The sequence below is a fragment of the Hylaeus volcanicus genome, unplaced genomic scaffold (genome assembly GCF_026283585.1).
Source record: "Hylaeus volcanicus isolate JK05 unplaced genomic scaffold, UHH_iyHylVolc1.0_haploid 12164, whole genome shotgun sequence".
NCBI lineage: Eukaryota > Metazoa > Arthropoda > Insecta > Hymenoptera > Colletidae > Hylaeus > Hylaeus volcanicus.
Window position 1 is genome coordinate 273,650 of NW_026533123.1, and position 61,354 is coordinate 335,003.

The 61,354-nt window shown below is 40.0% G+C and overlaps 3 protein-coding genes across 5 annotated transcripts; 2 read left to right on the forward strand and 1 right to left on the reverse strand.

Moving 5' to 3' along the window:
- The first annotated feature begins 4,754 nt into the window (after positions 1–4,754).
- On the forward strand, positions 4,755–54,381 carry LOC128882730 (cytosolic endo-beta-N-acetylglucosaminidase). Of its 3 annotated transcripts, XM_054134458.1 has the most exons (10): positions 4,755–4,888; positions 5,496–5,618; positions 5,909–5,995; positions 6,110–6,573; positions 6,650–7,093; positions 7,179–7,353; positions 7,429–7,647; positions 7,725–8,074; positions 8,149–8,331; positions 9,851–10,201. In XM_054134458.1, exons 4-10 carry the CDS (start codon positions 6,341–6,343, stop codon positions 9,972–9,974), a joined length of 1,728 nt encoding a protein of 575 aa, XP_053990433.1. In that variant the 5' UTR covers positions 4,755–4,888; positions 5,496–5,618; positions 5,909–5,995; positions 6,110–6,340; the 3' UTR covers positions 9,975–10,201. The 3 variants fall into 3 exon arrangements, with proteins under 3 accessions (XP_053990433.1, XP_053990434.1, XP_053990435.1); XM_054134459.1 differs by lacking the exons at positions 4,755–4,888; positions 5,496–5,618; positions 9,851–10,201 and adding an exon at positions 9,273–9,844 and having other exon boundaries at positions 5,797–5,995; XM_054134460.1 differs by lacking the exons at positions 4,755–4,888; positions 5,496–5,618; positions 9,851–10,201 and adding an exon at positions 54,242–54,381 and having other exon boundaries at positions 5,800–5,995.
- Positions 54,291–55,375, forward strand: LOC128882733 (uncharacterized). The gene has a single exon (XM_054134462.1). The coding sequence runs from the start codon at positions 54,291–54,293 to the stop codon at positions 55,143–55,145; it is 855 nt and encodes a 284-aa protein (XP_053990437.1). The 3' UTR covers positions 55,146–55,375.
- An 83-nt stretch (positions 55,376–55,458) lies between these two features.
- Positions 55,459–57,977, reverse strand: LOC128882731 (uncharacterized). The gene is given in 2 exon segments (XM_054134461.1): positions 55,459–55,686; positions 56,033–57,977. A coding segment is annotated over 1 exon segment (1,524 nt). The 5' UTR covers positions 57,559–57,977; the 3' UTR covers positions 55,459–55,686; positions 56,033–56,034.
- Between the last annotated feature and the right edge of the window lie 3,377 nt (positions 57,978–61,354).

Below are 61,354 nucleotides of genomic sequence, written 5' to 3' on the forward strand. Positions count from 1 at the left end.
ATAGTCGTCTACGTTAAATGTTATCGGTCTTGAATGTCTGTCGTAATAATCCTTGGAGCGAATTTTTGCTTTATTCAAATTATCGGAAGCTATGTTGCGGATTCGAGACATGTGAGTTATTAATTCTGTTAGATAATCGCCGTATGACTTTAAATTATCGCCCGATGGAAATGTTACGTATAGAGACTTCACTCTGTTTCGTTATTTCCATCAAACCTCTCCTCCGGGACATTTGCCCTTTCGAGCGGATGTGGCCGCGGCCCTTCGATAAAGTTTTTACTAAAAACTAGGGCGCGTCGCGGGACTGATTTCCACGGAAAAATAGGAGCTACGTACCTCTACGCATCTCCCCATACGGCAGCATAGGATTCATAGAATCAACTCCCACTACCGATTTTTAACCGAATTCAGAGTAAATAAACCGATGCGTTTTGCATCTCGTGGGCTCATTTTCTTGAGGACACGTTGAAGTTACGTCGCGCTATATCTTAAACCCGCGAGGCAAGATCGGGAAGAATCCCCTTCGACCAAAGTAAAACAAAGTAAAGTTCGGGTGATAGTAATCAAGAAAAAATAAGACGCAGACCGTGTTACCTCGTCGTTAGATCGGGAAGGATCCCCTTCGAACATAGTCTTGAAACGTTTTGGTAAATTCTCCTTCTATTGTAAACGTGACCCCCGCATTTCAACTCGGTGCGTAACCTTGAGAGTAGGAATTATTAGTTTCCGCGATATATATACAGAAAACATTTGTATAGTCCTAATTAAACCTTTGAATACATACATAGTTTAGTAGAGTAATCCTAATTATATTCTTCAGTACCTATCCTATTGAATTATTAAACTAAGGAGACCCACAGCAATACACCTTTACCGCTCGAGGTGTATTGCATAGTAGAAGTTACGAGACCCCAACTAACAAATCCTAGTGGCAACCCCTACGTTAGCCATACGTAGCCACGTCCACGACATCCAACCTCCTAGTGGCAATCCTTCGTTAACCATACGCTGGCACGTCCACGACATCCAACCTACTAGTGGCAACACTACGTTAGCCATACGCTGGCACGTCCACGACATCCAACCTCCTAGTGGGAACCCTTCGTTAACCATACGCTGGCGCGTCCACGACAACTTTCCAACCTCCTAGTGGCAACACTACGTTAGCCATACGTAGGTGCGTCCATGAAAGCACATCCCTATTAACAAAATTGTCCAAACGACAACTATCCTCGGCAACGCGGCCGAAACAAGCCTCACAGCCCACGGCTCGTAACAGAAACGAGCTAGGTTCACGAGCTAATCTTCCAAAAATTAATTCGTATGGTGTGAAGTTAGTGACTTCATGGACAGATGTGTTGTAGGAAAACATTGCAAATGGAATCAGCAGGTTCCAATCTTCATAATTATGCATGTAATGCTTGAGATATTCTGTGAGTACTATATGACTTCTTTCCAAGGATCCATTGGTTTGAGGTCTGTATCCAGAAGTTGTAATTTGTTTAATTTTGAATATTTCAGCCAAGTTTATCATCAGGTTGCCGATGAAACGGGTTCCTTTATCCATTAATATTGCACGTGGTGTTCCATATATTGCGATAAAATGTCTCGCGAATGCGTCTGCTATGGTAGTAGCTCGAATATTGGGTATTGCTACTGCTAGACAATATTTTGTTAGATTGTCCTGCATAGTGGGAATGTATCTATTGCCACTGGGTGTAATCGGTAGAGATCCAACTGTATCTAGAGAAATCTTATCAAATGGTTGCAATGGTGTATCCGTAATTCACATTGGCTGGTGGGTCTTTACACATACTAATTTTTGTTCTTGGCAACTTTGGCAGGTTCTGATGTAATCCTGAATTTCGTTGCGCATGTTAGGCCAATGGAATCTTGAACGGATGCGTTTATAAGTCTTTATTACTCCTTTGTGTCCTCCGATTAAACTGTCGTGAGCTTCACGAATTATATTAATGTTATCTTCTGTAGATGGTGTGGTGATAAGGCATTGGCATAAGGTTATTTGGTGATCTGTTTCCGAGAAGGCCTCCTTCAATATATTGTAGAATTCGTCGGGTTGTAAATCGTGAAAATCTCCTGTTGCTGATATTCAGAATGATTTAACATGATTTTGTTCGAGAATGGGTACAAGATTTTTTAGTCCGTCTACCACATTTCCTTTATTAATTTGTTACGATCCAGGGCAATAGCGACGCGCGTGTGAGCCCTGCGAGTGGGGTGGATTCGAGAATTGCACCGATACGATTAATTAGTATGTATCAATGGAGCCGAAGATTTGAGGATAGAGTAGATAATGCAGACGACTCTGATGCGAAGTCAGATAGTTGCAGGAATCGGTATCTCCCAGTGAAGGGTAACCGTAGGTTCAGGTGTTTGGTTGTCTTGGTTATTGGAGACAAACGCAGACGCCTCTGACGCGAAGTCAGGTAGCTGGAGGAATCGGTATCTCCCAGTAAAGGGTAACCGTAGGGTAAGGTTCGAACTGTGAGGTTGTTGGAAAAAGTGCAGCGACTCTGGCGCGAAGTCAGATAGCTAGCAGGATAGGTTAAGTTTAGGAGTTCGGATTAAGTACACAATGACTAAATCGTATTGTTAAAATGTAACACTCGTCGTTAATAAAGCCTCGCAACTTGTTAATTTAATAGAATAATAACTCGAGCGGTAAAGTTATTATGTTGTGGGATCGTTACACTGGCTAGGATTAGTGATTTCAAAGTAAAAGTTTGATGATTGATCTTACAGACTTTTAAGTTTACACAAAGAGTATATATTCAAAAATAACTATACTAATTACAAGTGTGAAGTGTCGTGTTGTCGCGGTTAGTGTATGAAGTTAAGATTACCTAAGTGTTGCGCGGTGTTGACGCACTGGCGATGCGGGGGTCGAGAGTACTTTTATGGCCGTAATAGATTTTAAAACCATCTTCGCGGATCTATGTGGTAACAATGATCGAAAGGAACTGAAGCCCGATCTCATTAGAGTGCTACTCTACAGACGATCAATGTGTCTCTAACGAGTAACTCTTTCGTACTAGCCCCCGAGCAACGAAAATCGTGGGTTTATATATCCCTGTTGGTGGGGAACTGCCAGTGATTTCCATATTAGGAAATTTGACGGTTAGGATTTTCGTTGCTCTGAGGTCGGCAGCTGTGTGTACTGGGAAAAGGGTAGATTAGAAAGTATCCCACGCAACGCGAGACAAAGATGATATTAAGAGGATGCAGCTGCAGGATGCACTCCAGTGAGACCGAGCTCCAAATTCCAGAAGGGTAGATAAAATAAAATTAATGAACGCGAGCTTCTAAAAAACGGAGAGTTTCTGTATACGTAACATTTCATATGGATTATTTTAGATTATATTCTCGCTAACTGAAATATTTATGATTTTGTTTAACAGTTTTTGTTCAACACAAAAACGTGTTCATTCTTTCCTATTTACTCCCCCGTCAGTCGAGATAGGGACTTGAAACTTAGCACAGATTAGTCTTTTTTGAGAACCTACCGAAAGTATCATCGCAAATCAAAATCGGTATAAGGGCACTTTTGACCCCAATAACCAGCTATAATCTTCGGAATGTTTGCTGCTGAAGTTTTTCGAAGGATGAGAAGGAGGCAGTGTTATTTTAAACTAAAAATAGTATAGATTATGTTAGCATATAACACTAAATAGAACCCTCTAGCATTTTCAATTTTCAAGTAGAACGTCTTTTTTGCTAAAAATCGACTGTTTCTAAAAAGAATCTCATATCTTTTGAAAACTGAGAAATGGAGCGATATGGGTTTTAGATTTATATTTGAGACGAAAATTACTACAAGAATCACCCATGAATAGTGTAATTTTTCGCTTCTGATTTTTCTACTTGTCAAGGAATTGTTTTCTATATCTTGTAATCAATTATTTAATTTTTAATAATGTTACATGTTACACAATATAATAATTTGACAGTTATGTTAATTTCATAAGCCTAGATCTATCTGAACATCAATACAAGATGTTCCAAAAATGTTGTAACACCTTGAAAAGGGTGGTTCGGAAGGTGATTTGAAACAACTTTTTCCTTAGCGAAAATGTTGTCCGAGGTTTCGTTAAGCAGATATTAACAAAAAAGCATATACCGTCGGAGCGCCCGCGGTAGCGTATGAGCGCGGCCCCGCCTATCGTGTAGCCTACGCTCAACCGCCATATTCGCGTTCTGATTGGTCGGGGTTTTCGCTTATGAAATCACCTCCTGAAACACCCCTTTCAAGGTGTTACAACATTTTTGGGATACCCTGTATAGAAGATATCACAGTTATTGTAGTTTCATTCAGAGTATCACATAGTAAATGAGTATTTCTTTGATATACTATAATTTAGAAATGGGTATAGTTTTATTCGAGCAATTGATGATAAGTAAATATGAAGTATCATTTTATTGTGATCTAAACCGTAATTTTTATTATACGAATACCGAATCAAAAGTTATTTATCTTTCGTTATTCGAAATTTGTCACCATATAGTAGGAATTTTCCTTCTTGTTGGAGCGTTTATTAAGATTTATTTGTAGAACGGACTCCACGTAGTTCGTCGGCACGTTCGACTCGAAGAAACAGATAACGTTCCAATGTTTAGAATACAGAGATACGTCACCCGGACTACAATTAGGGAGTCGGCTTCAAACTTCGGTCGCGACCGGTCAAGAAAATATACCGCGTAGTAAAAGGCAGTAATTTTTGTCACGCCTACGGGAATTCGTAATTCACGGTAAAATCACCCGGGGCTTGTCGGCAATAATCGACCAATTAGGCGTTACGGATGACGTCAGGATATCTTCTTATGCGGGAGTTTCCATCGGAACTCAGCTTCCGCAACACAGTGATTCCTGGTAATCGGGATATCTTCCCGCACAGAAGACTCCATTGGAACCGAGTTTCCATATCCTAGTGATTCCTAGTAATCACGCATATCATCTGGACGTCTTCTCGCGGAGAAGATTCCAACGGAACACTATTCCGTATCGTCGTGATTCTTGCTAATCCCATATATCATCTGGACGTCTCCCCGCGCAGGAGACTCCAACGGAACACTATTCCGTATCATCGTGATCGATCCACAACTTGAGAATTATTTCCCAAAAAATCCGGTGTCACGCGATTAATCGCTGACAGGCACCCGACCTTCGTGTATATGAAAATATCAATCAAGTCACACGCGGCATACTCACACCAACAATTCAAATGTTATAAATTCAATAATTTAAATCAAGGGTTTTTATACCTTCGGGCTTTTTCCCTTCGTTAATCATTCATCAAGGGTTTTTTATCCCTTCGGGCTTTTTCCCTTGCATCGACGTTAAAATAAACTATTACTTTTCATTCACCATAGCCACAATTCATTATTTATAATACCTTTATTTTTACCTAAATATCCTGTCGGACAGTTACGAATTTCGATCCTTCCTCGAACCGTCTTTATCTCCGGCGTGTGTTTAGATTATTCTAGACCTGAAACCAAAGGGGGAACGAGTTCGAAAGAGTATATCAAAGAGTATTAGAATATTCTAATACTCTTGGGAGTATATTTCGAAAGGACAGATCATTCTTGTCCGAACCGAGGTAAGACCGAGTCAAAACAGTCAAGATATTTTAATCGAATCGATTGAGATTTTTTATGTTAAAGAGTTTCGATCGAACACTCCTCTTTGCTGTAAGATTAGCTAAACAAGTGTTTTATATTACACAAATATAAGAAAAACAAGAGCATTATGTATTTTTTGAAATACTTGGTAAACAAATCCCTCTAGTACCACAAATCGAAACTAACTTGAACATGTATTGGGGGAATAGGTTAAGTTATTTGTTAATAAATGGTGAATTTATTTACTCAATTATTAAATTAATTACAGTGTTCCACGTAATTTGCTTGACTATATTTACTTCAAACTGGATTTTTTCATACAATTCTTACAAGATTTGGAAAAATATACGTTTTTGTAAGTATTTTAATGAATACATGCACATGCTGGAAGTTCCAATCGTATTTATTACTATTACTTGTTAACATAGATAAATTATAATTTAATTCATTGCATTGCATTTTATTTCAGATAAGAATGTACTTACTATGTTATCTATATCAACAGCTGGCAGATAACATTATAAAAAAGTTACGTTTTAGTGATATGCATGTTCCATTTATTGCAGTAATTATCAACATAATAGATATTCTCTGTTGTTATAATTCTTCCGGTGATGTAAATAGAAGGGAAGAGCTCCATACAAATGTTCTTGTTAGAAACTAGTTCAAAGTCATCTGCGAAACAATACAAGTCAGAACGATGGAAGCCCAAGTCATAGAAGTACAACCTTTCAAGACTTTGAAGGAGCTATATGATAAAGTAAACAATTTACAATTATGGCCACATATTAAGGAACTGCGGGAATCGACGGATTATGTATATTGTGGTTCTGATATAAATATATCAAACATATATCTGAAAAAAGTTGATAGAGAAAACCAACCTAAAACGTTACTTTGTCATGACATGAAAGGTGGCTACCTAGAAGACAGGTAATATTTATAGATAAAAATTTAAGTATTTGACATACATAATAAGTATTACATGTAGTATACATGTTTTCTTCAGATTCATAGATGGGTCAAAATCTCATGATGCTTACCTTTTTTATCACTGGAGTGTCATTGATACATTTGTGTACTTTAGTCATTACTTTATAACGATACCACCTTTCGGATGGATTAATGCAGCTCATGATCATGGAGTAAAAGTTCTTGGTACTGTAATTACTGAAAGAGAAGGTATTTGGGAGCCTATACTTGAATCCCAAGAGACAGCGAGAAGGTTTGCAGATGCCTTAATTCTGGTTGCAAAATTTTATAAGTTCGAAGGCTGGTTGTTGAATGTTGAGAATCAAATTCATAACAATCTAGTTAATAATTTAATATATTTCATGAAATACCTAACAGAATGTATTCATACACAAATTAGAGATTCTGAAGTTATTTGGTACGATAGCATAACTAATAATGGAGAGTTGAATTGGCAAAATGAGATAAATGATAAAAATGTGTAAGTGTATCGCTTGTATTTTTATAATTGTATTTTTTGACTTTTTATGGTACTTCAATCCAATAGTTTGTATTTAATATTCCAGAGAATTCTTCTTAAATTGCGATGGCATTTATTTGAATTATAATTGGACCCAGTCAAAGCTTTTAAATAGTTATACACTTGCAAGAAGCCACAATCGTAATGTGCAAGATATTTATGTAGGGTTGGATGTTTGGGGAAGAGGTTGTCCTGGTGGTGGTGGCTTCAACTCTTCATATGTAATTATAATAACATTACAAATTCTATTTAAATAAAAATGATTTAAAATTTATCTATTGTATCATAATGTATAGGCTTTGGAAAAAATACGACAACAAGGGTTGTCAGTTGCTATTTTTGCATCAGGTTGGACCCACGAATTTTTCGGACCCAAAACGTTTCATGAATTAGAAACTTTATTCTGGGCGCAACTGTTTCCTTATTTGTACGTTCATGTACCTATTTATGAAAATGAAGTATTCAAAACATCCTTCTGCCATGGAAATGGTAGTTCTCATTACCGCTATGGAGAGGTAAATTGAACTACTTCCAAATATTACATTACACAAAATCATAATTATCGTACAACTTAAACGAACACGTTCTACAGGTACAATTCGAGATGCGTGTTGTAGAAGGAAAAAATATATTTGAAAGAAAATCGTTTTATAATTTAGCCATGCAAAAGCCTCAGATTTCTGTGCCTATTCCACATCTGAAATTTATGCACGTTCTTAGAAATTCGGAAAACGAAGGTGATAAGAGTCAGTGTTCGAAAATGCCGATAGAATGTATTTACGAAACAAAAAAACATGCTATTCGAATATTAAAAAACATCGTAAACATCGAAGATAAATCGTCCATATCAGACATAAACTACTTTGAATTTTGCGATCAATTCTCTTACGAGGGTGGTGGTTGTCTAAAATTAATAACGAATGATCCTAAATTGTATCACAGGTGAGAATTATATACATATTTTATAATAAAAATTGTTATGCTCAACTAACTATTTTTTATTGTTTTTTATATAGATTATTTCTAATTCACATTGAATTTCAACAAGACATCCATGCAACTGTTGTATACGAAGAAACGGGATCACTCGAGGGAAACGCAATACGAAACGAGCCGATATTGATACTGGCTAACGATACTGGCTTGAAATCTATCATGTCATACAGATCGGAAAACGTCAACCCCAGATGGAAAAAGTGGTAAGTCGACAAAATACAGTGACTCACAAAATTGATCAAACACTTTTTTTTTATTGTATTATTTAATCGCGCGATGTGTAATCGTTATTTATACATTTTTGAAAAGATATTCAATGTATAATTTGATTTTTTACATTAATGACAAAAATGCAAAATGTATCAAAGAAAACATTGATTAGAAAAATGATAAATCAATAAGTGGAAAGCTGGATTTAATAGGAAAACGTGACTTTAACATGAAATTCTTCTAATGGTTTGTTTATCTACGAGCCAATAACTTTCTATATATATTTTCTTTAGTATACTTTCTACAAGTTTTCTACATTGTTCAGAACTAATCTTGTTTCACACTTCCATTGAATTACACCATAATAACAAAACATTAGAATCAGTTTCATTAAATTTGACAATTACTTTCTTTAACCCTTTGACAAGTAAGCATTTTTGGGAAATACACACAGTTTATGAGTAGGCTTTGTTCCGTACATAAACAAAATTTTATTTCTTACATATATTTGACTGCATACTTTAATACATAAACTAGTAAGTTATTTAGTAGTAGTTATTTAATAATTATATTACATGTATTGTATATCATATTCATTTTTAAATGAATGCGGAATCTGAAAATTTTTTGTTATTATTTGATAAAATTTTTAAAACAGCAAAATACAATGTAGTGTATCAGATAAGTACTTACTTCCAAAGTGTTAAAATTCATTTTTTGTGCATCGAAGGGTTAATTGGGCCGAAATATTTTCAATAAGGCTTAGGTCTGTTGATTGTAACGGTCAAATCACGACATTAAATCATTTATTTTGATGCCGTGTATTCGTAGTACTTGACGAGTATTTAGAGTCGTTATTGTACTACAAATTTTTAATTTCTCCGTACTTACTGACGATAGTTGATATGTAGTTCTTTTTTCTTAAATTTTTTAGGTTGCATCAACTCATAATGGTCATTAACAACCACAATAGTAAAAATACTTGGGCTTAACTTAGTGTCAAACTGCACACGGATGTAGAAAGACACATTTCGATAGATTATATATAACGTCAATAATTTTAACGTGTTTCAACAACTGTAGTATGTTAGAACATGATTCGACACTGTTGGTTATCTCTCTGAGGTTGCTATTTATCCGGTAAAGGCTTTATCATCTATTGTACTTTTGGCAGACCGTTGAAATGTGTTCCATCATCATATCGATGTTGTAGTCACATGTTGGTTGAAGAACTCTATTCTTGATTTTGGTTCTTTTAAACAGGACTCGGTTTATACGAACTTGAGAATTCCATCTTTCCTTCCAAACTATGGCATATATGCCTTTTTAATCGACTTCGAAATGAAGGAGGTTACTCAATTCGACATACAGGGTGTCCATGCTAAAGTGTGACAGACGCATATTTCAATAACTATTGATGATACGAAAAAATTGTTTATATGTAAATTGCAGGATACAATGGGCTCTATATTGTTCCGTAAACGAAAATTTTTTTATATTATTAATTTTAAGGCTTCTTACTCCGAGACGGATGGACCAATCGGATCGAAATTTCTTGCTTATGGTAAAGCATCACTGCCACTTTATCCCATATAAAAACATTTGGCCTTATGTATGTCTAAACAGTCAGCAATGAGGTGGTTATTGTTTGCCTAAGCTTCGCAGATATTGGTGTCAAAGTTGATTAAACTGTCTATTGTGATGTGATACTCTCTGAAGCCCCATTGATGAATTGATAGTCAATTGTTCCTTCTTAGATACCATTTTAAATGTTTGAAGATCATCTTTTCCATAAACTTGCATAAACAGTATGTTACAGCAATAAATTTATAGTTGCTGATATAATTCTTTTCCTTTTTTGGTTTTTGAATAGGTACTATAGTTGCCTTTCGCCATTGTTGAGGTAATACATTGTTGTATATATTTTATAAATAGTTAAATGTAGGGGTGTGCGACTTATTCTCTACGGTTAACACTCCTTAATCCTATGTATCTATTTACACTTATTTACAATCGTGCACGGTGGCGACTTTCGCGAGGCACGCCGTTCGACGCGGAATCGGTGGCCGCGCGAGAAGTGCGGGAGCTTCTCCGCACGGGAACGTCGACGGGGAACCAGTGCACGCGACAGGAACGCTCGGTCGTGCAATCGGCCGGTGGGACGAGCTGTGCGAGCGGGTGACTCTTCACACAGGCGAGTCGGTCGAAAGACAGATGCACGAGAAGGGAGAACTCTTTGTGCGACCGGATCGGTGGGACGATCTGTGGAAGAAGGAAACTCTTTGCACAGTCGGTTCGATCGGGAGACAATCGTTCGAGAAGGGAGTACTCTTCGATCGATTGCTTCGGATAGGAGAGAGATGGTTACGAGGAACTCGGTTTGCCGTCTCGAGGATTTCTGGTTTTCGGTATTCGGAGGGCCACCTTATATACTAATTTCGGCCGTGTTTCCGAAATAGTATGTGTTTATCGGTGTGCCGGCAGCCCGTGTTTGCGTCCGCGGCTGTTGACAGTTCTTGTCTCTGGAGGTTAAGCTGCGTGGGAACGCGATTCCCACGGTCGGCGATTCGGTAATATTTCGATGCGATTATTTGCATGCTATTCGTGACGCTTCTAGGCGAGGCGTCACAAGTTCCCAGGAGGCTTAGCGAGCACTACCATATCTTAATTCCGTAATTCCGTATTTATTTAAAGTGTTAAGGATACATTAGATGCCTGATTACACTACTAAGTGTTCTTAAATTAATATGAACTTATAACCTTTGGTAATTGTTTACATTAGGGGAGGCATCTCCGATCACCTTGACCTTGATATATGTTGTCAAGGACATGTTCCCGAGTAACTTTTTCTAATAATTTAACCGGCGCTCACTGCTTATTAAAAAGTTATTAATAAAAATGTATTATAAGTATAATACTAGAATCTGCGTATATGTTTGTACGCTCGCGTAAGAGGCCGCTGTAAACACACTCGTGTGCTTCAAATGTCAACATTCATAGAATTCAGGAAAAATGGGGGTCCGGGGGCCTGCCCCCCCGTCAGGGGTTTGGAGGCGAAACCCCCAACAACGAATACTGCAGTGCACCACGCAGGTGTGTACACGGTTACCCTGAGGGGTGTTTATATTTCTGCGGGGGGTCTGGGGGGCGCAGCACCCAAGCATGCGTATATCTTCGAGGCGTATGGTTTCAGCTGGAAAACCTTTTACAAAATTTAAAAATCTGTGCGTGTGCTGGGGGCTGCGCCCCCAGACCCCCGCAGAAATATAAACACCCCTCAGGGTAACCGTGTACATACCTGCGTGGTACGCTGCAGTATTTGTTGTTGGGGGTTTTGCCCCGAGACCACTGACCGGGGGCAGGCCCGCGGATCCCCATTTTTTTCATTGTACGCCATTGCTTTTGGAAAATGTGTGGTGTATGGTTATCGTACAAGTAACAAGTTGAGGTATTAATTTATTCGTTATGTTCATCCAATGGATAGAAATAGGACATAATTTCGAAAAATATATAATACATTTTTATTAATAACTTTTTAATAAGCAGTGAGCGCCGGTTAAGTTATTAGAAAAAGTTTCTCGGGAACATGTCCTTGACAACATATGTCAAGGTCAAGGTGATCGGAGATGCCCCCCCTAATGTAAAAATTTACCTAACCTTTCCGTACATTTTTAACTTAACCTAACTTCCGCCAGGAGTGCGAATTACAATTTATTATGCATTCATTCTCGTTCTCTTTTCTTTTCTAAAATCTAATTACAAGTCTCTTTTTCTTTTTCCGTAAGTCTTCATATCGTTTTTCATACCATATTAAAAAAAAAAAAACACTGTTCTCCCTTTCTTTCTCGTGCTCGGTTCGCTCCATTCCATTCCTGGACTCTGTATAGCGCTGGTAGGTGGCGCTTGCGTTCCATTTTGCGCAGACTATACTGAATTCGGGTCTCTATCCCCATACCAGTACCATCGGGTGGAAAATCAAACCCTAGAAAGTTCCGGGTTGGTTGAAATCCCTCGGGCAATAAATCCGGGGGAAGGGGAGACCAATCTCTGTCTCCAATAAGCGACGCTTCTAAACGTCGTCTTGTAACACGGAGGGATACATAACATTCATATACGTTATGGGTTTCCATTGTTAATGGTCTAAATCAGTGCTCGGAATTACTTGCACATTTCGACCCGATTCCTGAAGCACCACCTCCTGTGACCTCACTACCGCTTTAGGCTCGACGGCCGAGCCGGCGATCGTACGCGCGACGTTGTTTCTCAGGGACGTACTACAATAGATATGTCAGGTTTGACCCGCGTGAGTAAAAATTTCCTTGCGCTGTCAGTATTTTATTTTTACAGATAAATAAAGTTATTAATGTTATGTTTAGGTTTATAAACACCTTTTATATATACATATAATAACAATAATATATGATATACATGGTTTCACGCGGGTGAAACCCGACATATCTATTGTAGGACGTCCCTGAGAAACAACGTCGCGCGTACGATCGCCGACTCGGCCGTCGAGCCTAGAGCGGTAGTGGGGTCGCAGGAGGTGGTGCTTCAGGAATCGGGCCCAAATGTGCAAGTAATTCCGAGCACTAGTCTAAATGTACCTACGTGTTCATCATCCGATGCGATAAATACTGCGATGGATGGTATGTTTGTTGTAACGGTCTCACCTGATGCGGTGACCATCTTCCCTATATTAGTGAGAAACTCACATACTGGTTGGGTAACAACATATATCTCCTTCTGCGCGCAACGAACCTTCTTTGTTTTCGTTCTGTTTTAAATCTATTTGAGACGCGGCCAAGGCTGTGGTGCATGCGTGCATACTTGCGTCAAATCACGTCCCGGATTTCAGATTTAAAAACCTGTCGCTCGGTTCGATCAAATGATGCTTGCTTTTTGTCTCACGCCTCTCTTAAACGACTCGCGTCTGGACGGGATCCTGATCCGTATTGAGTCTATCCTCGCGATTACTATTTATTAGAATTTTTAAGTTTTCGGACTTACTACTTGGTGAGGTCGAGCACCTTTTGGATGTAATGCTCCCACCGCGGGTCGTTGGATGGGATGGTCCACACTGCTTCACGGGCTCGGGGGATGGTTAACGGGGCGAGCCTCCAAGGTATCGGTGTTGGAGCCGATGCTGGGATTGATGCTAGTAGTGATACTGATGTTGGTGCTGATACTGATACTGATGCTGGTGCCTGTGCTGATGTTCGTAAAAGTTCGTTTCGAATCACTCGCGGCTTCGTTACGCACCCGAACGGAAACTTTCTCGATTGCGCTGGTCGTTAATAATCTCGTAGCAACCGCCGAATTTGCTCGCGTCTACCCGAACGGTATTTTCGCACTGTTTCGGTGTTTTTGATCTACTGAGAGGGAAAAAGTTGGAATTTATAATAGTTTTAATCGGGAATGAATCTCATGTCTCGCCAATCGTTATCAAGTCCATGCAACCTTTACGACCGCTGGTTTTGCGTCTATTCCTTTCAAAGCCGGCTCCGATGCCTCGACCCTGATCGGAATGTCCGCTTTGCCTTGGCTACTGTTCGGGAAAACCGGCTTCGACGCCTCGATCGACCCTTACAGCAAGCACGAAAGTGACTTGGAACCTGAGTACGATGACGGAAAAGAAACCCACAGCCGAGCAATGTTATTATCTTTAAGATTTCTAAGTGACCGGCTTCAACGCCTCGATCATAAATCGAAAAGATAGTTGGTTTAACTATAATTTATTCCTTTTTCCCTCTCCGAACGCGTCGAATGATTTAAGGGAAAAAATATTGGAATATAGGTTTAATGAATGAGTCTTTTAAATAAGTTTGAATTCTACGTTTATTCAAACGGCTTGGAAGGTGTTACGTGCGACGTGCAACGGCACACATCTGGAGATTTACCCCTAGCCAATTTTATGAAAAAGGGTTTAGAATACTTGTGGCTAAGGAGCTACTCTAGTCCCATACGGGTCCCATTTATCAAAGTCCCTTTATTTTAAATACTATGAGGAGGCTAAGAACGGAATTGTATTGAAGAGAGGGAAAACAAGTGATAGAAAAATTCTGTTACTAAGATGTCAAAATGTGAGTATATTATTATTATAATAGATAGTAATTGAATATATATATTCTTAAGCACAAACTATTGACAATAAAAGGATATTCAATTTAGAACAGTTTTCAGTAACACTTCTGACCTTACACACACATCCATACAACTCATCAGAACAATTTATGAATGTCGCTTGAATTTTATGTTTAGAATTTCCAGTAAGAGAACTCTCAGAGTCAATTTTATTGACTACTGGAAATTATTTGCCAATGTATGCATTAAATAACTGGAAGGGTAAAGGAATTGGCTTACCTACAAATTTATCCAATGATTTAACTGATTAGATGGTCTCTGATTTTGCTGTCGAGTTACTGCTGAAAAGAGAAACACACACACAATAATACCCATCGCACCAATAATATAGAACTTTGAATTTAATGTGCTAAGGTAATTAATATATGAAAATAAAATGAAAGAACTATAGCTACCAAATAATAGAATTAATTAATAATAAAATAAAAAAAAGAAAAAAAAATATGTGTATTAATGTCTTTCGCGAAGATAGAGTCTCTTTGTTAAATTGTTACTAAAACAAATTTTAAACAAGGCTAAGCTCAACCATTTCGCGGACTTCCCGACACGCACCTCGCTATTGTACGTCGAAGAGTGTCGCAACTTTTTAATCTCGAAGGAGACCAGAGTGGGCCTAGTCCGAAATTGTTTACGTTGCATTGCTATACGCCTAACGAATTAGGCTGCAAGGTTGATGCGTAACGAACCGTGATTCGTTAACCCTTTGTGCAGTAGGCGTATGTGTGTTTCTCTCCTTGTCTTAATCTATCTTTTACTCTTTGAGCCAAGTATGTTCCTTCACTTTTCAGTTACATTTATAATAATGATATTTTACGGTGGATTAATAACTATTGCGAAATTATTAAGTCATTAAAAATGATAAAACATATTTGGATATTAACTCTAAAATATGGCAATAAAATAATCAATAGGTCGCGTATTAAATTTAGCATATCGCTACGGACTGACTGACATAAAGAAATATTAGAATTTTGAAATACATAAAATCAGAAAATAAAGTCAATAGTAGTTTCGATGCTCCTACGTGTGTCTGAAATTAGGAATATTCCAGAATGCTCGATAGTCGGCATTATCAAACCACACGCGAAATGACTTCAAGTTACAATCTGAATGTTCTCAGAAGTAAAACTGATCTATATACATCCGAAGTTTGATCGTGGGACCACGTTGATTTCAAGGAAGGAATTTGTTATACTAATAATCTGAGTCGTGTCGCCAAGAGATTAACTAACTTATAACATCAAAGACCTTCGGTATACTCGATTAAGGAGTTCCCAGAATGCAAATGCATTATCGGACAAAATTGGACTAAAATTGGACCAAAATGTCATTTGGACAAAATGACAAGAGATAAAATTTTGAAATTCGGTACGGAACGTAACAAAGGACACGTTTACTGTTCAAGGAACGGACGAGAACTAAACTGAAAAATCAGGTCTACGAGAAAGAGAAATTTAGCGTCCATTTAAAGAAAGAAAATTCTGCCTGCGCTCTGTTTATTACCCTGGCCTTCGACGACAAACAGTCAAGGGTCTTCAGACCTGGTGGTGCCAGTCCGATACTCTAAACTTACAGAGAAAAGGGCAGTGTTTCTCAACGCTAGATTCATTTTTGTTGAAGTCAAATTATATGTTTATAATTCAACACGCTTCCTCAAAAATGAATCGGGAATATCTAAAAAATTCTATTTCAAGTATTTAATTTAAAAAAAACACAACGTCCTTCCTTGCCTTCCCTGGGAACTACACATGACCCAACATTTGTTGCGAGGATTAGGGAAACCCAGGAAAACCTAATCAGGTCATCTCAAGCACTTAAATTATAAAAAAAATAATATATAATTTTGCTATATTATTTTAGTCCCACCTTGATTCTGAACTCCAGAAATTTAACCGCCGGCAATGGCTTCGTAAAGATGTCTGCTATCTGGCGTTCTGTGCAAACAAATTCAAGTTTAATAACCTTCTTCTCTATCTGTTCCCTAGAGAAATGATATTTAATGTCGATATGCTTCGATTTCTTATGATTGCCTGGATTATTTGCAATACTAATACAGCCGTTATTATCTTCATATATTATTATCGGCTTTGAAACGTTTATATTGATGCTGATCGTTAAAGATCTTAGCCAAATTCCTTCTCGTACAGCTTCAAAAAGTGCCATGTACTCTGCTTCAGTTGATCAAGCACCTACCGAAGATTGTCTTTTTTCCAATCAGCATCAACATAACCAGTTATTATATTATTGTAATTTCCTCTTATGTAACTCAATTTAATATGACTTGTGCCTTTGAGATATCTTAACACCCTTTTCAAGTTTTGCCAAAGTTCTTTATTGTTTTTATTAGTATACCTGCTTAAAATGTTTACCGCAACACTTAAGTCAGGTCTTGTACATATCATTATGTACATTAAACAACCAATTAAATTTCTACATGGTGCTTCATACTTTTCATCTGAATTCAAAGCTACATAATCCAGTTTACTTGGAAGAGATGTACTAACAGCTTTACTTTCATGCATATTAAATTTTTCTAAGACTGTTTTTACGTATGTACTTTGATCTAAGGTTATTTTTTGATTACTTCTTTCAACCTTTATTCCTAAGAAAAGACTAATTTCTTTCAAATCGGTCATACTAAACCTACTCATTAAATAACTTTTAAAATTATTCATTGTATCCTTATTACCAGTAGCAATCACAAGATCGTCCACATAAAGCACAACATATATATTTTCAGCTATATTTCCTTTATCTAAAATATATATGCAACGATCAACTGATGAACTTCGAAAACCTTTCGTTACAAGACTCTTTTCAAATTCTTCAAACCAGCACCTTGCTGATTGTTTCAAACCGTATATAGCTTTATTTAATTTACAAACTTGATTGCTTTTACATTTAACTCCTTCAGGAACTTTCATATAAATCTGTTCCTTCAAAGTATCGTTCAGAAAAGCGATCTTTAGATCCATATGATGAAGCAATAAATTGAATTGATTTGCTAGAGCTACTATAAATCTAAAGCTTGTAATTCTTGCAACTGGTGCGAAAGTTTCATTATAGTCAATCAAATACTTTTGACTAAGACTACGTGCAACAAGACGTGCCTTGTATCTCCATGGGTTTCCGAATTCATTATTTTTAATGGTAAATACCCATTTACAATCAATTATATTAACATTTTTCGGTGTTTCAACCAAGGTCTAAGTTTTATTAATTAAAAGTGAATTTAATTCATCATTGATCGCTTGTTCCCACTGAATTTTATCATGCATCTGAATTTGGAAACTTATCCATAAACAATTGTGCACACACAAGAAGATCAAATTGTGTATCATTGTCATTATATGAAATAAGAGGACGTTTCTTAATCCGATCACTCCTTCTAAGCTCATGTTTTTCTTGTTCTTGTACTTTATCATTTTGAGAATCAGACTTATTTTGCATATCTGTTTCAATTACAGATTTATTAAGTTCATTACCTAATTCTACTTCTTCAATTACTTTTGTACTCGACTCTGGTATATCTGATTTATCGTTATCAGATTTATGAGATTCCTTGTTTATTTCTACTGATTTTGACTCTACGTCAGATGCATCAATTTTATTTCCAGGGCTTTCACTGTCCCCTTCAAATCTCATTACTGGACGAGTTTTCAAGTAATTTGTTTCGTCAACAATCACGTCTCTAACTATGACGAATTTACTATTTTTCACATCCCACGCTTTGTAACCATTCGGTTCATAACCTACTAAAATACCTTTCCAGGATTTCGCATCAAATTTAGTTTTTCTAATTTTATTATGAACGTAAATTGTACAACCGAATATTTTCAAATATTTCAATTTGGGCTTTTTACCATGCCACAATTCGAATGGTGTTTTATTTTCCGTTAAAGCTTTAGTTGGGGTTAAGTTAATTAAATATGTGGCAGTAAGCACTGCCTCTCCCCAAAATACTTTATTTAAATCTGCACCGCTTATCATTGTGCGTGCTATCTCTATAATTGTTCTAACCATTCTTTCGGAAACACCATTCAATTGAGGGGTTCGTGGAACAGTTAAATGGTAACTACTACCTTTTTGCACACAATAGTTTTTCATCTCGTTTGATAAATATTCTCTTCCGTTGTCACAATACAAGTTAACTACTTTTAAATTGAAATGAGCCTCACTCTTAGCAATAAAATCTCGAAAGATTTATATGTTATTAAATATGTTGCGCAATAGTGAGTAAACTCATCGACAAACAACACAAAATAATTTTTATTATTTATCGTTGAAGGAGTAATAGGACCACACACATCAGAATGAACAATAAATAATGATCTCTTTATGCAGCTCTTATCTTTAGTATTATTAAATGGTAACCGAGCTTGTTTACCGTTTATACTCTTCGCATAAGTCATCATTCGGAATAACTTTATGTATTAATTCTATATCATCGACCATTTGTTTCTTCTTTAATTCTATGAATTTAGATCTTCCCATGTGGCCCAAACGTCTATGGCATAATTCATAATTATTGACTACGGTATTGTTTATTTGTGAATTGCTTATTCTTTTCATATTGAACTTAAAATCGACAGCAATTAAATTATTCAAGAGCTTACCAGTCATGATGATTATACCGTTTTTCGTTACTTTCACGCCATTTTCGTCAAACGTGATGCTCATCCCAGCCTGTTGCATCTTTCTTACAGGTAATAAATTGTATGGGACGTCCTCGCAATATAAAACATCTTCTAAAACTCCTGCAATGCCTTTGTCGCTGATGACGTTTATGTTGCCTCTTTTCGTAGCATATATATATTCTTCATTCTTTGCTACTGAAATCTGCAATGGTGGTTGCAACTCCTGATAATCCAAAAAGAATTTATCACTTTTAATGATATGATCGGAGACTCCGAAATCTAAAAGAAAAGTGACGCTATTTGTGGCCTCTAATTGGTAGTCTTCTGTCATAAATGCAAAACTCGATGTTTTTTATAATAGTAGCAATCTTTTATTTTGTGTCCTTTTCTTCCGCAGTGATGACACTTCAACATGTACACTTTCTTTCCGGATTTAAATGATTGTTTTTGCGTTTTGAAATTTTTATTTTTCCATGGAGTTGAGGTTTTAGGATATGTTTTAAAGTTTTCTTTATTATTATGCACTTGAACCACTTTCGCACTAGTACCCGCACTTTTAATTTTTAATTTAACCTCGTGATTCAATAATAGAGTCTTCACGAAAGCAATTGTTAAATTATCTTCCGATAATGTCTCTATAGCCGTTATTATGCCATCGTAAGCATTTGGGAGGGTTAGGAGCAAGTGAGACACTTTATCTGTCTCGCCCAATGTTGCTCCAGCCGCTGACAATTCGGTAATGAGGTCGTCAAACACTGCAAAATGTTTCACTAACGGTGTATCACCTTGTAATTTTAAAGATAATAATTTTTTTCTTAGAGCCAGCTGGATGGCTACACTCTTTCTTTCGTATATGCAGTCCAATTCGTTAAAAATGTCTTCTGCCGTGCTACCAGATTTGACAAAACCTAGAAATGAATCTGACAAATGTTCTATGATTACATTTTTCGCGATCTTTTCGGCTTTGATCCACTCAATAGTTAACATATCTGGAGCTTCATTGTCTATAACTTGTATCACGTCTAATTTATTCATTAAACCGCGCACTCTAAGCTTCCAGACGCTGTACCGTTCACCGTCGAAAGGTACAATGTTCCGTTTTGTTTTTAAATTTTCCATAATTTTTTTTTCATTATACTAACTTATTAAAAAAAAAATGTAACTAAATTTAGTAATAATGTTATTGTTTTCAGTTCACTAAAGTAGCACTTAAACACTATTTAACTTTTAACTTATAGCCACTAAGTATTATCACTAACTATTACTAAACTATTATTACTAAAGCACTTAAAAGTGTCACTTTTTATTTAAATAATAAACCGTGAAATAAACGATACATTGGGCCCATAACCTATTGGAATATGGGTTTAATAAATGAGTCTTTTAATAAGTTTGAATTCTAAGTTTATTCAAACGGTTCGGAAGGACACGTTTACTGTTCAAGGAACGGACGAGAACTAAACTGAAAAATCAGGTCTACGAGAAAGAGAAATTTAGCGTCCATTTAAAGAAAGAAAATTCTGCCTGCGCTCTGTTTATTACCCTGGCCTTCGACGACAAACAGTCAAGGGTCTTCAGACCTGGTGGTGCCAGTCCGATACTCTAAACTTACAGAGAAAAGGGCAGTGTCTTTCAACGCTAGATTCATTTTTGTTGAAGTCAAATTATATGTTTATAATTCAACAAAAAATAATTGCAGCATGTGAATTTGTTAAATTACGTTACTGTTTATTAAGACCCGCGCACGGTCTTTTATTATAGCAATTACAAACAATTACAGTTTTTGAATAAAAAGATTCACTACCTTGGCTTCGCAATCAAACTCGATATTTGACTTAGAACGATTTCTGAATTAGAACGAGGACTCTGAACTCTGTGCAAAACTAACGACTCGACGAGGACTATAATTCTTAGACGATTTCAAACGACAACTCCGACTTTAATTCTCTTACAATTTCGAACGACAACTATGCCGAGCCCCTGAATTGCGGGCGTACTTATACCCCTAATTCGGGACCTTTGGTCTGAAAGAAGGAGAAAAAATCATACCACGTGATTATTAAAAATTCATGGGTGATGGTTGATTTCTACCCATGGCGTTAGCAATAACATCTTGCTCGAAATAATTCCTAGGTGTTTAGTCTACCCCTTATCGGTTTTTGGTGACTGACACCAACGATAGCCACTGCCGACGGTTCCTTAACTGATGCTACGCTTGAATTCGTCGAAAAGATGCAGGGTCTCATTAGATCTGACCACCCACCGGTGGGTGGTAACGAGTACTGAAAATTGTACGGGACCTGTAGCTGCGACTTAACATCTAGGAGAACCGTTATATTCTCGTGCGACGAGATAAAGCAACCGAATCCGCGGTTCACGATAGTGAATAAGTCGCGGCCGTACCGTGGTCGTATCAGGGGCACATGATGTAGCAAGAAGTAGATCACTCGCTCCGCGCCCGTAGCTATTATCGTTTAGATTCTTTTTTACTTTCTAAACGCTTCTCAGTCTAAGATATAGGGTGACGTTCGAATATACAAATACTACATCTATCTTGAACTCATTACAAGGGAAAAATATGTCCGTGGTTCGGACGGTCGATATGCGAACGTCACACAAGAACGCAGTTAATGGCAATTTTCTTGTCAGGCGATCGTCCACCGCCTGCATGTCGCGGTACGTCCGCTCACCCAAGGGCAGGTAACTTGAGAAGTCCAAGTTATGACCCGTTAATTGGTCTAAGGCAATACTGCCTGCTATTGGCCCGACTGAGTACATGGCGCTAGCCATTTCTGGCGTTTCTTTTTCTGCCCGTAATGCCGCTTCCTCGTCGTAATGGTTTTCCTTCGCTTCATCGGGGGGGTTTCCTCGTCGGAGTCCTCCCCGAAGAGTTGCATTTGCCGTTGGAGTGGCTTGTCGTCCAGGTTCAAGTACTCGTTCGACATGCTGGCTTTGGAGTGCCTGGTTCGTCGCCGGGGGGTGTTTATATACAGCCGACTGTATTCCCGCATTTGCGAGAAAGTCGGGACGCGGTTTCAACTCCTTCACGTGCGTGGTGCTGGTGTTTGTTTTGTTTATTTCGAGCTCCACTAGGTTGGGGCCACGGTGACCGCACACTCGGTATGGCCCTGCGCATTTTGGCGCGAGTTTCGCGTTAAAATCTTTCGCGGCGTCGAAGAGATGATGCGTTTTACGCAGTACCCAGGTTCGATTAAAATAATTAAAATACCCTACGATTAAAATACCCTCTCCTGTTGTGCCGAAACGCGCGCCTGATGATGCCGTGCAATCGCGAACGCGTCGGTGAGACGCGCCAAGCGTTCGACGTGTGGTTGTGGGTTCGATAATTCTTGGTCGGCGGTAACGGTTGCTGTCGGTCGGTAATGGCTGCCCGGTGGTGCCATCTCGCGGCTGAAATTCAGGAAGGCCGGCGTGAAATTCGTGACCTCGTGTTTTGCCGTATTGTACACGAACGATATTTCCGCGATCCATTGATCCCACTTCTTGTGGTCCTGGCCGGTGAGTTGCCTGATCATGGTTTTTATGACCCGATTGACACGTCCCACCGGGTTACATTGCGGTGAGTAAGGTGGTGTTCTCCTATGTTGGATCCGGTATTCTTGTAGTAATTGTCGGAATTCGCGACTGTCGAATTATCGCCCGTTATCGGATATTACCATCCGCGGGCAGCCGAATCTGAGCGCCACCCGTTCGCGGAAGGTTTTTTGGTACCTTGCGCAGGGTTCCTTGTCCTCTACCTCTTCGAGATCCTCGGGTTGTTGGGACAATGCATCGGCTACGAGGTTGGTGGAGCCTTTTCGGTACTGTATGGTATAATCGTACTGCTGTAATTCTAGGTTCCACCGCGCGAGTCTCCCGATCGGGTTGTCTATCGTTTGTAGCTATTTGAGGGAGCGGTGGTCGGTTAGGACGGTGAAGTGGTACCCTTCGAAGTATGGCCGCATTTTCCGTATGCCCCAAACGACCGCCAAGCATTCTTTCTCCGTTGTCGAGTAGTTTTTCTCGGCGGCGTTTAGCGTCCTGCTAGCATACGCGATGACGTGTTCTCCGTCCTCGTTTTCCTGCGTGAGCACTACTCCTAAGCCTTCCTGACTGGCGTCGGTTTGTAGTACAAATGGTCTCGTGAAGTCTGGACAAACAAGAACCGGCGTGGTGGCCAGTTTCCGGCGTAGAGTGTTAAACGCTTGTTCTTCGGTCGACCCCCAGGCCCATTTGCGCCGCTTCTGGAGGAGCTGAGTCAGGGGTCCGGTGATGTCGGAGAAGCGTTTAATGAACCGGCGGTACCACGAAACCATCCCCAGGAATCGTCGGAGTTCACGAAGATTAGTTGGTGCTGGAACGTCGAGTATTGCTTGAACTTTATCGGGCTCGGTGCGTACTCCATCCTTCGTAATCAAATGCCCCAAGTATTTCAGCTCCGCCCGTACGAAGCTGCATTTGTCGGGGTTGATCTTCAGTTTCGCCCTCTGGAGTCGGTGGAGTACTTCCCTCAGATTTTCCAAGTGTTCCCCGAACGTTTTTCCCATGACGATAATGTCGTCAAGGTATGCGAATGCCCGTGGCTCCAGTTCGGGGCCGATCACGCGATCTAGGAGGCGTTGGAACGTGACCGGCGCGGAGAGGAGGCCGAAGGGCATCACTTTTAATTGGTATAGCCCGCGGCCGGGCACGGTGATGGCAGTGATGGGTCGACTTTCTGGACCAAGGGGTACCTGCCAGTATTCGTTGGCGAGGTCTATCGTAGAAACGTACCGTGCTTCTCTCAGTTTGTTCAAGGTCGCCTCCACCTGTGGTAGCGGGTAGGCGTCCTTCTAGGTGATCTGGTTGATCTTTCTGAAGTCAATGCAGAAGCGTTTCTTCCCATCCTTCTTGTTAGCTAAGACTATGGGAGAACTCCATGGGCTTTGCGACGATTCGATCACTCCTTCGGCTAGCATTTTATTGACCTCCTCGTCGATGATGGCCTGCATAGCTGGGTTCCGTGGTGTATACCGTTGTTTGATTGGAGTGGTATCCGGTCGGAGACGGATGCGGTGTTCGCCCAAATGGGTAGGGGTATTGATGGTTTGGAATTTTGCCAATTCTTCGTCCAAGAGTCGTCGCAATTTCCTAGCCTGGTCCGGGTTGCAGGGCATCTTTCCCCCTGGAGGTTCGACTTCGGCGGTGCCTGCGCCGTAGAGAACGGACCGTCCTTGCACTTGGAGGTGGACGCCTATTTCTTCCAATAAATCCATACCGATTATTACGGCTTGAGTTACGCTCACGGTCCCCAATCTTCGCCGTTAGCGAGACCTGCTGGGTTATCTTCTGCTCTGCGCCATCGGTCATCCGGGCTTGGTGCTCGACGGGGACGGCCCGGATGCCGTGGAGTTGACTTCGGCGTGCCACATCGCTGCGGATGTATGATCGAGCGGCGCCGGTGTCCAGGAGCGCTTGATATTCTGTCCCCAGACACGTAAATGGGAGGTAAATGCGGTTATCGCATCTTATTGGTCCTCGGGCAGTGCCACCTCGGCCAGGGGCCGGGGTGCGCCCTCCACCTCGGTCCTGGTAGCGTTTCCCGTCGGCTTCACGCATTGGTAATCCTTGGTGAGCCGTCCCTTTCGTCCGCAGTAGGAACAGGATAGTTGCGCGGGTTGTCTGCAATCCAAGCGTCGGTGCCCTCGCTGCCTGCATCGCCAACAGCACGTGTCGCGATCGTACCGTACGGCGATTTCATGGACAAATCCTTTACTGGTTCGTTGGCGCGGCGCGTCTTCCGTTCTTCGGGATCGTTGTTCCCGCATAAGGGCTTCGTATTCGTCGGCGGCCCTTATTAGTTCTGGTATCGTGGTGATATCGCTCCTTCGAATATATTGGCGATATTCGAGGCGAAGGTTGCGATATATTCGCTCCAATTGGTGGAGTGAGGTGAGGTCGCCGTGGCTTCGCATTATCGTCCGGATGGCTGTGATGAACTCCCGGGCGGTTTCTCCGGACTTTTGTTTTCTATTGATGATCGCTTTCTCGAGATCTACTAACTTTTCGTTAGGAAGATAGTAGAGTTTAAAATTCTCGAGGAAGTCGCCCCAATTTGCTATGTCGTCTCGTAGGTTACGATACCAGAGGAGGACCTGTCCCCTCAATATCGCGGGCAGGCATCGTACCATTTGACCCTCCGGAATTTCGTACGCCTCTCGGAGCTCCTCGATGCGCTCCAGGAAGCCTTATGCGTCTCTGGTCCCGTCGAAGACGCACCCCCACTTCCTTACTCGGTCCATGGTGGTCGTCATGGTCGGTACTGGGATGGTCTCCTTGGTCGCTTCGGTGGGGTTGGGATCTGCGCTGTCACCCTCTTTGGGCATGCTTTCTTCTCCTTTCTCCTTCTCCTGCCTGGCGTAGTCGGGTTCGCAGGTCGGCTACGGTTCCCTCCTCGGAGAGGTTGATTCGTCGTAGTTCTTCGACTAACTCGTCTTTTCGTAACGAGTGAACCCAACGTGACATTTATTCTCGCCAATGTGCCGATCGAATCACGACAGTCCCTGTTCGGGCGTCATTTGTGACGGTTACTCGCTGGGAGTGCCGAGCTCAATCGGTACACCGGGTTCGGGAGTTAGGCGGAGAATAAATTTTCGCTGGTTTGCTGTAATAAATAGGTTTTATTCGGCAGCTTACGCTGGAGTCAGAACTATATATATATATATATAGCTAGTAACAAGTAATAGTAAAGATAATATAACGATAATATAAAGTAATAATAAAGATTTTAATAACAATATATATATTTTTAGCGATTTTTCAAAGTCTCGATGTGGGGGTTGGGGTGACAGATTTGCACGGGGGACTTTGGAGGGACCGATGGGTGGGCCTCTTCATTCGTCGGTCGTTTCAAGCGTCTCAAAGACCTGCCACACTTCTGGGTCGCTCCCCACCTCCAGTTTGGGCCTCTCTCGTGTGTCGGGAGCGCCATGATCCCTCGGTAATCCTTGTCCACGTCTTGAGACAAGCATGCCTCGCAGGTTTGCGTACCGAAATAATGTCGGAAGTAGATACACTTGGTAGCATTTTTCACACTCTTCGAGGTAGTTCATCTCGAAGGTGTGTCCATCACACAGCGCGCAGTCCACTGCGGTGCCTCCGTATTCCTGGGTGATGAGCTTATGCTCCATATTCACCCTGAACAGTTCCCTTTTGTATTGGCTGGTCCTCGTGATCTTGTGGAAATAGCACTTCTCACAATACTCCCGTCCGCTAGGGAGGTGAACGGCAGCTATTTTTTGAAGGCACCCCAGTTGGTGCGGCCGGTGGAGATCGGGCAGAACTTCCCCGAAGAAAATGCGGCGCTCCAGCCTCATTCTGGCGCTTGTTTCGGTTTCTATAGTTAGTTAACAGAAGAAAAGAGGTTTGCTACTAATCGGATAGATATTTTTTCTTTTTTTTTTTATATTGTCTCCTGTATATATATAAATGTAATTAACCTGGCAAAATTCAAATTTCCTTACCAAAATAGTGGGCCCTTAGACTGAGAAATTCATAGTTGCTAATTGTTTCCTTATTTCTATATACGACGCTTCAGGGTGCTCCGCGCTTTCTAGTTGGTGTATCGGAGGGCTTGATGGGGGAGCTTCTTCGATGGGTCGTTAATGTATCTGAAGCTCTTCGTTGTAGCTCGTTGTTCCCTTTGAGAGGTGTACCAGTAGATGTGTGATTGATCGCCATAAGGCTGCTATCAGATGCAAACCCCAGCCATAGATGGAGTGCAAGGTATAACCATGCACTATGGTGTCTATTATTAATTTCAGTAGTTGAACCAGGCCCATAGGCGGTTTACAGCGCTTTCGGCAATCTGGTCCAGCGTTTGGTCGTCCATGAGGTTGAACATGTGCACATTCCCCTTGGGTATGCTATGTCCCATGGCACCATGTGCAATGGTGTTGAGCATTGTTGGTTTCTCTATCGGGAACATAATGTGGTCCCGTAGTTTCTGCAGATCTGTTGCATCGTAAATTCCACTGGTTGCAAGGTTAGAAGGGTTGATGTATTTCCAAGATGATTCAGTGATGCGTTGGATGTTGTGCGGTGCTATCGTTTCTGTGGACATTGGTGAGAATTTATACCAGGTTCCATGTATCTGGTACATTACAGGAAGAAGTTCACTGCATTCTCTCGGTGTGGATTGTCGAGTTAAGATTCTGCTCTTAGGTGTCAGGAAATAAGATGAGTTTTGATGTGTAACGGGTAATTCCCGATGGCATTCCTCGGTTCTTCGGATGGAGCATTCAACAGGAATACATTTTACTAGATGTATGACCTCGCCAGCTGTAGTTGCCATGTAGCCGGGTTCTTTCATTATCGAGTACGCCACTTCATCTGGGGCTGTGTTTGCAAGAGCAAATGCGTTTTTTAGAACCCGTGTTTCCAATGTGCACTTTTGCTGTAGTATATCCTGGTACATACGCGTCATCTGCGTGCGTATGTGTTTCTCTACATATATGAATTTCGAGTTGACGTAGGCAAAAATGTCTAAGTTTTGAACTGAAATTTTTCCTTGAATTTTGAATGTGTTCCCCTTGGATGTTTCCAGAATGAATAATTTTGGATGTTCAGTTTTCCGAAGTGTGTATCCGCATACTGGCAAGTCAGTGGTGTGGGTCAGTGCAAACGTAGTTTCTTGCGTGGTGACTGAATATATTACCGGGCCATTTTGATCTGGTTTAGGACTTAGTTTGGTGGCAATGCCTTCGTAAAGAATATCGTAATTGTTGAAGTGGCAGTTGTCTTCAGGCACCGTCGACCAGTACGTGCTGCTTCCGTCGGTGTCTAGACAATAACCATCCGATGCAAGACAATGAACTCCTGAAGGTAGAATGATCTGATTGGTAGCAAGTTTTATCGGTGCCCAAAAATTCTTCAACGTGAATTTTATAGATGCTTGGCCGACTACTTGATCCCAGGTGCCGTATGGATCGCTGTATTGTCCTCCTGTACATTTTCCATTCATGTCGATGGATCCAGTCAGGGTGAGGCTCCGAGATTCGGTGGTGTTGACTTTCAAACCGGTAACTTGGGTGTGCGTGCCAATTGTCATGATCCCTGTAGCCTGTAGCTGTCTACATAATGGTTCGTGCTTTCCATTACTCACAATGGAATTGCGTGAGTGCATACCACAGTAGTAAATGTCCACTTCCGCCTTGCATTGGAATACTTCTCCATTGTTGAAGTCCGATAGTTGTATTAATTGTACATATTTTGATTCAGCTATTGGTTCGATGTCGGGAATGATGCATTCACTGATGCTAAGTAATGAAAATGTGGATATGGCTGAGTCCCCTCCGCAGTCATATCCTATTATTGCAGAGCAGGTTATAACGAATGATATAACCATTGCCAATAAGGTGTACATGGTGCTGTTGCGAAGTGTCTATGCTCTTAAGTACCGGTTATTTGTTGGAGGTCTCTTCACCTGGAGAGTCTTGATGCGAATGTTTCGTCTCAAGGGATGGCTGGCTTTCTTATAATGATGTTCCCGATTGGCGGGGGTAGGCTTGAAGAGGCGGTGGTTGGAAAAATTTGAGTGGGGATAAATTTTGGTAGTGAAAAAAAATAAGGTGATTGATTTAATAGAAGACAGGGTTCAATCTCATGGGAACGCCATCGTAAATGCACGTAAATGCATCGTAAATGCACGTGAAGGCGGGACGACTTTTAGCAATTGCGGATGTACAGAGGCTGCATCTGATGACCCTTTTGGCTGTTGACTCCGTGCACAAAGCGTGTCTTATGTTAGGTATAACTTGGAGTTTCCACACCAACGGTATGCGTTGATAGCACTTCCTGCATATCAGCGTCTTTCTATGTTGACACATGATGGTGCTGTCATTTGTCATGAGACACTGGAGACGCAAAAGCTCTCTGTAAGACTCCAAATGATCAACCTGTGGGGACGTTTCTGGTTCTAGAGGCGTTGATTCTTCTTCTTCTTCGACAATTTTGAAGTTTTCAATGGTCGGTTCTTCCACTTCGGGCGGGACTGTCAATGGTACGTCCTGTACTAACATTTCCAGTTGTTCCTTGGTGAGCGTGTAGTAATAACGCGTGCATTCAAGACACACGAAAGCAGGGGTGCTTTTTGGCAAGGCGACTTGGCACTTGTCGCAACGTTGAATGTTTTTAGCGAAGGATATGGTACATAATGCATGTAATTCGCTAGTAGAGAACCATGATGTAGTGTATATAGGTCGTTGATCGTAGCATTTGATGCATATCCATTTATCCTCAAATTGGTAGATGGTACTGCAATCGGTCTTATGGACACACCTTAGTTCGAAAAGTCTCAGGTAAGATGACAATGCATTCCGTTTAGACGAAGGCTGTGGGTCTGACATCTTTTCTTGGGGCTGATCTCTGGTTTCCTGGTATTCGCTGCTGGTACTCCTTCCGGTAGTTCTTTTCCTACAGTTGAAGTTCTGTTGTAGGGGTTTGTGGGGGAATCGGTTACAATATATTTTTCCCTATCACCCTTCTACTTCGTATACTTACATAATCTTAACTTATTCGCATGTACGAGTTTCGTCTTATTGTTAGATATACCCAATTTTATGTTGTCTTTGCCAACGAGTTCTATTATAGGAAATGGTCCAACGTATTCGTTGTCGAGTTTTCCCCTTTTGGGTTCTTTTAACAAGAATACTTTGTCCTCTAATTTAAAATTGACAGGGTTTATTTTCCTAATATTGTTTCGATTTCTCCTTTGCGAATTCTAAGTTAAGTTTTCCCGTTTTTTGAAGTTTATCAAGCTTTCTTGTAACAAACGTAAATAAGCTTGATATGACTCGTCATTCGAGTCCAGATCGGTATGGTGGCTAGAGGGTAACCTAGCTAAACGGCCGAAGTACCGTTCACGAGTACCTTCGTGAACGCTAGTATTATAGGAAAAGGATGCCATGGCTAACCATTCATCCCAATTATGTGTTTTGCTAATAAAATGTTTTATGTATTCTATTAAGACTAAATGCGATCTTTCTATAGAACCGTTCATCTGTAGATGGTAGGCAGTGGTTTTTACGAGCGTGATTCTAAACCTTTTTGCTACTGCTTTCATTAAAGAGCTTCACGAAATTCGCGCCTTGATCCGTCAAAAGTACTTTAGGGCATCCAAAACGACAAATGAAATTGTTTGTGAACGCTTCGGCTATATCGGAAGAAGTGGTCTGTTTTAATGGAATAGCTAGTCCATTGATATTTTGTCAAAAGCTAAACCTGGCGTGTCTTTTAGAGTCATATGTTGTCTAGTCTTTTGTCTTGTTAATTTACGCGTTTGACAACTCGCACAGTTTTATCTAGAGACGCGGTAGCGTCTCGACGCCAAGTACATGAAAAATTATACGCCACCGTGTATACTGGCGCTGGGGCTACCACGTATCTTTTACTCGTAAAACTGCGATTCCAACCTAACCCGAAACTTCTGTCATTAATATCTCGTCACGCTTGCTGTATTTTCTAAATCTAAAGGCATTTTTCTAATGTAAATCGCATATAAGCTTTCTAATAAAACCAAAATCAATAAAATCGGTCTATGTACAACTGAGATATTGTAATATCATGTCATGAATCAGTCAGAAATTGTAGATTTTTCTTCCGATTCTGATTCTTATTCTTTTCGTCAACACTTAGCCAATAGGAGCTAAGACCATTCGTCGATTCGTCGACTCTCAGAATCAGTTGGCAAGGCTCGTCGGTCGGAATTGTAATATGGCTCACTCATGCCGCTCGTTCATTTCTCACCTGTAACTGTCAGTTTGCATTTGTGACATTTGGTTTCTTGCAACAAGGGTTTCTGACATGCATTGTGCGTACTTTTGAAAACTTTTGAAAGGACTGAAACTGGAATTATAATACAATAAAAATGCGTTACCAATAGTGGATCTCTGTACATTTTCCCACTTTATTTATTAACATTTAAATTTATTACAACAAGATTTTCTGCCACGCCTTGTACATACTTGTGAATTTTATTCTACAATAAATTGTGCGTTACACATAGTGGATCTCTTTCTTTATTTCTCATTTCATGTTTAACATTTCAATTTCTAGCAACAAGACATTTTGCGATGCGTTGTGTGTACTTTGGAAATATAAACAACTAAAACTGGTATTATAATATAATAAATTGTGGATTAGAAATAGTGTAGACCTCTTTTTTCATTTTATACTTCATTTTTAACATGTAAGTTTGTTACAACAACATTTTCTGCCTTGCGTTCGGTGTGCTTTTGAAAACTTAAGGGACTGAATCTGGTATTGTAATATAATAAATTGTGCGTTATTCATATGACATTAATTTTATTTGTAAATAACACATACAAACCTTATTTTACTTGCAAATTAATGTAGAACTTAAAATAAAAATACATTTGTCTTTTATTATAGTAAGCATAGAGTCTACAATATACATAATGTGTCTGAAGCCAGATATAGGAAAGAGACCAGCTTCAGTTCTTTAAGTTTCCAAAAGTATACAGAACGCATGGCAAGATGTCGCACTGCAAGAAATTTAAATGTTAAAGATGAAGTGAGAAATGAAAAAAAGAAATCCACTATTTGTAATGCACAATTAATCGTATTGCAATATCCGTTTCAGTCTTTAGAATTTTCAAAAGTACACACAATGCATGGCAGAAAGTTTTGTTGCAAAAAATTTAAATAATGAGAAAATGAACAGAGATCCACTATTTGTAACACATAATTTATTGTATTACAATAATATAGAAAAAGAGAGGTCAGACTTAGTCCTTTAATTTCTCAAAAGTACCCACAACACATGACAGAAAGTCTTGTTGCATTTAAATGTTACTGATAAAGTGATTACATTTTTTCTTTAATAAATTTCTTGCAATGAGACTTCCTGCAATGCGTTCCGCGTACTTTTGAAACCTTAAAGGATTCAAACTGATCTCCCATTTTCTATTATTTGAAGTCATTCACTATAGAAATTAGCTTTGTAAAAAGAAGTGAGATCTCCATAAAAAATTTCAAAAAGTAAAAAAAATTACGCCAAGTACATGAAAAAGTGGAGGACTCAAGGAGTTATCATAGAAAAATAAAAGATCCCCATAAAAAACTACAAGAAAGTAGAAAAAGATGTCTCTAATTTTCGTACTTCGATGTCATAAGGATTTAAATTTAATATGCCTTTATATGTGGCACTATCACCATCACCAATATAGCGCGTATATATCACTCCATATTCATCGATCGTGCGAGTAAACATTTCTTTTACGCTATCAACGCTATCCATTTTCGCGGCTGATCCTTCATGATTTACATCGCAATCAGTATGTCCTTCGAACCACTCTTCGTACTCTTCAGGATTAGTGTCTTTTTTCTTTTTCCATGATTCACAACTCTTACAGTACGTTGATTTTACTATTGAATCGACAATTTTTTTTTAATATTTCCCAGCAAGAGTTGTAACACCGAAACGCGAAGTATCACCGCGTTTTTTTCCATGTGCCATCTCCGGAAACTGTTAAGTTTGTGTCCGAACCTTCTTCGATGTTTTATCCCTCTCTTCATTCACGGCGGTTTTTACACTCCATTTATAAATACTTTCAGCTGCTTGGATTACGTTTTCGAAGCACCCAGCGAAAGTATTGTTGTGAAATTTTTTGCAAGATCCATTAAACCACAAAATAGATTCATTCCATTCAAACCAATACCTAAAAGTCGAATCACAAACACTATACGCCGATTTATTTCATACGCATTACCAATCATTGGTCCAGAATTCACATATGAAACACTGCACTCACATGTCACAGCAATCTTGAACCTTAAACCCCGTGGACTTGCTTCATTGTACTTAATGTCTTTTTTGCAGTTCTTGCACTCAACTAAATTACTAATCGCAGTGAAAACAGCAACAAACTGAATAACACGGTATGCGTGACAATTATCAATTATAATTTCATCATCTCCGGTACGTAAAAGTTTTTCAGCGGCCGTACTAGTACTAGCGGTAGACTGCTCACACGTATACCGATTTGCGGAGAATTTTCTCTTTTTAGTTCTCGATTTATGAACCGGATCATCGTGTGAACCTTTTATCTTCGAATACCAATCTCTTTCACTCATTTTTGCTTCGATATACGCTCTGTTGTGCACTGTTCGACTGCTACGACTACACTAAACAGGCCGTTCGAGTATATCTGCGTTGAACGGTTTCGAAAAATCTCTAAATGGCAACGGTATCCTCTAACGGGTTTTCAGGTATATTTGTACATTTCTACGGCTACCTATAAGACCCACGCTAACAATAGGACTAAACACTTGCGCTGACGCCTAGGCGGTCAGCACGTTTCTTACCTGCGAGCGGTTGCCTTTAGAACGCTGCCACTCGAAAACTAGATGAGATTCGACCTTGAAATTTTAGTATGATATTCTTGAAGGTATAAACTTTCGAAAAATGCAAAAAAATCGATGTTTTTAAAATTTCACACTGGTATAGCCCCTTAAACGATGTCTCGTGTTCGTCAGTCCATTTGAATGTCTGTTCCTTCTTTAATAAGTTAGTTAAAGGTTTGGTTAATTTCAAAAAGTTCTGTATGAATCTACGATAATATCTCGCTAAACCCAAAAATTGTTTTACGTTCTTCGGATTTTTTGGACGAGGGAAGTTCCTTACAGCTTCCAGCTTTTTCGGATCTGGACGAACTCCCTCATCGCTAATAATGTGACCGAGGTATGCTACTTCTCGTCTTAAGAATTCGCACTTGTCAGGTTGGTATAGTAAATTTGCTATTCTGATTCTAGCGCAAAGTTTCTCGAATTTAGTTTCATGTTCCTGAAGTGAACTGGAATATACTACAATATCGTCTAAATAAACAAACAATTCATTGCCCTGCAGACCTGACAAGGCCGAATCCATAAGTCTTTGAAATGTCGCAAGTGCATTTCGTAGCCCAAACGGCATTCTAACATATTCGTAATGTCTGTGAGGAGTGGAGAAAGCTATTTTCTGTGCGTCCTCAGGTTCCAACCGATCTGGTGAAACCCATTCGCCAAGTCAAAAACACTAAAATATTTTGTGCTTTCTAATTGATCTAATATTTCATTGATATTTGGTAAAGGATACGCGTCTGCGATAGATTTTTCATTTAACGCGTGATAATCAATGACCATTCGTCAGCGTTTATTACCATGCGAGTCTAGTTTCTTTGGCACGATCCATAGTGGTGAATTATAAGGAGACTGAGATGGTTTGATGATATTGTTTTCTGACAATTCTCCGATCTGTTTATTAATTTCGTCTTTGTGAATCGGGGGGTACCTATATTGTTTACTGTTTATTAGATCCGTTTTAGAAAGTTTGTCGTTAGGTAAATAAAATAGATCCGTGTTTTGTTTAATGAGTGATTTTACGCTATTCAATTCTTCCGAGTTCAAGTGATCTAATCGTAACAATTTCATTATTTGATCGTAGCGGTCTGTCGCGGAAATATTTAAAATTTGAGAACTAGGTTTCGTAGAAAGATCATGCGCGGTGGTTAGATTTACTGTTTCGAGCTCGATAGCTGGTAACGGAAATTTAATATCGTTGTCTGTTGTGTTTATGGCTCTCAATAGCGCGTATCCGTTTTCGATTTTTACTAGAGCTTCGCCTATATATATACCTGGTGCTATGTTTAAACGAGGGACGATTCCTTCAGGGGTATCATGATTTAAAACGTTAATGGAAACTACTTTGTTAGTGCGCGCTGGAATTTCGATTAATGCTTGATTTGAGAAAGGAATGGAGTGTCCGTTCCATTCTAATCGGTTTTCGGTATATAAAACTGCGGCTGCGTTGTTTAAAAATTCTGTCCCTAGTATACCGTGTGTTCGCATAGGGAAATCTGCGGCGACAACATGAAATTCAATTGCTCCGTTTAAAATTCTACACTTGGTAGAGCCTAAAGTAGTCACCTGTTCTGGAGTTATTCCATGGATTAAAATTTTATCTGCGCAATCTACCATCAAGTTTCGGTCTAATGAATTTATTTTAATCAAATTAATTTCGGAGCCCGTGTCTATCATAAGAGTGTTAACGTTTCTAAAATCGGAGAAATCTAAATTTACGGTGGGTACGAAAGAATGCGTATTTAATTTGACTATTGCAATTCGGACTTCTCGAGTGATGTTGGGGTTGTCTCTATCCCGTGTACCGGGTGCTGTTTGTCGGCCTCCGTCGCCCCCGGGTGTGAAGGATGGCCTCTCCCGTTTCCCTGATCTTGATTTCTATTATGTTCGTTAAACTGACGTTTTATACAATCGCGAATGTCGTGTCCAGGAGTTTTACAATATCTACGTACAAGCGTGCCAGAGTCTTGTTCTACTGTTTGTGATCGTACAAAATTTGTGTATTTATTGTCGGGTTTATTGGAGTAATTTCGATTTGGTTCGTATCTACGCTCGCTGCTAAAGGGAATGTCGCGTTTATTATGGTTAGGCGGTGGTCTCTCAGTTCTTCGGTCGTGGTAATATAAGTCTCGAATATCTCGTCTCCTACCGTTTTGGTAATCATAGTCTCGTCTTTCTTGATCATACGAATATTTTCGGTCATCGTAACGTCGGTCTTCGTAACGTCGGTCTCGATTAGTTAAATTTAGATTATTTCTATTGTCGTTATTAAATGGTCTACGGTTTTGATCGCGAGTGTCTCTAAAATTAGCTGTTCTGGGTTCAGTCTTATTTCTCATCCAACATTCGTGAGCACCGTGATTTGATCGTCCGCATAAATTACAAGAGTTAGTGAATTTTTCTGTTTTTAATACCGTTTTCTTTATTGTGCCTAATCGTTCGCAATCGGCTTCATGTTCTCTATATATAGTTTTAGCGTGTTCAAATAGTTCGTCGCATGATCGGTAATGATGATCAGGGTGCAATTGGTATCGAATCGAAGGTAATAGACCCGCGCGGAGGTTAGTAAATACGAGTTCGCAAATCTTTAATTCTGCCGATGAAATCTAAAACGTGTTCATCGGGTTTTTGGAAAATACTAGCTAAATCGCCACGATATTGATGTATGTTTCGCGAGGGGCCGAAATCTTTCCGTAGATTTTCGCATAATTCGGAGATAGAACGACAGTCGCGATCTTTTACAGCGGCATACGCACGTCCTCTTAATTTATTAATAATTAATTTGGTGAGTTGTTGTTCGTTAGCCGGCGAGATTATGTTCAATGCCCGTTTACAGATGCGCGTGAATTGAAGAACCGAAATATTAGTACCGTTAAAAGAAGGAATTGATTCGAGAGCATCGCGAACGGACGCATATCCAGATTGACTAGGGTTATTATTTTGGGGAAATACCGGTTCATTTCGCGGTGCTAAATCAGTTTTGGGAACAGTTGTTGGATCAATTAATGTACACGAGCCATTTAAGTCAAATTCGCGGGCCTCAGCGTTTAGCTGTGATCGTGGTAAAAGTTTTCCGAAATCTCTTCTTAACGCATTTAATTCTGATGCGACAAATGTCATGAATTCGCTCGGCGGACCCGCGGTCGTAGAGGCAGTAGAAGTCGTTGCATAACCCTGAAGTCTTTTCTCTAATTCTAGTTCGCAAGCTTTAATTTGTTCTGCGGCTTCCCTTCTTTCGTTTTCTAATGTAATTTTCGCGTTCCTAAATTCGTGTTCTTTCTGTTTAATTGTTTGTATTTTTCTGCTTCACTTTTTTCGCGGCGTATGTCATCTTAGCGTTTCGCGGCCTGTTCTTCGAGTCTCGCGATCTGTTCTTCGTGTTTGCGCAACCTTTTGGCTTGTTGTTCGAATTTTTCGGTCATAATGTTCATTTCGGTTTCGGACATTTTTCTAGTCGTTGGTATAATTTTGAAAAAAGAAAACAGTAGTCGTTAGAGTGTCGTCAACACAGATCAGGTGCAAGCAAATTATCCCACCGCTGTCACCAATTTGTCACGTCCCGGATTTCAGATTTAAAATCTGTCGCCCGGTTCGATCAAATGATGCTTGCTTTTTGTCCCACACCTCTCTTAAACGACTCGCGTCTGGACGGGATATGAATTTTAATACTTGGGATAACTATTAACGACTCGCAACAACTAACGACAACTCTTGAACAACTCAACTGTACTAGCCCGAGCCCCTGAATTGCGGGCGTACTTATACCTCTAATTCGAGACCTTTGGTCCGAAGGTAGGAGGAAAAAATCATACCACGTGATTATTAAAAATTCCATGGGTGGTGGTTAATTTCTTCTCATGGCGCGTAGACAATACATCCCGCTCGGAACGCTTCCTAGATGTTTCGTCTTATCTGTTTTTGGTGGCTGATACCAATGAAAGCCACCGCCGGCGGTTCCTTTCCTGACGCTACGCTTAAATTCGGCGAAAAGGTGCAGGGTCTTATTAGACCTGGCCACCCATCAGTGGGTGGTAACGAGTACCGAGAATCGTACGGGACCTGTAGCTGTGACTTAAATCTAGGAGAACCATTGTACTTTCGTACTTCGCGGTAAAGCAACCGAATCCGCGTTTTAGGATAGCGAATAAGCCGCGGCCGTACCGTGGTCGTATTAGGAGCACATGATATGGTAAGAAGTAGATCGCTCGCACCGCGGCCGTAGCTGTTATCGGATAGGTTCTCTCTTACTTACTAAACGCTTCTCAGTCTAAGGCAGGCATGCACAAAACCCCGATCGGCGGGCTCGGTGGCGCGAGTCGAACCCGCGTGTTCGTTCAAAATCAGAATGCCTTGAGCAGCAGAGTGGGAAAAAGGTGAAAGTAGCGGGCAGCAAGTTAGATGTAGTGGGAATCAAGTTACAGGAGTGGAGACGGTGCGTTGTGTGTGTAATACACAGATATAGGGAGTCACAGCGAGGAATAGCGGCGGCAAGCGCTGGTTTTTCTCTATGAGCAGTAAATTCTATCTTGTAAGTAGTATAGCTAGGCCGGTTCTAACTCAGGAGCGGGGAACCGATGGCGAGGGGGCACGAGTTGTGAGGGGTTCGGTAATTATTACCTACGGTCGGTAAGGTAGGATGAAATTATTACCCACGGTCGGTAAGGTAGAGGGACAACACCGGTCGGTAATTATCAGTGATCGGTAAAAAAGAAAAACGCAAATTTTACATGTAACGAAATAAGCGCGTAAGTGTGGGGAAACCGTCCTCTTCGCGCGCAGAAGTTGGGGCGTCGTTGCGGGCCTCGCGGGTTCCCTCTCTCTCGCGCCCGAGTATTTTCTTCCTCGCACTTATGCCCCGTGCAATATATAATATTAATGTTACATTACAATCTTTATAGAGCGCGCGATATCGGTAGGAACGTCTCGCGATGATGGTCTCGAGCAGAAGATCCAAAAACGCAAAGTTTGCAAATTACAACCCGGCAGCAAATCTTTTATTTGCGCGATACAATTGCTCGAAAACTAGATATTAAAGAAACGGAAGAGGTGACATCATTCGTTGGCGATGAGAATATTGGAGATAAGAGAGGTGGACATTGATTTTCACAAACATATGTTCGCGAATATTCTTTTTATTATATAAAAATATGAATATAAAAAAATGATAAATATAAAACTGTAATAAAAATGATTAATATAAAAATACATTTAAAAAAACTATAAGAAATGATATAAAAAATGATAATACGAAATAAAACTAATAAACTATAATAAAAAATGAAATAAAAATAATAAAATATTAATATATACAAATAATAATAGATTAATATATAAAAAAATACATTTAGAAAAACTATATAAAATATGAAATAAGAAGAATTATAAAAAAAAACTATAAATGGACCACTTTGCATTAAGACGGGGACAAACTCGTTGATATAATATAAAATATGAAATAAAAATACAAAAACAAATAAAATAAAATAAAATAAATACAAATAAAATAAAAAACTATATGTTTGCGAATCGGCTCTCAAAAGACGCGCCGTTAGGCTGCCGGCGTCCCATCGATCAGTCATCGATCGACAGCGGGGGCTCTTGTGCAGCAGACAAGGCTCTCAGTCTAACTCAAGTGCAGCTCAAATTGTCTGATAAACTCATCCCGGAGTGGGTTAAGGTGAAAGTTCAGCTCTTTGAAGAACCAACTCATCGACCACCGGCGGAAGAATTTATACATTAACTGCGCTAGGCGGTGTAGCCAGCTCAGAACACAACAGGAAGGCGTTCTTCATCATCCCCGTCAGCTCAAGCATCGATAGTACGACTCATTTTTGACAAGTAGCTCATACCCATCTCATTAACACCTCGATCTGACTTATTTTATGAATAGACGAGAATAAACGTTTTTATACTACAACCAAGACCGAGAGCATTCTTTTCTGTAGTCCGCGCGAACCCAACACCTGTTCGCGAACACTATACGATATTAACGGGTTGCCCCCGTCTTAATACAAAGTGGTCCATCGGCGTGAACACGAAGTGCCGCGCGATGCAGACGAGGCACCGCGCCACAGGTGCACACGTGTAGAATTGCCTTCTGCATCGCGCGCAATTTCGAAAAGTAACGAATCGCAACCGCGGGATCGCCAAGTGAGACTCGAATTGCGGGTGGAGCACCCTCTCCTGAAGCGGGAGCTCCAGCCAACATTCGGCGCATATCCGGCGGCGGAAGGGGTCGTCCGCCTCTGGGACGACGAACGCCGCTCGGACCTCCCGCATGCACCCCAGCGAAACTAGGTATCTATATGTTTCGGGGTGCTCCTCCGGGAGCACCCCATCGAAGTCGAATTCCTCGACGTTCTCCGGAATGTTGTTGAATAACATATTGTTGTACACTGGCATTTCTATAAGAAAAAAATAAATGACATTTTTAATATTTCTTTTCACGCATACACATTCAGGAATATCCATTTCACTGTCGAGTTCGTGGTGTTATCAATATGACACATTTGTCGGTCAAATGCTACAACTATTAATAATCTAGTATTTTTTAAAAATTTCTGCAACACTTTAACACATCGATAACGCCAGGAACTGGTCACTACTGTATATGTATTTTTCATTTACTTTCGTTTTATAACTTGAAGCACTTCACGAAAAACTTTTAACTTGCTCGTGACACTGTCGGACTATGAATGCCTTTGAAAACGTTACAGCGAAAGATCCAATCCAGCGAGAAACAAAAACTGTTGAGTAGGCATCAGCATTTGTCAGGGAGGCTAACAAACATTACACCAGATGAGAATATGATATGGGGGGGAAATGCGCTAGAGAAAAAGACACATATATCCAAGTTTTTTTTTTTATTGATAACTGTATTCCATCTAAACTTAATGCTAACAATTCAGAGTCAATTTCCAAAAAATAGACACATTTTTTATTTCTGGTATTTTAGCCACCAGTTGTATAATTTAAATACATTTTGTAAAGCGCAATTCGTTACATGGTTTATGCATCGCATGGTATTAGTAACATCAAGATTTTTCAAACACGTGATATCTTTGTAATCAGCATCCATGGTCTCAATAGTTATATTCGCATTTCTATCAAGTATATTTTTCAACCAGTCACGTTTTTGACTTCCCTTGACATAGGCGATAGGCCATGCATCGTCATCGACTATTGCCGTTGTAATCAATCGTTTCGCCATACTGTGTGGAACGAAGCCATCTTCCCACGACAGTCCATGATGATTTGCCGTCACCTAAGAAGCACGAGATTTATCGGCTGCCGATAGTGAATTCCATGGATACGGGCTTTTGAAAATGTAATGGGTGAGGGTGAGAACGGTTCCTTTTCTCAACACCGCCACTTCTTTTACGATAAACCTGGTTCTGTCGGTGAACCCGTGTATGTCAACAAACGTTGGTACCATCGTGACGATATCTTTGAAACTACGCCACAATGCGAGGTGTTCATCTCTTACATATTACAAATATTGCTGATGCTGCAGTTTAAGTGATTTTGCGCCGAACGTTGGACAATGGACAGTATTCGATGACGCGATCATGCAAAATAAGACAGTACGCGGTAGTATTTGCTGGTACGTTTTCTTTGCAATCAAATTCTATTCGCACATCTACGGTGGCGCTCTTGATTGATTCGTTCTGTCGCGAGCAATCAATGACTTACAAACGACCCATGCAACAAAAAGTTGTCTGTGTTGCAAAGCGTTTCGTAACAGTCGTATCCGTAATAAGCTTTACGAAAACGTGCATACATGTCAAAAAGAATAGCATATCTGTTTCTATCAAAATCAAGATTCAAGTCACCGTATGGATAAAAGTCAGAGTTTAGATAAAGTTTCACGTTGGTTAATTTACATGCATCGAAGTTGCTCGCATCTTCAGACATGATATTCTTTCGACCAGTCTGTAGTGCAAAAATGACGTATCGCGGTTTCTCCAGCTGAGTCGCAATTTTAACGACCCACGAATGTTTTGTCGTACTTTGCAACAAAGGGTACTCGTACAGGTCCCACGAACGAAAACTCATGCTTAGGTATTGCCCGCTTTCCAAAATTCGCAACAACGATAGCTTATTCGTATCATTCAGTACGACGTGTGGCATTCGCCTCGCCTTTAATAATTCGACCACCGGTTCCAGCGTGGAATCTCCAACGATGCAATTATTATCACTGTGCGCGCGTATAAGAATGAATTTGTGACGAGCGTTGATTACTACTATACGCCTATAATCTTCGCAAAAACCCAACAGCATGTTGAGCGGTACACAAAAGTTAAAGTAACCTATCGGTATGTTTGACTGTGTGATCCATCCAGCATTCCGTAAAATTAGCGATTTGTCAAATGTTAGGGACACAAATTTTTTGATGGTGCTTGTTATTCCAACGTTTCTGTTGCGATCAATCTCCACACCATTCAGTTCATATCGAATTTCATCAAACATAAAGACGACACAATTGTTTCCGAGCTGTGCTTCCACCCCTTCCTTTGATTTCTTTACTCTGAATCTTCCTTCAACGTATAGAAAGCTCTCGCATGGTAACGTGTATAAATCCTGCTGTTGTATAGGTATTCGTATCTCATCGTTGTGTTCAAACGTTGTGTTGGCGTATGGGTTGTATGTGTGAGTCTCAATCTTGGCGATGCTGTCGTCAAAGATCGGTTCGCCTCCAATGTTTAAAATATTAGCCATTTCGTACAACGATATCTAACGATTTCAGAAATTCAACATTTGATGGAGTCAACTTCGCAGGTGATCGAATTGTCTTCTCGCCCAATGGTTTTAGACAGCCAATATTCGATACAGTGAGTTTCGCAGGCGATCGAATTGTTCTCTCTTTGTGTTCACGTGTCGTCTGCTCCGTTTCGTTCAACACAAGCATCTCCCACTACGGCCGTTGTCTCCATGCAGTCGAACAATGATCTGCTCCCCTCGAAAATCTAACAATTGACCGTCTTGATCCACGACGCGAATCGTCAAATCCGAAATGCTTCGTGCAGTGATCGGAAGGTAAATGATCTGTGTCGGTCTTTCCGATATCTTATATCCAGGTGGAACGGTAGGCGAAAACTCGTGTATCGTGTGCACGCTCTTGTTATTGCTGTACGTTGCCGTCACGCCAGCCGTCACGTTGCATTCAATGCGAATAATATTTACGTTCATTATATTGATTGGCGCATCCGATTCGTACCATTTTCGCGGTTGCAGCAACCGATTCGTCGAAAACCCCAGCAACGAGACAATAGTATTGGGTTTGGAAAAATTTATGCTGTAATCGCACTTGATTTCGCTCTTCATCGTATTGTTGTTAGCTCTAAGTATGAAGGGGTTCCCCTCATTACACTGCGAAAGCGATCGTCGCAAATACGTGTGAATGTCATCCAGCTCGTAAGATCCTTCGGGAATAATGATTTCCTTATCATCGTTATCGTAGTAAAATTTATTATTCGACAAATTTACATTCGGTATCGTGTAATAAGTTTCAAAGTCCGTAAGACCGAGCTCATAATCACCATCGCTCAGATCGATGAGCGGAAAATAGCTTACTGCGAGAATGCTACCTTGGCCGGAGAGCGTTAACGTCAGCGACATGTTCAAACGAATACTGGAGTTAAAGTGTGCAATGACTGCCCTTAAGGGGAGGTTACCGTCGAGATGCATGAAACATGCGTGAAGTTCTGGAATTTTTTTTTAATATAAAATAAATACTTTTGGATGTAGGTTTCAAAGTAATGATAATGAGTGCTTTAACGCGTGCGTATGGAAACTGGCTCCCAAACATCTTCATTGCGGTGTGAAAACAATTGAAGTAGCCACATATATATCTCTATTGGAATCTTTAATGAAAGCTACTCATCCATTTTGAAGACAATGAATACGCTAGGGATCATCGTCGGGACGAACAGCAGGAACATATATTCTTGTATAAATGAAAGATAAATTTCATTTTTTTTTATAAACAAAAAGTCCAAAATGGCGGCTCCAGCTCAGATGAAATAAATAAATGCACGACGTCGTTTGTTCTACGCGAGGCGCTTCACAGCCTTTCTAGTTTATTTGAAACAAAAACGGATGTCGAATTATTAAAGTAGAATAAATTTGAGAGGCCTTACTGTTTTTCATTTTCTAAAAATCCCCTAGATAAGAAAATGGCAGCCGTTTAAAAAAAAAAACGAATTTTTTTGCTGTTTTTTGTTTTTTGCTTCAATGAACGGAAAAAAGTGTGTCAATCAATTTTTAACAAAAATCGCTTCGTGATGGCGCCGCAAATTGAATTTCCTTTCAACTGGCGGAGGAATCATGAGAATCAGTTAATCCGTTGAAGCTGTAGAGCGCCACGCGCTCTAAGAAATACTGTTTCGAGGAAAACGCATTTAAAGTTTGAAATTCCAAGAAATCGTATTTAATGTTTGTTTTTGACAACTTACATTTAATCAGCTATTCCAGCACCATACAAAGGTCCTTCTTCTTCCTTGAAGAGCTTATTTTGAATAATCTGAAGGTTAGTTTTTTCTACCCTGGCCTTTTTTGCATAGTCGGACATATTTTTCTTCGCTGCCGCCACGCGTTTCCTGTCAGTCAGCTCTGCGAAGTTCCTGCTGTTCGTCCCGACGATAATCCCTAGCGTATTCATTGTCTTCAAAATGGATGAGTAGCCTTCATTAAAGATTCCAATAGAGATATATATGTGGCTACTTCAATTGTTTTCACACCGCAATGAAGATGTTTGGAATCCAGTTTCCATACGCACGCGTTAAAGCACTCATTATCATTTTGTGTGTTTCCACCGGTACATCTTTTCAACAAATCTTCACTAGAGAGAGCCTCGTACACTGGTAGAATGGCTTTTTGAACTGTTTCATCAAGGGCAGATTCGTGGTGAAAATCAGCAAGTTGACCAGTGGCTTCTGCGATGCGCCACTTGCACCAACTCTTTGCTCCTGGCGGGCAGTTTTCATGTCGAGGATTGTCATCCGTGGAACATTTATGGTGGAATGTTGCCCACACAGCCTTTTTCATTTCATCTACCGAATCAGGGTGCCTTCTGATAGCTAGTCCATAATACACTGTGAGGTCTTTAATCACTTTATCGGTCAACTTGCCTTTGCCTTTGCCTCCGATCCCTTTATTTTTTTTCTTGAGATTGCGTAGTCGAGTGCTCATCCGCTTTTGGACATGACCTATACATTCCTTCTTCTGTATAGCGAAGTCACTATACGGATCATAATCAAGCAGAGCACGGTAAGTTTTAGTGTATCCATCGCCGATATATGTAGCATATTTTACGCCGAGCAACTCTTCGGAGCGAGAAAACATTTCTATCATGCCATCGAATTCCATCTTACCAGCACTTCCGGAATGATTTATGCTGCAAATGTCTTTGTGAGTCTCGTACCAATCCTCATATTCCGAGGTTTCTTTTGCAGTGGACCAATTGCTGCAGTCTTGACAAAATGAAGACTTGTTCATGAAATTTACAAATTTTGTGTGTGTATTTCCCAATCAACGTTGCAATGCCGAATAACGAAGAGAAATCTCGTTTCTTCCAAGATCCGTCGCCAGATACACTCAAATGCGTTTCTTCATTTCCTGCTTCCATGTTTTTCTATTTCTCTTCGTGAACTGCCTTTTGTTGAATGATTTCGAATGTGCTCTTCGCTGCCTTATGTAGATTGCCGAGAAATGTATAGTACGTGCTATGTCCAAAGCCAGTAGACAATTCCATTAATGAACAGAAAACATTTATCGAGCGTAACCGAAGTCCCAAAATACGCATTACAAACATAAGACGACGATTTATCTCATAAGCCATATTCAGTAAAGGACTCGAAGAGATGCGGCGTTAATTTTTGCACTTACACGTGAGAAGTAAATTAAAGCCAAGTCCACGTTCACACATGCGACTAAATTTTACATCCCCGTCACATTCTTTGCACTTTAGACACTGAGATAAAAAGTTAAACACAGTTAAAAAATCAAGAACAACATAATTATGTCCAACGTCCACTTCGATGTCATCATAATTTGCATCCTTCATTTTCGTGGCTGAAGTGCTAGCAAAAAGCATTCTCGTTCTCCATTTTCTCAGCATTGTATTTAAACTTCTTCTTTCATAAACGATTTGGATGAACATCACCATGAGATTTCCGTGAGTTCGCCATTTTTGTAAAACTCTCTAAACAATCTCCGCACAACACTCTAAACAATCTCCGTACAACACTCTAATCAACTCTGTAAACAATCGCCGCACAGTTAACAATATGGTGGGTATGAATTTTCCTTACCAACCGTAGATAATATAACATTATCATTTAAAGGCCATCTATTGGCATGAAAAGGAAAACTATTCACTAATAGGAAGCGAGAAAAGCTCCTCAGCTACCTGTTTCCCAGCCGGCGCGGTGGCGGACGGTTCCGCTCAGCAGGCTATAAATTCTAAAATACCTTAGATATGAAAATATTCTTTTACCTACGTGTTCTGAACACTTTAAGGATGCAAATTATGTGAAAAAAAAAATCGAATTTTTCATCGTTATGAACGGTAACCTCCCCTTAAATTGATTGTCAACCGTCTGCAGAAACTGCAAACATAGCTGTCCACAATTGCTCTGATTATAGCGCTGATAAGGTTTGTGATTATACTCGAGTACGCTATTCTTGAAATACTGTATCAGTTCCCTCGGCGGTTGAAGATTACCAAAACTATGGAAATATATGATGCGAGTTCCCCGTTTTGCGTACGCAACCCAATGAGTACCAGGTCCCTCGAAAGTATTCAAATCTTTGTTTCGAGAGTACGCAATATCGTGTTCTCTGCAAGTTGCATCCAATGGATTGAAATCACGATCACCGCGAGCTAAATGTTTGTCCAGACATGTACCCGGGCCGCAAAATTGATACCCTGGTACGTGTAGCTCAAACGGTAATTTGTTTATTAGAGTATTTACAAGTGCTGTTCCTGTCCTTCTACGCATAGGTAACAATCTTTTTTCATAGGCGTTGGTCCGTCTATGTGCGTACGTTGATCTGGACGATCGTAATGCAAGAGACACCTACGATAAGACTGGACTTCAGGATCAGCTCTTATATGTCTCGGCAGTTTATCCCACGCGTAATGAATGTCGCTAGCGAACCGATTCAAGAGTACTATCTTTGGCACGTATTCCAATTGCTCTACAGTCAAGTCGAACAGTGTATCACTATCGATCAGTATGAAAGCCATTTCTACACTGGCTGATACGTCTGGGTCACGCTAGTATAAATACCACCAACATCGACACATACCTTTTCTTTAATTTTTTACCACAGCTACGATGCGGTTCGTACGCCAATCACCTGCGATTAAAGTGACTAATGTAGACAAAAAGGCACAGTCTGAGAAAGAGGTACGCAAACATGGAAATATCCTACCGACCTCTATACGTCCTCTATACCTCTATATGAATTGCGGCAAAACGAACGTGCTGATTAATTTGTTAGAAAGTCCGCACGGTGTTCGCTTCGAAAACGTATACGTGTACTCGAAATCATTGCAACAACCGAAATATCGATATCTAGAAAATATATTCTCTTTGATAGACGAAATTGGTTATTTTACATTTTCGAATAACAGCGACATCGTTCCACCGAGCGAGGCACTTCCGAATTCGATTTTTATCTTTGACGACATGGCATGCGATAAGCAAAACGCGGTAAGAGAATACTTTGCAATGGGTAGACACTCGGACGTTGACTGTTCCTATCTTTGTCAGACATATGCGAAGATACCGAAACATCTGATACGCGACAACGCGAACCTGCTGATCATGTTCAAACAAGATGGTACAAATCTGAAGCATGTATACAACGATCGTGTAAACACTGACATGTCTTTTGAGAATTTCTGCAAATTGTGTACCGCTTGCTGGCAAGAAAAATATAGAGTTGTAGTGATTGACAAAGACAGTGCTTTATGGAATGGTCGCTATAGAAAAGGATTTAATGACTTTGCAATATCGTAACACGTTATGGTTAAATTTGTCGAAACCACCAAATATAAAAAAATCAAGATTAAGCAGTTTACCCGATATGAACCTGATAGCCTCTACACCGACCTTTAGACCGATTAAGACAGTACCAACAACAACAACAACAACAACAACAACAAAACGCTTATCAAACGAAGATGTTTTTGAAAGTCCAAACAGTTATTTCTTGACATCTGTTCGAAGCCAATTGCAAACGCCGGAAGGCGACGCGGCGACGTAGACGTTGGTATGGATTACGTGTACGCTGTTTATCTCACCAATGATGGACTGATGCTCGGTAATAAACATGTTGACGTGGACAATGCGGATAAAATAATTATCGATGGCATACGATATTCGGGGACACCCGGCCTTTATGAACTGATATTCAAGAAAACTCCAGATAACGACATTTACACTGAGGCTGATGAACGCAAATACAGGGACATACTGCTGACAACGAGTGCGCATAAGCACAAGCACAATTCGTATGGTCAAACATTAGGCAACAGAGGATACAAGTATAATCATGTAATCGAGCCTTTATTGCAAGATAAAAAAATTGGAAAAGGCATACCGTGTTCCATGAGATTAACCAAAAATAACATTGATTACGTTCACTGGAACGATCCCACAAACTCGTAGATCGGCTCGAGGCTTCGCGTCAAGCCGGTCACAATGCTCACGACAATGAGATGCTATCGATTATCGAGGAACTTCGCGAGGCAGAATTCATTATAAATTAAGCTGCACCTTGGCGATACAGTCAATTGTTATTAAAATGTCAATCAACAAGTTTGGGTCATCGATTGGAAGAATGGAATCATACTATCAATCGAATGGAGTAGTCAGAAATTATGTACGCGACAACGCTCTTTGTGTTGTTGGCACCAATTATGATGCAAAGTCGCGCAAGATTCGACGGGTAGCACCGCCTGTAGAGGATGGCGATGCTATCAACAAGCTGTTCTTCCACGAAAACATGACAATTATAAAAAGTCGACAAGACTTATTCGACAAAAAGATAATTATGTTTCAAAATTACGTTCAGAGCTTGAAAGATCAGCTGAATAAATTAGAGAGGGATATTACCGAATTTCGAAATCTAATGCAGATGCATCAATAGCTGGACGTTGAGACTATTTACCGACCGATCAACCGACCGACCCTTGCGTTGAGCACCGATTTGATGTTTGATAAGACGTGTACGTTAAGTCTTTGCGTCAGTGTCGAGTCATACATGGCTGCGAAGAAAACTCCCAGTACCGAGAAACGGTGTCTTGTGGAAGAATTGCATGCTCCGGCCAGAAGAAATTTTCCCCGAAGACGCGTCATAGGTACATGGGTACGACGACTTATGGCAAGCAGACGTGGTCGAGATGCGACTTTACACGCGGTATAACAGAGGTTTCCATTGCGTACTCACTGTTATCGATATGCTGAGTACATATGCATGGGCCATACCCCTCAAAACCAAGAGTGGAAATGAAGTTTCCACAGCGATCGGAAAGATAATCCGAAACAGTGGAAGGTATCCGAAAAATTTGCAGACCGACAAAGGAAAGGAATTTTATAACGTAAATGTGCGAAAACTTTTGTCAAAATACAACATAAATCATTATTAAACGTATTCAGTGATGAAAGCGTCAGTTGTCGAGCGGTTTAATCGTATGCTCAAAAACGACATGTGGAAACTGTTTACGCTTAATGGAAATCATAAATGGATCGACTCGCTGCAGCAACTCGTATTACATTACAACGCGCGTAAGCATCGAATTATCGGCATGCGACCATTTGACGTTACACCAACAAACGCCTCGAAGCTCTTAACAACGGCATATAATCACGTAAAGATTGCCGCTCCCGCACGATTCAGAGTGGGAGATGCGGTACGTGTGAGCAAATTCAAAACAATTTTTGAAAAAGGTTACACACCTAATTGGAGCACTGAAATATTTACAATCGCCGAGGTTCAGAAAACTAATCCTGCAACGTATCTGCTGAAAGATGTTTATGGAAAACCAATTGGTGGAGGATTCTACGAACACGAGTTGCAACGTGTTGCCGACGCTGATGTATACTTTGTGGAAAAAGTGTTACGTCGGAAAGGGAATAAGGTGTACGTGAAATGGTTAGGATTGAATAGTGCACACAATTAATATTTTTTTTTCAAATAAATATTCAGTTTTATACATATACTTTATTATTAGTTACATTACAGTGTTTTTTGATTTACAACTAAATATATACATCTATTTAAATCGAGGTAAAAATGATTTACAAAATACATATACTGATATATCTAAAGCGGTATTTTATAATGACCCCACGGCAATGTATCTGTTGAGTCGGGTACGATATACCGCTTATCGTTGTACGGACTCAGAGCGATTTTTGATTCCGCCATTGTGTATGTTTTGTGTAATTTTTATCTTATACATGTCTGATTACGAATCATTTCAATTTCGTTTCGTAGGCATTGCGTGTAGTCGTCGAAAGTTATCATCCTGGAAACAACGTTACTTTTTACACCTTTCGCCTTTTTCGTATCTTTTTTACCATCTACACGCAGTGCATACATTTTCGCTCTGAGTCCAACAAATTTTGTCCTTATTGCCCCATTGTTTTCGTTTTTCATCAAACCGGGGACTTTTTTGTTTACAAGCGATATATCGTAAACGTTCCCTACCGGACAATCGCTAATATCAAATCGATTAATATCGCGTTTTATAGTATTATAAATATTCTCACACTCGATGTGGTAAACTATCTGTATCGGTGTACATAACTTTACATTTATCGGCATGTGTGGGTAACATGTAATCATGATGAAATTCATACAAACAAACCTTAGATATATCTAATATACACATACCCACATAGATTGGTTTGTTGAACTTCACCGCAAGCTTTCGCAGTTTGATGGCAACGAAGTTTTCGGATCTCCGCACCATATCTCCCTTCCCATTTTGTTACTAATTTTACATCGACGTGATTGCGTACATTCTCCATAGTTTTGCCAAATACCGCATTGTTCATCAATTTATACAAATTCTTTTCAAAATCGTTTGTAGCGAGAGTTCTGAACTATGCATTTAATTCAATGTAATCGCGGAGCCAGGGTGATTGTGCGAATTGGAGGACGCGGTGTACCTTTGTAATACGAATACCATGTCGCGTGCATTGCTGCAGGTTACGATAGTGGATAACGTAGCGCTCCTTATCGCGTAGAGTTGCGAGCAGCTTGTCCTCTCTTTTGTTAGGTGGTTTGGCACGTGTGGGACAGAACGGCAGGTCCGCGTGAATGTCGTGTAAGCGTTGCGGATATTCTAGATCAACCTCTAGAATATAACCCGTGGGCGAATCGGCAGTAATCGAAGAAACGTCAAAGTTTGCGACGTTGTCGACCCATCGAAATTCTGCATATGGCAATGGTTGACACATTGCCCACCCATACAGATTATTCACATCAAAGTACATCAAGTACGACGATGCTTTCGATGGATCGTAGGACTGCATGTACTTATTATTGGCTTTCGGGTATCTACCTGAACATTGACTTAATCCGCCGCGTATAGCGCATTCGATAAACATGACCATGTCGATATCTGTTAGTAATTCGAAATTAACTTTTGTATGCTTCAGCATGGCATCCCACGTAAAACCGGGCAGAGTGTAATAATACGCGGGATCAAGTCCGTAACTTGTGATACAGCTTTCACGAAAATTTTCAAAAACATCGGCCAACAGCAAGACATCTGTTTTCAAATACAAATCGCTATACTCGCCTATCGATTGAATGGAAAACCGTGTCCACACGTTCTCGGTGTGCGCGTACTCGCTCTCCGATACTGTATCACCCGTCAAGGAACTGTAAAATGATTCGCGCAATGGCAAACATGATTGTTCCAACTTTTCGGCACAGTCAATGTACTCGTACGAAAAAACACCTTTTCGCGTCAATAATTCGAAATCTTCGGTAGACAAATTTTGAAATTCGGTTCGTAAAATTCTTAATTTGCTTTTATCTAAGAAAGACGTTAATTTATCGAGACTGGTATTCAAGAATTTATATGAATCGATGTGGTTAGAAACTATTTCGATCGGCACGCGGCAATTGCTGGTCGATAATTGCTCGCGTATTAACACTTAAATTCGACAGGTATCGCTCTCGCTTCTTTGCTTCTCCCCTCTCTATCCTTTCTGAGAAACCACGAGGATCTCGCTTCGTGGAAAAGTACGAAAGTAAAGCGGTCCGGCCTAGTCAACTCCGGAATTTGAAAATGGTCTAGCCGGTCGCACACGAGTGGACGCGAGATCAGACATTCGTTGCTGCGCAGTTTTCGCTCGTTTCAAACTCATACAGTAAACCTAAATTCAAGAGCCACAGCGGTAATGACCGTATCTAGATACTGGTACTTGGCACTGGTGTCTTTTCTTCTTATTACTATTATACTAGTAGTCGTGGTTTCTATTTATATTATTCAAGTCTGGAGTTTGAGAAACGTTCTCCTTAAATTTTGTCTACATATATTCAAGGACAACTTCTGTACGTAATGGAGTCCACCATCAGACCCGTTGTATACTCGATTGAGAACATTGAGTATGTGCATCCAGAGTCCATCACGGATGCAAGAGAGACCTATCCTGCTCGCCCCTACCCGTGGTAGGGACGAATATAGGCGGCTTAAGGGTCGCACAGATTATTCTGACGTGACGTGACGTGACGTGTTCCTACCGTGGGCTGACGTCAGGCTACGTGGGCCTACGTCAGACATGAGGAGTTGTCAGACGTTTGCTCGTTGCTGCGTTGCTCATGAAACCACTATTTTGACGATCATTGCACGGCACCGTTAATTGGTTTTCGACATACAACCATGAACCGTCTGTGTCTTTTTGACATACTCGATGAAGAGGACGAAGAAATTGCTGCAACAATATGTATTGGAGCTATTCGTTCCACTAGGGAATGGGTGCATCCCATCAACATAGATAGAAATACATGTGGTGAATTTGAAACCTTAATGCCACGATTAATACAAGACGAAGAGCGTTTAAAAAATTATTACCGAATGACGAAAAATGAATTTTATCATGTTCTTACTTTAGTTGGCACAAAAATCGAAAAAAAGTGTACCCAATTCAGGGAAAGTATTTCGGCTGAAATACGGCTTGCAGTTTGTTTGAGGTAAATGCTAACACATTATTTTAAAAACGGATTTTAGAGCAATGTGAACCTGGCATCCGACTTTTAAAAAATTAATTTTTTTTCCAAATCATTTGTACCGATTTTCAAGATTTATAAAGATTTTCATATTGAAAATAAGTACAAACGATTTTGAATCACATTGAAGGAAAATCATTAAAATTGACAGTGTTACCTATTCTGCGTATCTACAATTGCTTGTAACAAATTTTGAAAATCTCTATGTCGGGTGCTGGCCTTTTCTAAAAGTTTTTTTATTTAATAATTGAAAAAATTACAAACGAATCTATTGTTGGTACAGAGAAGTACATTCTCCGAAAAAAAGTAATTTCTTAAAACTCAAGTCCCAGGTTTACATAGCTGGATTTCAGGGATAAATGAACTATCACAGTGGTTCTAAACATATTAGAAAAAGATGTTTTTTTTTGGTATTTATTGTTTTATTTCTCAATTTGTAAAAAAATATAAATATAAATATCAATGTTCCGTTCTGCAGAGACGGGCAAAACCCTAGACTTCGAATAAATCTGAAGTTTCCCGATTTGTTCGTCTCATTTCCTTCTTTGGAAAATGTTCAAAAGAGGAAACGGTAACAAACATATCGACGAATTTCAAATTTACTCGAAGCATAGGGTTTTACTCGTCTCTGCCGTTCAGGCGTCGAACATCTCTGAATACTCCTGAGACGAGGAAGATTCATGCAGAGAGTATTGGTGACGTGCGCCCTCCAACGCTGCCTCCAAAACAATATTGCTCACTTCCTTTTAAACTCTAATTTGTTCTGCAGGGCAAAGTTTTTTTACATTTTTCGCTAAACTTAAAAACAATAGTTCAACTTCATCGTTCGTGTCCACCATGTTTCTTTTTGTTCTTTTTTCATCTTCCACCAGTCTCTTCCGGAAACGTTGATTATTCTTGAAAATCCCAACGAGCTCCTGAATGGAAGAAGCCAATCGTTTCTTCACGGGAAGAGACCTCACGGGCTTCGCGGTGAAAGTGGAATCATTGCCCGTGGTGATTTCTGTGTCGGCTGCTCCTGCTGCCTCAACCGAAACCACTTCCTCGCGTGGATATTCCTCTTCTTGACAAGGAGAATTGCGACCTAACACTTGTGTTATGGCGCAATTCTCCTCATGCACGCTCTTCTCTAAGTTTCCTATGGTTTTTCGGGGTGCCAGACTTTGATTTAGAAATTCCATTTCTTTTTCGAATTTCCATTTTACGAATGTCTTGGCTGCCTGGCCCGATTTGGTAGATCTTCTATTCCGGGCTTGTATGTATGCATTCCGGAGCTTATTCCATATATTTTTGCAATCATCGCCTGAAACAAAGAAATTAGTTATTTTATCATTTTAGTTTTCAGTTATCAATTAGTTAGTTATTCTTTTATTGTCCTCTAGCAGCCAAAAGCAATAAAAGGTCACCTGGCCGCCAAATGACAAAGATTAATAAATTATTATTTATACATTTGTTTTACTATTCACAGATACTTGGCAACTGGGAGTTCGTACAAATCATTAAGATTTACTTTTCGAATGGGATATTCCACGATTGGGGAAATTATTAAAGAATGTTGTGATGCAATTTGGGAGACCTTGCAACCAATATACATGCCCAAATCCAACGAAGAACAATGGATTAAAATCGCTAAAGCTTTTTCTGAAAAATGGAATTATCCAAATTGCGTTGGAGCCCTAGACGGAAAACATGTTCATCTTAAGTGTCCTGCTAAATCTGGGTCCCTTTTCTACAATTACAAAGGATCATATTCGATAGTTTTATTAGCTTTAGTGGATGCAAATTATAAATTCATATTAGTGGATGTAGGAGCGCATGGCAAAAGCAGCGATGGTGGAACGTATGAAAGATCAGATATGTGTAAAAAATTTGTAAATAATGAATACGGTATTCCACAGTCCGAACAATTACCACACGTAATTGTTGCGGATGAAGCTTTTCCGCTTAAACCGTATCTTATGAGACTTTACAGTAGAGCGGCTATTGTAAGCGACGAGGAGAAGATCTACAATTATCGCCACTCTAGAGCTCGGCGGACGGTAGAAAGCGCTTTTGGTATTTTAGCCGGACGATGGAGAGTATTTTTGAAACCCATTGCAACGAATCTACAAACTGCAGATAAGATAATTTTAGCCGCTATATGTCTCCATAATATGTTGAGGAATACTGCAAGCAGTATTTCTCCATTTGAAGAGAAAATTATAATTAATAATGAGGTAATTCAAGGTGTTGCTAACCTTGGACTCATACGACGAAATTATATAAGAGAAGCGGTCGCGATTAGAGACAAATTTAAAAAATATTTCGTATCTCCAAATGGTTCAGCCAGCTGTCCCTGGGAGTGGGATTCAATTAGGAAAGGAAGAATTTAAATGGTGTTCGGAAAGTAATCCCTACTCTGTAAAATAATTGTATATATATTTTCTATTTTTCTCTTGTACATATTGTTATTATTATTGAAACTGCGAAATATTCTCGAGACAACACACCAACATTTTATTGTTATCGGCAAATTTCGCGTACAAATGGTACTCACTAATTAAATATATGGAAAAATAAAAATGATTGTTTTCACTCACCTGACATGCTGAGCTTTTCTCCTATCTCGTCCCAAGCCTCCTTCCTCGAATGCTGATTCCGGTATTCCCGGTTCGTCGCATCATATAGCATAGGGTTAAGGGATCATCACAGTGTGATCGCCCGAAAAATAACAGATTTTCGCGATTTTTTTTTATCGTCAGGATAAGCTAATCGGTCTGATTTTTTTTTTACAAATCAAGGCATTAATGAAGAATATAAAATGATTTTTTTTAAGTGGATTCATTTATTGTTTAACATTATCTTAATGCATAGAAAAGTGCGGTGAAAAAAAAGGTCTCTTATGGTGGCCATGATTGCGGCCGCAAATTTGATCTGAAACAAAAATTTCAAAAAGATTATTAATATATAGGACAACCACTATCGTGCTATGGAGGCTTTTTTTTATAAAAATTGACAAAATGGCGGCGGGTTGAACATAAAGTATCGAGTTTAGCCTATTTTTTCGACAGTTTTTCGTAAAAAAAAATAGGAAGATTTCAGAAAAAAAAAGCTTCTATAGCACGATAAAGAATGACGTGAAGAATGTTCTGTCAAAATTTCAAATGGATAACTCGAAAACTCTTCCTTTGAGAGTGGCCACCGTTTTGAAAAACACCATTACGAGAAAAACGCATTTAAAAGTTGGAGTGAGGAATTTTCAGATAAATCGTTTACTTACGATCAATCGGCGATGCCAGGCCCATACAATATTCCTTCTGCTTCCTCAAATTGTTCATTTTCTGCGGAACTTTCGGTTCGACGAGCTGTTCTGGCTTCTTTGCTGGCCAGAGAGCTTCGGCGTTCCGCAGTTGCGATGCGCTCCGTCCTGTATTTAGCAGCGAAGTCCGCGGCTACCGGCCCTATGGTGACCCCCATTGTCTCCAGGATTTTCAATATTGGGTCATACCCTTCGTTGAACATGCAATCTGCACAATATGTCGCGATTTCCACAGTTTGTTTCCCAGAAAATATGTGTTTGGTAGCGAGTTGCCACACGCAATGATTAAAACTCTCATTGTTATTTTGCGTGTTTGCGCCCGTACATCTCTCTAATAAATCTTCTGTGGTCAAGTCTTCGTAAATTGGCTTTAAAACCTCTTAGACATCGTCGTCGAGCGCTGGTGGATGATAATATTCGTCTAGACATCCATTAGCTTCAGCTTTCTGCCATTCGCACCACGAATCTCCTCCCGAAGGGCAACACTCATGCTGGGGATTTGCATCAATTGAGCTTTTGTGGTAAAATGTCGCCCATATTGCTTTCCTCATATTTTCAATTGAATCGGAGTTTCGACGAACTGCTAAGCCATAATATTCTGAAAGATTGGTTAATAGCTTTAGCGTCAATTGCGCTTTTTTTGGTTCGGTTTTAGCAGATTTTTCTGCTTTTGAAGTACTCGAACGAGTTCCTTTTTTCTCTTGTTTTTTCATTTGCTTGTTTGCAATTTGCTTTTTGGCTTTCCTTAATTGAATCAACCTTTTCCTTGCTTCGTTTCCCCTTTTATAAATACGTTTTGTCACATGTAAAACGCATTCCTTTTTTTTGACGGTGAGATCGTCACCATAAGGCTTGGCTTCTAATAACATTTTGAATGTTTTCGTATCTCCGTCCCCTATATAAAATCCGTATTTTGCACTATGAAATTCATCAGATCTCTTAAAAATTTCGATCATGCCATCGACCTCCATTTTTCCAGCGCTGCCTTCGTGATTCACGTTGCATTCTGATTCGTGTGTCGCCTTCCATGCCTCGAACCCGCCAGTACGCTCTTTTCCCTTCCAAAATAAGCAAGCCTTGCAAATGCTTGATTTAACCGGAACGTCCAGGACTTTATTCGTATATTTTCCTATAACAGACACGATAACCATGCGCGAAGAAAAACCGCGCTTCGACCAAGATCCATCACCAGACACCGTGAGTATAGCTGCTCGATTTTCCGCTTCCAAATTTGTTTCCTTTTCTTCGGTGCCTGCTTTTCGGATAACGGCTTCGTAGATCGTTTTTACAGCAATGTGGAGCGTCTTCAGGATCCCATAATAGGTTGTGCTATTAAAAGTTGATGTCAGATCCATCAAAGCGGTAAAATTTCTGATACCATGTATGCCGATGCCGAGCATTCGCATGACAAAATAGAAACGACGGTTGATTTCGTACGCATTGTTTATCAGCGGACAAGAATTGATCTCTGCTGGACCCGAACACATACAATCAACACAAATTTTAAATCCTAATCCTCGAATTGATTTTTTATAAAATTTCACATCACTATTGCACTTTTTACACTTCAGTAATTGTTGCAGAGCGCCGAAAACTAAACAAAATTCTATCAAAATATAGTTGAATGTTTGATCGATTTTAACTTCAAACTCCGGACTCTTTTTTGCAATTTTCGCTGCTGAAGTACTTGCAAACGTTGTATCGGTCTCGATAAAATGTCGATTTGTTCCCTTGAACCCTGCGGATCTTTTCCTATCGTATCGTGGATGTATACTCCTCGAACCTTTTCTATCGACGCAGATTTTTTAGGCATTTTTTGTCAAAAACGAACTTGTTCCGTGGCAATCTCGCGTCGACCGATTGCCCTTACCGATAGTTCAACGCGGACTCGTATTACTGTGACGCGTTGTTTCCATAACTCTATGTTGACTTTTTGAAGAGTCTATGCGACCTGTATTTTCGAAGCGGACTGACTGTTCACCGTATGGTTTCGAAGTGACGACTCGCTGTCGTCTTGACTCCCACGATGGTGTCGGAGTCTCAGGTCACACGCTGATTGGTTTTCGCAAAATTGGAAAATTACCTATCACCGTGCCTCCGTGTTCATTGGGCCCACCCTTCCTAGCTCCCTTAGAGCGTCTTCGTTTAGGAAGGGTGGGAACCTCGATCGGTAGCGGGAGGACCCTGAATGTCCGGCGATGCCGAGGCCTTTCCTCCGGGCGAACATGTGGCGAACCGAAAGTACCGTTGGGTTCGAACGTGACCGCGCCAAAGTCACCCTTCGGAAAGACCGAGTTTATGATAGGAAAGCGGCTGTTGAGGACGAGGCAAATTAAAACCTTAACATTATGGGAGGGTCATCGACTAAACTAAATTACTAAAACGACTCGAAATGTCGACTTAAAAACGGCTATTTAACGGTCCCGTCATAAATAGACTTTCGAAATTCTCGACCAGATGGTCCGTAGAACGGAACAGAACTGACGAACTTCGCGTGTTTATTCGGCGAAACTATAGAACTGAAACCCCGCAGGTAAAAAGATGGTCAAAGTTTACTTTGGGACACCAAAAATGATGAACTTCTTTTGGTACCATCTAGTAATTTTTGGTTCGCAGATTACGAAAACGTAAGTTAAAATATTAGGAATACATTCAGTTCACAATCCTTCTACAAAATTTAAAAAGCATACGCTTTGAAAGTATACGCGTGCTGGGGGGCTGGACCCCTCGAAACTATAAACATCCCTCAGGTTAACCGTGTACACACCTGCGTGGCGCGCTCACGCGGTCACGCTCCAATGCCTTTCGCTAAGAAACACTGTAGTGACCGAAATAATTCGAATTTCGATTTAAAAATTTGAGAGAATGTTTATAACCGTGTATATTATTGGATAATGCAAAAAAAATAATCGATTTTTTTTTACATTTCACACTGAGATGATCCCTTAACGGTTTCGCGTTGTCAAACCGCGCAAGGTCACGCGAGAGATTCGCGAAACGGACGGAGGGAAATCTAACGGAGTTCCCTCCGGTGGTGGTACTTTTTTTTTTATTTTTTTTTTTTAAATTATTTATTTATACAGGTCGCATTAACATCAAGGTCATTAGCGACCATAAAGATTGAATATATCTAAATTATAATTTTACATTATTGTACTTAAGTATAATTGTAAATACATTGAGTAAAGAACTATATGAAATTGTTTTGAACATAATTACAAAGTGTGATATACATTTATGTTTTTGAGGAATAATAAAACCTGGGTTATGTTTTGTCATTATTGAGACATACGTTTAAACTGTTGGGGATAGCCATATGCCGTCTTTGCGAGGAGTAGGTGTTCAACCGAGAGTGGAGTGTTACATTGGGAACATAAAGGAGGCGGACTTTGCAAAATCCTGTGTAGGTGGGTGAGATTGGTATGTCCTATGCGAAGTCGAGTGATGACTACCTGATCTCTTCTATTTTCTATAGGGGGACAGCCAAGATTAAAATTAAGAAGGTCTTGCCTTACCAAGTATAAGCCAGAGGGAGGGGAACTAGTCCACCTTATATTCCATACTTCTCTAATTTTTTTTTTAATTTGTTTGGTCAAATCTTTGTGAGAGGAGGATCGGTTTGAAGGAATTTCTTTAGCAGCCTCCTTAGCCGCAGCGTTCGCGGTTTCATTACCTAGTATTCCTACATGAGAGGGGATCAAAGAGAAAATGATTTCTTTATTAAAATTTTTGGCATTTATTAAGGCATTGAAAATGTGGATAATAATGGGATCTTGGTTTCCGGGATTAGCTAATCCTTCTAAGACACTAGCGGAATCGGTGAAAATTATAAATTTTGTATCTCGAGCAGAAATAATGAACTCAACCGCCTGTAAAATAGCAAATGCTTCACAGAAAAAAACAGAGCAGAAGTTGTGGAGTTTGAATCATTTTCGAAAATTAGGGAACACAATAGAACAGCCACATCCCTCGTTAGATTTAGAGCCATCAGTGAAAACATGTATATAATTTTCATACTTTTGAGTAATCTCGCGGAAAATATTTTGGAAGACAATGGGATTAGTGTTATCTTTCGGAAATTTACATAATGATGAATCAATTTTGGGAGAAGGGATAGACCAAGGAGGTTCGGTTAATGAAACAAACGGAAATAAAGGGGGGAAGGATTGAATAGTGTCGCTAACATAAGATTTTAAACGATGAGAAAGAGGTTTAGGGAAGTTAGAGGGAGAGGAGGAGTAGAGGTGATCAAAGTGGTTCATGAAAACCTTAGAGTATGTAGGATTAGTGGGAGTCGATTTCAATTTCGAAGCATAAGTTAGGCAAAGTTGTTTTCTCCTTAAATCTAACAGGATAACCTTATTTTCGGCCAGGATGCTAGGAATAGGACTAGTTTTGAAAGCACCCAACGCGAGCCTCAGCCCCGTGTTTTGAATCGAGTTTAGAGAGCAGAGGAGTGACTCCTTAGCGGAGCTATAGATCACACACCCATAGTCCAATTTGGAACGAATAAAGGATTTATAAATGAGAATTATAAGATCCCTATTTGCACCCCATTTTGGGGCAGAAATCATTTTTATGAGGTTTAGTCTTTGTGAAGATTCATTCTTTAGATGTTTTATATGAGCAGACCAATTTAGTTTTCGATCAAAGATTAGACCCAAAATGCTTATTTGAAAAGCCTCCTTAATTTCGTGGCCAGATAAGGATAGTTTAATACCAGAGGGAATATTATTTAGACTTGAGAAAAGGATGTATTTGGATTTGCTATTCGAGAACCTAAAACCTGTAACAGAAGACCATTTTTGAATTTTATTAAGCGTGTCTTGAATGATAAATTGGGTGGTGTGGACATTTTTTCCACTGGCGAATATAGTAAGGTCATCAGCATAGATACAAAATTTAACCGGTTGGGGAATGATTGAGGATATTTCATTTATGGCTATGAGGAAGAGAGTGACGCTTATAATTGACCCCTGAGGAACACCATTTTTGATAGTCACCTTCTGGGATATACTGTTAAGTACTTTAACAGATATGATTCTGTTACTAAGAAAATGTCCAATAAAATTCAGAATATTTCTGTCGATACCGAGATTTCGAAGGATATATATAATTCTCTCTCGCCAAACCATGTCGTAGGCTTTTTCTATGTCAAGGGCCACAGCTAAGACGTGTTGTTTAGATATGAAGGCGTTGTAAATTGTAGATTCTAAATTAAGGAGGTAATCACTTGTGCTTCTAAGTTTCCTAAAGCCGTACTGCTGTGGCGATAGAAAGTTG

Coding starts and splice junctions, on each gene's coding strand:
- LOC128882730 (XM_054134458.1), top strand. CDS start 6,341: ATGGAAGCCCAAGTCATAGAAGTACAACCTTTCAAGACTTTGAAGGAG. Junction 7,094..7,178: donor GAGATAAATGATAAAAATGT/GTAAGTGTATCG, acceptor TTAATATTCCAG/AGAATTCTTCTTAAATTGCG. Junction 7,354..7,428: donor GTGGCTTCAACTCTTCATAT/GTAATTATAATA, acceptor CATAATGTATAG/GCTTTGGAAAAAATACGACA.
- LOC128882733 (XM_054134462.1), top strand. CDS start 54,291: ATGGGATATTCCACGATTGGGGAAATTATTAAAGAATGTTGTGATGCA.